The following is a 72,089-nucleotide window of genomic DNA, read 5'->3' as shown; positions in this document are numbered from 1 at the left end:
GTTAAATGTGTTCTTTTTTGCCATAAACACTGCTGGTGATGATAATAAAAACTCCCTCTCCCAGCAAACCTCCCAGTTAATGTTCCTTTGGCTACACCTGTACTCACTATCTCTATTGATCTTCTGGTCTCCACCATTTTTACTTTCTTAATCGTACTTCTCTTCAAAAAAAAATCCAACAGTGTTTTGATTCTGTAGTGTTGTCCATTATTGTTCTTCAGGATGGTTTGAATGCTCTTCATCAGCTGGGTGATCTGAAATCGATTGGTTCGGTATTCGCTCATGCTTTGCCCTTTACTTTCATCTTCTGCCTCTACTTTTCCATTATCATCTGTCAGTGTTTTAAACCATGGGGTTTTATCAGCTGGTGTTAACTGCATTTGATCAGTGATGTTTCTCATATCCTGTTCAGAATAGCTTAGTGTTTTACTTAGTCGAGCTAAAACAGCCAAATCTTTGCTGTTTTCGTTCCAGTGTTCGCTGTCGATTACATGAACCCGATTCCCACATCTCTCAGCCAGATCTTTCAGAGACTGCTTTCCACTCTTCTTCTCTTTAACATCAGACTTATCTATGAAATCATGGATGGTCATGTTTTCATCCAGGTCCTCACCATGTGTAAAGAGCAACACCAAATGATTAAGAACATCATTGCCGAAGTACTTCAGCAGCTTCTCCACAGCTTGCTGGTTTTCCTCTGTGTGTCTGTCTACCTTTAGTACTAAAATAAAGACGTGAGGACCGGGTGTGCACTTTTCCAGACAGGCTAATATTTCTTTCTTAACTTTTTCCTCTGGCCTGTCAGTGTCAATAATTCCAGGCGTATCTATTACAGCTATTTTTCGACCATTAATTTCTTTTTCCTCTTTTTTACAATTCTGTGTTACACTTTTTTGTGAGCATTTAGCTTCAAACACATTTTCTTCAAGAATTGCGTTCCCAACAGAACTCTTGCCAACTCCAGTTTTTCCGAGGAGCACAATTCTCAGTTCACTTTTTCCTGTAACAAAACACAAAAAAACATAAGAGATTCATTTTGCCAGCATTTGCTTTGATTTCATTATTTCCAATTAAATCAAAAACTGTTTTTTTTTCCAAGACATTTTTCTTGACTCTCATTTAGTCACAGTTCAGAAATAGATTACTGAGTAGAAACCTTAATAGAACATTTCTACTGAGGAACCTATCCTACCAGGACTGTAGCCTTGTTCTTTTTTTTTGGGACTCATTGGGACTCTGTTGCTTTATATGAGTTAACTCAATCACTCACATCCATAAGTGTAGATATATTTAGAAGCTCTGTTGTTATTTAAACAAGGCAGGTGAAAAGCACTTTGCACAAGGTGTAAGATAGGGCCCCATATCTTTTGCTAAAATGTGAGCCCCTAGGGGTGTCCCAAAAGAAGATGGTATAACTTGGCTAACTGATGTATAGATGTAAAAAATATATATCAATATGTATTTATTACTTTGCTTTTCTGCTTTTGAAACTTACCATCCATTTTCCCACAGGTCTGCACTGTGAGACTGGAATTTGTTGGTTTGTCCTTGAGTCCTCCTTTAATGAAAAACAACTTTGAAATATACAGTGGAATGAAAAAAATTGTAAACCCCTGATCATTTTAATGTTTTTCCATTATAAATCATTGGTTGTTTGGATCATTAATTTCAGTAAAATATATCATATAGCAGATGAACACAGTGATATTTGAGAAGTGAAATGTGTGCAATAATTCTTTATTGCAGGTGCATAAATGTAAGCATCCTTGTTGTTTTATTGATTTTAATATTTTTAGCACTTTAGCAACTTTTGAAACACTAAATTTGTTCCGTAAGCTCACTGACTTTTGACCTATATTCACACAGATGAATCCAATTATGAGAAAGGGTTTAGGTGGCCACTGTGTAAATAATTCTGAACAGTGATCTAAACTTGTTAAACAATTAAAATAAAAGATACAATTTGATTAAGGAAATGTGGGACAGACTATTTTCTCTAGAGAAAATATACAGATAGTTCCTGAGATACAGGAATGTTAAATTTTGAACAGGCCAGGATAAATGATGAGTGATAATGCTGGTATTAAGAGAAGAGGTGAAGTGAGTCAATGAAACAAGTACTCTGACAACCAATCAGTGAGCAAAATACAAATATATTCTAATAGCTTCAGCAGGTCTCTTTATGCATTAAACAGAGCGTAAACTGACTGTATACAGCATTATTTATATCCACTAATAAAATATTACTATTATTGTTTGTGTACTCTTTACACATAAACACACAACACAGTCTACACCTCCTCACTTATAATATTTCAGATAAATGGTCTAACTATTTATAATGTTCTGTAGGTAGAAATGGAGATAAATGAGGAGTAATGATCTTACCTGAGAGTCTGATCACTAATACAGTCTGTAGTTTCAGTAGAGTAATGGCCGTGTCTCTGCAGCAGCGAATAAAACTGAAAGAGTTTTTATCTTCATTTCAAACAGATTGGAAGGAGGAGCTTATGGAGGGCACCTCACAGATCTGGCTTGTCATGTTTTTTAAGTGCATTTTTTACAGTGTTTTATATGATCAGTAATCTTTTTTATCTTTTTTCGTTTTTTTTTTTATTCTCTTTGCTATTTGGGCTAATTGGCACCTGATTCATGTAAAAACAAAAAAATATTTTTGAATGATGTAGTTTTAAAAAAAATATATGTCCACATATGAGGACTTAAGTTTTTCGATAATTTCGATAGAACACAATTAAGTCATGGTTAGCAATTAGAAACGATGTGCAAAACAAAAATAACAACAACAATTGTGCCTCTTTAGCAATGTGGCTTATTTGAAGTGCTGCTTCAACACGAAAAGATAAAAAACAAACATCTTGTATTTACTGTTTATTTAAAGTCCTGTATAGTTGAATGAACATAGCATGTAGCATGAAACATTTCACTTATATTCCAAAACTAATACTCCACACTTTATTTCCTGTGGGAACATGTTTAGACCTAAGTGTGTAATGCTGTGTAACAAAACTAAGAGAGATGTAGATTGACTTATAAAACATGCTCATCTGCAGACTACATTTGAACATAGAAAATTAGTATAAACCTTCATTATTTTTTTTTCATTTACTTTGGTGAAGAATAAATTGTTTTTTTTTCTGCCTTTCACTAACAGATTGAATAAAAAATATTTTTATATTTTTAAGCTGTTTAAATTTTTGCATCTTGTAACAAAAATTGGATTGTATAATACAACTTACTTTTGTTACAAGATGGAATAATCAGAAAAGTGAGACTAGAATTTTTTTTCACTTTTCCTGAAATTCTAATTGTGAGGTGCAGAAACAAAAAAAAACCTAGAATCAAATCAAATCAAATCAAATTTATTTGTATAGCGCTTTTTACAACAGGTGTTGGCACAAAGCAGCTTTACAGAAACATGATTACAGGACAAAGAATCAGGCAAAACATTAAACATAGAAAATACAGAATACAGAACCCCCAGTGAAAAACTCCCTCAGAGCTGCAGGAGGAGGAAGAAACACTTGGAGGAACCAAGACTCACATTAAAGGGGGGACCATCCTACCACTGGTCAAACGGCTTTTAAATTAATTTTAAAAAGTCTTTTATACATCCATATAGGTTTTATATATTCAGGTGTATAGCAGCTCCACTAATGGCTTATAGAGTAAGATGGATGATGAGCAGCTGATCTGTGGTGGTGGTGGAGAAGAGCTGACTTCAGAAACTTCCAGTCTGGCCAGACAGAGGACATGAGAGCCTGAGGGTCCAACATCCATCGGTATCGGGTCAGACAGGTGGGCAGTCAGTAACTCGGAGGAAGGCAGAGAGATGGAATTAGTTTTGACTGGATTTATGTAAAACTGAGAATATTAAAACATTATCAGAGTGTGGCAAATGACTCCGGCAGATCTAAATAAAACAGCCTAACTAAAGGCAGAGAGCCAGAAGGTAACATAGACATGGAGGCTCCCTGAAACACTGGCATCAACCCACTCCACCCTCCACAAACATTTTAAAGAACATTTTAAATATTATGAAAACCCATTTCTTCTATACTACACCAAATGGTAAGAGTCAAATAATAAAGAGTTTTTACCCTCACATATTTTCGAATTTAGGCTTGGTCAGACAATTGAACTGATAAATGTTACATTAGCACATATCATGAGATGTTTACTTATTTACAAAACATGCTATATCGGCTATGCTTTCCTACCAACATTACTATTACCACATTGAGACCTGACATCGTCTTGAGGTCAACAATGGAAAAGGATGTTCTGTTAATCAAACTGATCGAACTGATTCCAAAGGCATATGAGAGGAAGAAGTCATGGTACGCTGACCCAGTGGCAAAATGCTAAGAGAGAGGCTGAAGAGCAACAACCTACTCTGTTGAAGTCAGCTGCCAAGGCTTTGTGAGCCTCTTAACCAACCGCTTTCTGGGTCATCAATGATCTCTCAGAAGAAGCAGAGAAGAGAAATTCTGGTTGAGGGGAAATAAGAGTTCATGTTCACTACCCACTATCCTGAGATATTCTGAAGATTAAAGGGGAAAAACCTCAGTAAGGGATGGCTCCCAGCTCAAGACCGTGCATCTGAAACTTTGGCACTAGAGAAAGTGCATCAAGCAGAAATGCTTTTGCATTTTTGCATTTTAGCATCTGCCTGCCAACAAACTTGTTGGCTACGTCTGACTGTGTTATCTGAATGCACATGTTCTGGATGATTTTTTTTGAAGAAGTAAGAACAGTGTTTGAGGTTCACAGTTTATCACCTCTTTGTGCTGAAATACCTCCCTTGTGTTAATAATTTATTTTAGGAGTCAAAAAGACTGAAGTAGGATACACCCTTTATAAACGACCCAGGCATCATAACCAAGTCGATCAATAGCTCAACATTTACACAGTTTTTTTCCATTTTCATTGTTGTCAATTTAAACAAAGTGTGTATGCGGAAACAAATGGATATGTAGGTTCTTTCTGGCCATGAGGAAATGATCAGTCACAAAAAACACTGGAGCCATCACATACATTTTTTCATATCTCTGTCTAGCAGATATGATCTTTTTAGCTTTTTAAATAAATGCCAGATCCAATCAGAAGTGAGATAAGTAAGTAATGCTGCAGGACTAGATGAGGATGACACATCATGTTACATGTTATGAATATTTGTCTGTTAGATGTTTAGATAAAAGGATTTAAAATGTATGAAATTTCCTTATAAGTCTATTAGAGACAATTCTACAAGACCTGAGAACACCATCATCATCATCCAACACCAAGAGCAGAGACTCCGTAATTATTGATGGTAAGATCTTTTAGATGAAGATGCAAAACTGAATTAACAAATGATCTCTTTTGATTAGGAATACATTATTATCTACATTGTTGTTGTTGTAAATAATTTGACTCTCTTACAATTAAAAAAGTAATTACATTAAATAACAATAAATAACAACTATAATGCAGTAGCTATTATTATATTATTATATAATAATCTATTATTATAGCAATTATTGATTTTGAAATAAATTAAAAATTATTATGCTTATAAACCAAACACTTGATAATAATGTACGTGTAGTTATTGGTACAGAGATACCTTATCAAATCCACATTCATTATTAACTGGTACAACCATATTCCATATTCCAATCCATATTAATTCTGCATTTATCACCCCCCAACAATATTAAGATTACTTATTATTTACAACAAAATTGCATTAATTAATTTAAAATAGTTCTATATTATATGAACATCTTTATGATGAATAAAAAAACACTATACAGATCAACTTGCAGTGTTAAATACCATAACACCATACAGGAGTTTTTATGACCATAAACATGTAGTCAATTAACAGTCATTAATAATGCATACATTTTATAAAACAATTACAATGTGCATAGTATTGAAATATTGTAACGCCACAGACGGGAGTCAGACGCTCGCGGTAAAAACAAAACGAGGCTTTATTATAAAGCACGTAAGCAGATAGCGTAGTCAGATAACAGGCGTGGGTCAAAGCCAGAAAAACAATCAACCAAAACATCAGAGCCGAATCACAAACCGAAAACGAAACCATAAACCAGAAGCAGAGTTCAAATAACCAGAAAATCACAATATAAACAGAACAAAAGGATAAGGCAAAAACGTAGTCGAAAAGAACAAGAAAGGGTCATACACAGGAAATACAGACAGGAAAATAACGCTCAGTATATCGCTGGTGAACAGGGAAAATACCTCGCAACACGCGAGACAAACAGACTGATATTTATACTAAAACTAAATTACAAACACCTGAACACAGTCTAAAATTCCGGTGATGTAGAACGCCTGAGTGAGCCGCGGTTGGCTGAGTCCGAGCGCGTGGTGTTGACAGGTGCATGCTGGGAGGTGTAGTTCCGGACCGGGGATTGTCCATAGAAGGGAACGGCAGAGTCAGGGAAAGGAACTACAGAGTCTGTGGCAGGCGTGACAGTACTCCCCCCCAAAGAGTCCGGGCAGGCCGAGGAGCGAGGCTGCCCGGGACGACTCGCAGCCAACTCCCCGGTGACGTCTCCGGGTGACCTACTGACGCCACGACGTTGCTGGACCGAACTGGATTTCCTTGGGCGACCTCTCGGGCGACTACCAGGACGGGCACCTGATGAGCTCAGAGATCTGCATGCAGGACGGACCCTGGGACGAGTGCTGTACGAACTGGGAGATCTGCGTCGAGGTCGACCTCTAGGACGAGGAGCCGGTTTCTCGGGGTGACGCTGATGGAAATCAGCAACCAAGCCAGGATCTGACATATGAGAAGCAGGGATCCAGCTCCTCTCCTCTGGACCATACCCCTCCCAGTCGACCAGGTACTGGAGAGTGCCCCCACGCCGCCGCGAGTCCAGCAACTGCCGAACAGCATACATGGTCGACCCATCAACAGTCACCGGAGGTGGAGGAGTTTCACCAGGCGTGGCCTCGTCCAACGGACCTGAAATAACAGGTTTAAGCAAAGAAACATGGAATGAATTAGACAGACGAGAATGACGGGGTAAGTCTAAACGATAAGTAACTTCATTGATTTGTTTCAAAATCTTGTAAGGGCCTATGTACTTGGGAGAAAGTTTTTTACTTCCCTCTGAGGTTCGAAGATCACGGGTGGATAACCAGACTCTCTCCCCGGGTTGATAGGAGGGAGTTTCTCCACGATGGCGATCCGCTTTATCCTTTTGGCGACGAAGGGCAGTCTCAATGCGTTGATGAGTATGTTCCCATACCTCCTCACTTCTCTTCATCCAATCATCGACAGCAGGGACGTCGGATGAGAGTCCTGACCAAGGCATGATTGGGGGTTGGTATCCTAACATGCACTGGAAGGGGGTAATACCAGTAGTAGAGCTTGTAAGGGAGTTCTGGGCTATTTCAGCCCAGGGGAGGAAACGAGCCCAGTCTTTAGGATTTTCAAAACAGTATAGTCTAAGGAATTTATCTAGCTCCTGGTTCATCCTTTCACATTGCCCATTAGTTTCAGGGTGATAGCCCGAAGAAAGACTAACAGAAACTCCTAAGTGCTCAAAGAAGGCTGACCAGACTTGAGAAGTAAACTGAGGACCCCTATCCGATACGATATCTTCTGGTATGCCAAATATTCGAAATACCTGATTAAACAAAACTTCAGCTGTTTGAAATGCTGTAGGCAGTGACTGAAAAGGTATAAACCTAACTCCACGGGAGAACCTATCTATGACAGTGAGTATAGTGGTGTAAGACTGAGACTGAGGAAGATCGGTAACAAAATCTACAGCCAGGTGAGACCACGGACGACCAGGGACAGGCAGCGGGACGAGTTTGCCAGAGGGCAGAGACTTGGGTGTTTTACACTGGGAACAGACAGAACAGGATGACACAAATTTATGTATGTCACAAGACATGCTCTCCCACCAATATCTATTCAGCAAAAGCTGCTGAGTACGGGTCTCACCAGGATGGCCAGAAGTAATGGACGAATGAGCCCACGTAATTAGACGATCACGAAAGCTAGGAGGAACGTACAACTTATCTGAAGGGCACTGAGCAGGTATGTCAAAATTTCGCAAAGCATTCTCAATCTCATCATCGACTTCCCACCGAATGGAGGACACGACCACACCAGGCTGGAGGATAGTCTCAGAGGAGGAAGGGTCACGGAATGCTTCGTCAGCATAAATGCGAGACAGAGCATCAGCCTTACAATTTCTAGAACCTGGCCTATAAGTTATAGAAAAATTGAAGCGGGAGAAAAATAGGGACCAACGAGCTTGACGAGGGTTTAATCTTTTAGCAGAATTCAGATATTCCAGGTTCTTATGGTCAGTCAACACCATAAACGGATGATTGGCCGCCTCTAACCAATGTCTCCATTCTTCTAATGCAAGTTTCATGGCTAACAGTTCCCTATCGCCAATACCGTAGTTTCTCTCAGTGGGTGTGAGCTTGTGTGAGAAAAAAGCTACAGGGTGTAGCTTCTCGGGATCACCTAACCTCTGGGATAAAACTGCACCCACCCCAGTTTCTGAAGCATCCACCTCTACTATAAAGGGTTGGCTAGGATCGGGGTGTTTGAGTATGGGGGCTGAAGTGAACGAGTCTTTAAGAGATTGGAAAGCCTGCTCAGCTTGACTAGTCCATACTAGAGTTTTGGTAGCTCCTTTCAGAAGAGCCGTGAGGGGAGCCGCAATGCTGCTGAAATTTCTAATAAACCTACGATAGAAGTTAGCGAACCCTAGGAACTTCTGGAGCTCTTTAACTGATTTAGGTTGGGGCCAACTGACAACAGCTTCGACCTTGTGGTCGTCCATGGTGATACCCGTTGGACCAATGATGTATCCAAGAAAAGTAATAGAAGAGAGATGGAACTCACATTTCTCTCCTTTGACATATAATTGGTGTTCAAGCAGTCTTGTAAGTACCTGACGGACCTGACAGACGTGATTTTCAAACGAATCTGAGTAGATCAAGATGTCGTCTATATATACAATTAAAAACTGGCCAATCATGTCACGAAATATGTCGTTAATAAATGCCTGGAAGACAGAAGGCGCATTACGTAAACCAAAAGGCATAACTAGGTACTCGTAGTGCCCCCTAGTGGTAACAAAAGCGGTCTTCCATTCATCACCTTCCTTAATACGAACTAGATTGTAAGCACTTCTGAGATCTAGCTTAGTAAAAATGGTGGCTCCTCTTAGCTGTTCTAGGGCTACGGGAATGAGAGGCAGAGGATAGGGGTAAGGCTTGGTTATCTGATTAAGACCTCTATAGTCTATGCAAGGACGTAAACCCCCATCCTTCTTTTGTACAAAGAAAAATCCAGAGGCAGCTGGTGACTTAGAAGGTCGGATGAAACCCTGAGCTAGGAACTCCTCTATATATTCCTCCATGGCTCTCTCTTCAGCTTGGGTAAGAGGGTACACTCTAGACTTGGGTAGGTTGGCCCCATCAAGGAGCTCAATAGTACAGTCATATACTCTGTGGGGTGGAAGTTTGGTGGCATTAACTTTACTAAAAAACTTCCTTTAGGTCCAGATATTCAGGAGGAATCTGAATCTGAACAGACTTTTCAGTGTTCTCGATGGAAGTGGTACCAGCAGACAAAACAGGAGATGATAAACAATTTTCAAAACAAAAAGGGGACCAGGAAAGCAGTTCTTGGTCAGACCATGAGATCTTGGGATTGTGTTTCTCTAACCAGGGTAACCCTAATATTATGGGGAATTCTGAGGTGTCAAGAACCAAGAAACTAATAAATTCTACATGGAGAAAACTTGTAGCTACTTTAACAGGCTCAGTCTTGTAGGAAATCGTTCCAGAACCTACGGGACCCCCATCCAGTGCAGAAACCTTCAGTGCCAATTCCAATGGTGAAGTAGCAATCCTCAGCTGATCCACGATGTTCTTGTTGATGAAATTTCCCTCTGCACCGGAGTCGATCAGGGCTGAGAAAACAGAAACAGAAGGAGGGCAGTGGAGTGTAACAGGTAATAAGAAAGACCGTGAAACTAACCCCTGAGTGGGAAGACTCACCACTTTAGCGCGTGGAGTATGCTCCACGTGCTTTCCAGGGGTCAGCGCCTGACGTCTATGCGGACGGGACCGACAATCACGTAAAACGTGACCAGCACCGCCACAGTACATACATAGACCACCATGTAGACGACGAAGTCTTTCCTCTGGAGACAGACGGGAAAAGTCACACTGCATGGGCTCCGGGATCATGTCCAGGTCACGATGGTGCAGAGGTGTTTGAGGAGGAGAAGGGAGAGTGGTGTTTGAGGAAGGTCTATGGGTAACTGAACCAGCGTTTTGAAAAAAATTTCTGGGTCTACGTTCACGCAATAGCTGATCTAGACGAATAGCTAACTTGATTAAATCATCAAGAGCAAGATCATCATCTTTGCAAGCTAGCTCAGTTAGCACATCAGTATTCAAACCATTTCGAAACATTACCACTAAAGCTGGCTCATTCCACCCACTACTAGCTGCCAGAGTTCTAAATTCTAAAGCATACTCAGCTACAGACCGATTACCTTGCTTGAGTTTTGACAGTAATTCTCCACTAGACTTGCCTTCATGTGGATGATCAAAAACAGTGCTAAGCTGCTCAACAAACTGCTCATAAGTACAAGATTGTATGTTAGACCATACAGCTGTAGCCCAATCTAGCGCTTTACCAGTCATGCGGGAAACTACAAACGCAATACGAGAGTGATCAGGGCTAGGGAGAGAATTACTAAAATAAATGGAACACTGCAACAAAAAACCCCTGCACAAATTAGGAGAGCCATCAAACTTGTCAGGTTTACTTACAGGAAAAACGTGGCCAGTAACATTCTGAGCTAAAGCAGGACTGGGAGCAGACTGAACAGCAGAAGCACCCAAAGTTTGTAGCTGAGAAGATAACTGCTTCATACCTTCAATAACCTGGGCCAGCTGGTCCTGCTGATCTCCCTGACGCTGAGCCATAGCAGTAACAGACTGAGAAAATCCCTCGAAAAGCTGCTGGTGTTGAAGTAGCGTCTTATTCTGATCACTAACCGCGTTTTTAATATCCTCGAAATCCGCCGTCTGCATTGTGGCGAGGTATTCTGTAACGCCACAGACGGGAGTCAGACGCTCGCGGTAAAAACAAAACGAGGCTTTATTATAAAGCACGTAAGCAGATAGCGTAGTCAGATAACAGGCGTGGGTCAAAGCCAGAAAAACAATCAACCAAAACATCAGAGCCGAATCACAAACCGAAAACGAAACCATAAACCAGAAGCAGAGTTCAAATAACCAGAAAATCACAATACAAACAGAACAAAAGGATAAGGCAAAAACATAGTCGAAAAGAACAAGTAAGGGTCATACACGGGAAATACAGACAGGAAAATAACGCTCAGTATATCGCTGGTGAACAGGGAAAATACCTCGCAACACGCGAGACAAACAGACTGATATTTATACTAAAACTAAATTACAAACACCTGAACACAGTCTAAAATTCCGGTGATGTAGAACGCCTGAGTGAGCCGCGGTTGGCTAAATCCGAGCGCGTGGTGTTGACAGGTGCATGCTGGGAGGTGTAGTTCCGGACCGGGGATTGTCCATAGAAGGGAACGGCAGAGTCAGGGAAAGGAACTACAGAGTCTGTGGCAGGCGTGACAAATATGTGTTACTTATTATTAATAATTCTTGCAGTGTTTTTAAATATGCATGAATCACTGCACCAGTACTTGATTACTCTTCATTAAATAGATTTCTATACTTTACAGTTACTGAGTTCTGAACGTCTGGTGGATTATGTATTTCCCTATAAACAAGCTACAGAACTGACTGAAAGCCATTTCCACCAGAAGAAAAGAAGCTTACTGCTGACATCATTAGAAGCACCAGAAGTAAGATTTTTTTTATCTAGCCACACCCACACCATGAGAGAGAAATAACAACATTTCTGGGAAATTATTTTGAGTCAGGCAAAGCATTTCTCCACAACACTGATCACCATCTTAAGACCAGGGAGCGTTTCTAATAACAAACGCACTTTAAAACCAACATAAATTTCCCAAAAGCCTTCTTAGTTACGGACAAGTTTTAAATAGCTCTTTGTTGTTCCTGTGCGCTGGAAAAATATCACCACCGATTTACATTTGTTACATTAATTATACAACAAAACGTTTACATTACACACGTTTTTATATAAAAAAATAAGATCTAAATATATGCTTTTACAAAAAAATAAATTAATTAATTAAATGCATTTAATTAATCTCTGACATCATTTTCTTTAATGTGAATTAAAGTTTTATAATGTTTTATATCTAAATGTGTTTATTTCTGTCAAATACATAGGATATTAATTGTGTCAATAATAAATGTAAATTATCATCTCTAAAAATAATCTAGGAACTAGGAACTACATAACTCTTTTTTTTACATTTATTATAAATGATCCAACACACTTTATGTTCCATTAGTTAGTATATTCCATTGCCAAACATTCACACAAAGCAATCCAGACTGTTCTCATACAGAGTTCCCCAATGGTGGAACAAACTACCTTCCACTACCAGATCAGGAGAATCTCTCACTATCTTTAATAAACTCCTGAAGACAGAGCTCTTCAAAGAGCACTTACTCTCCTAACACCTCTAACTAACTACCTTCTACTACCAGATCAGGAGAATCTCTCACTATCTTTAATAAACTCCTGAAGACAGAGCTCTTCAAAGAGCACTTACTCTCCTAACACCTCTAACTAACTACCTTCCACTACCAGATCAGGAGAATCTCTCACTATCTTTAATAAACTCCTGAAGACAGAGCTCTTCAAAGAGCACTTACTCTCCTAACACCTCTAACTAACTACCTTCTTCTACCAGATCAGGAGAATCTCTCAGTATCTTTAATAAACTCCTGAAGACTGAGCTCTTCAAAGAGCACCTTCTCCTAACACCTCTAACTAACTACCTTCTACTATCAGATCAGGAGAATCTTTCACTATCTTTAATAAACTCCTGCAGACTGAGCTCTTCAAAGAACTCTTCCTCTCCTAACACCTCTAACTAACTACCTTCTACTACCAGATCAGGAGAATCTCTCACTATCTTTAATAAACTCCTGAAGACAGAGCTCTTCAAAGAGCTCTTACTCTCCTAACACCTCTAACTAACTACCTTCTACTACCAGATCAGGAGCGTCCCTCACTATCTTTAATAAACTCCTGAAGACAGAGCTCTTCAAAGAGCACTTACTCTCCTAACACCTCTAACTAACTACCTTCTACTACCAGATCAGGAGAATCTCTCACTATCTTTAATAAACTCCTGAAGACAGAGCTCTTCAAAGAGCACTTACTCTCCTAACACCTCTAACTAACTACCTTCCACTACCAGATCAGGAGAATCTCTCACTATCTTTAATAAACTCCTGAAGACAGAGCTCTTCAAAGAGCACTTACTCTCCTAACACCTCTAACTAACTACCTTCTTCTACCAGATCAGGAGAATCTCTCAGTATCTTTAATAAACTCCTGAAGACTGAGCTCTTCAAAGAGCACCTTCTCCTAACACCTCTAACTAACTACCTTCTACTATCAGATCAGGAGAATCTTTCACTATCTTTAATAAACTCCTGCAGACTGAGCTCTTCAAAGAACTCTTCCTCTCCTAACACCTCTAACTAACTACCTTCTACTACCAGATCAGGAGAATCTCTCACTATCTTTAATAAACTCCTGAAGACAGAGCTCTTCAAAGAGCTCTTACTCTCCTAACACCTCTAACTAACTACCTTCTACTACCAGATCAGGAGCGTCCCTCACTATCTTTAATAAACTCCTGAAGACAGAGCTCTTCAAAGAGCACTTACTCTCCTAACACCTCTAACTAACTACCTTCTACTACCAGATCAGGAGAATCTCTCACTATCTTTAATAAACTCCTGAAGACTGAGCTCTTCAAAGAGCTCTTACTCTCCTAACACCTCTAACTAACTACCTTCCACTACCAGATCAGGAGAATCTCTCACTATCTTTAATAAACTCCTGAAGACAGAGCTCTTCAAAGAGCTCTTACTCTCCTAACACCTCTAACTAACTACCTTCTACTACCAGATCAGGAGCGTCCCTCACTATCTTTAATAAACTCCTGAAGACAGAGCTCTTCAAAGAGCACTTACTCTCCTAACACCTCTAACCAACTACTTCTACTACCAGATCAGGAGAATCTCTCACTATCTTTAATAAACTCCTGAAGACTGAGCTCTTCAAAGAGCTCTTACTCTTCTAGCACCTCTAACTAACTACCTTCTACTACCAGATCAGGAGAATCTCTCACTATCTTTAATAAACTCCTGAAGACTGAGCTCTTCAAAGAGCACTTACTCTCCTAACACCTCTAACTAACTACCTTCTACTACCAGATCAGGAGAATCTCTCACTATCTTTAATAAACTCCTGAAGACAGAGCTCTTCAAAGAGCTCTTACTCTCCTAACACCTCTAACTAACTACCTTCTACTACCAGATCAGGAGAATCTCTCACTATCTTTAATAAACTCCTGAAGAGAGAGCTCTTCAAAGAGCACTTACTCTCCTAACACCTCTAACTAACTACTTCTACCAGATCAGGAGAATCTCTCACTATCTTTAATAAACTCCTGAAGACTGAGCTCTTCAAAGAGCACTTACTCTCCTAACACCTCTAACTAACTAACTACTTCTAACCTCATTTCCTTCTTCCCCTCCTTCACTCCTCTATCCCTTTATTTCCCTTCGACCTCCTTTAAGCCCTATATAAAAATGGGTTATCTTAACTTCTATTACTTTTGTACTTGACTATTGTAAGTCGCTTTGGACAAAAGCGTCTGCCAAATGTAATGTAAAGTTACATCTATGTAAAATAAAAGAACAACAGAATGAAAGTTATTGTTCGAAAATGTAATAAAAAAGTTGCGGTGGAGGAAATTCAAAAACTGTGATTCAAGAATAAAAATTGTTTTTGATCTTTAAGTATGTAGTTTATTAAAACTGCATTAAAATTGTGTTATAACTGAGTGAAACAGGAAGTGAAGATACTTCTGATCTTTCTTTGTTATGCAGCTGGCGGAGATGGAAGAGCTTCTGCACATAAAGCTTTAACTGTAAGATTAACACCACTGACAAAATAATGTGAATTAGAGAATTAGGAATGGTAAACTCACTGTTCTTGATATTAGGACACTAATTTATAGTTGATCTGAATATGATTTCTTCTTATTATTATTATTAATTTTATTATTACAGGCTGAAGACTCTGAGGGAAAATTCGACAAACTGTCTGACCTTACAGAAACCACAAAAAACGACAGCAAGTTTTAAATCACTGAAAAGCAATTTAAAGTTGTAAAGGTAATTTATAACCAAATAACTGATAGAAAATTAGATTATAATAACTACTGATGAGCTATTTTTAAATCTGGTCATTTTATACATGAGAAACCAGTATACTTCAGTATACAAAGCTGATATTAGACTTTCAGATTTACATAAACTATTAGAGCCACATTTTCAGAAAAAAATCCAAATACAGGTTTACTAATAATAAGGTGAAATTATCTTATAATGTCAATAACTAAGGGAACAATTCACTCTAAAACATTCAGAAAGAGCAACTGAGTAAAAAGACAACAGCAATCTTCCTAGTAATATTCTGTCCCCAAATAATTAATAAAATCTGGTTTCCATTTTTGACTCTTTTCTGTTTTACTATTTCTCATTGTTTTCTTCTCATTGTCATAGTAGTTTAGATTGGTTAGGAAAATGGTCTGTAACCCTGTAACCCTGAGTTTTTCTACAATGTAAGAAAAAAGTTTTGTAAGTCATGCCTTCGTCAGGTTTTGTCTCTTTCCTGTAAGTTTTACATACAAAACTGAAAAATGGATATCAGACCTGTTTTGAACCAGTATACAACAAATTATAAAAATGTTTTTTACAAAATAATTTACATTTACAATAATGTACAGTTTTTTTTCTAATCCAAATAACCCTTTACACTGTATACACTCAGTGCTCACATGAGTTATAAAATATATGTTTCACTGTTTTTCAGAAATGGAAGAGCTGAGGATTGTGCTGCTGGGAAAAACTGGAGTCGGCAAAAGCTCTTCTGGCAACTTGATTCTTGGAGAGAACGTGTTCAAAACAGAATGCTCACCAGACAGTGAAACACACAATTGTGAAAGAGCAGAAAAAGTGATTAATGATTGGAAAATAGTTAAGTAATTGATACTCCTGGAATTTTTGACACTGACAGATCAGAAGAAGAACTTAAAGAAGAGATAATATCCAGTCTGGTACAGTGCGCACCTGGTCCTCATGTCTTTATTTTAGTGATGGAGGTAGGAAGACACACCAAAGAAAACCAGCAAGCAGTACAAATGTTGCTGGACTTTTTCAGGGGTGATGTCCTTCAACATACGGTGCTGCTTTTCACAAATGGTGATAAACTTAAAATCATGACCATTAATGAGTTCATAAATAAATCTGGCCCTACAGACAACAACAGCACAAAGCAAACCCTGAACGATCTGGCTGAGAGATGTGGGAATCGGGTTCATGTAATCGACAACGAGTACTGGAACAAGAATGTAGAAATCACTCAAAAACTGACATCAACCGCAGCTGATAAAACCCCATGGTTTAAAGAGCTGGCAGATCAATTTTACATGGCAAATACAGAATGCCAAGATGAAAGTGAAGTGGTGAGAACAGGAGAATACCACAGTAATAGATATCAGCTCACCCAGCTAATAAAGACCATAAGAAACATCTTGGAGAAAAATAAAGGACAATACTACAGTAATGAAACCTTAGAGGAAATTGTAAAAGCCATTAATGTAGAAGAGGAAAACATAAAGCATGAGACAGAACATGAGGGGGAGAGAGATGGAGATCAGGAGGTCAGCAAAAGAGCAAGAGAGAGAGTGAAAAATAAATTAGGGGAAAAGTTAATTGGTGTAGCAGTAGGAATATAGCTTTGCTGGGGGTGGGAGTTGGAGTAGCAGCTCCATTTGTGTTAGTAGCAGGAGCCATTAGAGCAGGAGTGAGAAAGGCAAATAAAAAACGTCCACAGGCTGCAGGTCCACCAGTACAGAAAGCAGATGTAGGAGCAGGTGCTGCTGCAGGGGCTGGTGCTGTAGCAGGGGGTATAGCAGAGGCAGGAGCACTGGCTGCAGGAGCTGCTACAGGAATAGGAGCAGCAGTAGGAGCTGGGGTACTTCTATTATATGGAGCTGGGAAGGGCGGAGCAGCAGGATACGAAGTGGCAAAGACAGCTGGCAATCCAAAACAGGCAGCAGATAAAGCAGCTAAAGCTGTAGCACAAAAAGCTGGAGATATGCTGAAAACATGCTGGAATCTGGGAAATGCAGAAACTGGACCCGAGTATGAGCCACTGAATAATAGAGATTAATCACAAATCACTGTAAATGCATAAAATCTCATATCTATAAAACAGCAGCTTTACATAGCAAGGAAAACCTTACCTTCAGAGAAATTCTGAAAAAAAATGTAAAATTCTGAAAGTATATAAAGAATAGCTTTATGATTGTTAGAAACTATAGAAGAAGCTAAATAGTTTTAATAATAGTCTTTATAACAATTTTGTATTTTAATCATAAGTTGTTCAAAATGTCTATGTTAAAAATGTTTGTTTTAGGAAAAGTAGATCTGTCTTTCAATTTGTACTTTAATTCTTCGATCTAAAATAATCTGTGAAAGCACCTTTACCTTTCGTAATCAATGTTTTAATGCAAAATTATGCCTTTTCTGTAATCTCACTTATTGTCATGTGCTGTGTTTTGTTTTCTGTGATTTCTATTAATTAACTGATGTGTTTGTTCTGGGAAATGGGCTTCAGTTTTGGGCTGTATTTTTGCTTTTAATACAAAAAATTAAGGATGTATACTGATCACATGTATGTTTATATTGCAAAATTATACATTTAGATTATGAAAAAGTAGCAACTTATTTTACTTTGGGTCAGTGTGTTCACAGAATAATTGGGTTAAAAGAGGTGTTGTATAAGGTTGTCTAGAAAGGGTCAGAAGTCCTAAAAGTAGATAAAGAGAACCCAGTTAAACAAATGAGACATAAATATTTAACTTGCTCATTTATTTATTGAAGAAAATGATGATATTACATATTAGTGAAGGTAAAAGTATGTGAAGCTTTGATTTCAGTATCTGGTGTGATTTCCCTCCTTTACAGTAATAACTTTAGCCCATTCCGCCGTACAGAACAGCTTCAGTTTCAGTTTCCTCACATTAACTGCCACTTTTAAAGGGTTAGCCAAATTTCAAGCACCACTGTACTAGTAATTATTATAATAATAATTATTATTATTATAATTATTATTATTGTGTAATGAAAGTTTAGTAAGTCAACTCTATAATGCGAAATCCTCAAGAATACTTAGAACACAACTTACAACACAATGGTTAAATAAATTTGCAATTTAATTATACTTAAGTTTTTTTCCAGGACATTTATTATGTTTAAACATGTGTAACATTTTACTTCTAAAAGTATTAACTTTCATATTAAATATGCTTAAATATTACTTTTTTTTTTACAAGGGTGCACAGAATCACAGGAATGATAGCAAAATACTTACAATCAGAGTTAAATTTGGACTGGCGGAACCTGTAACACCCTGAGGAATACCCAAACCCAACCCGTCTGACTGAGGACTCCATGGAACCATGGCCAGTGGATGTAGGTTATTTTTGTTGTTTTTAAATCATATACAGTTACATATTAGAAAATAAGACACCACACCATAGTCCCCATGTGCAACTATTTATCTGCCTGGTTATATTTGATATCAAATTAATGAATAATTAATGAATTAACCCTTGTGTGGTGTTCATATTTTTGTTACTCGTTTACTTTGTTACTTGTATTTAATTCAGCAAAATTAAGCAATTTTACATTAAAATGCTTTACACATGCTCGCTTCACCTAAATTGTAAGCAATATAAACTTATAAGCTTACATGGTTAATATTTGCCCTTTACCTTTCTTATGTTACATTTCTTTTAAAAAGTGCTACTCTTTTTTATTCGTTTTTTAATAAAATGTAAAAGAAAATGAATTAAACTCAAGATATGAGTAGAAAAATTGTTTAGTTTCAAATTTACAAATGAAGCAATGTTTATTAGCCCTTGGCCAAACATACTGTATGTAATATAAATGTGTGTGTGTGTGTGTGGGGGGGGGTGTACAGTGTGTGTTTATCGAAAATGTGTTTTGATATATGTTTTTCACAAAAAATTAGCCAATGCCAATGAGTTTGAGTTAGAAAAAATATTTTTTTAGTATCATTTGATGAAAAATGAAAACGGGTCCCACAGACCCGAACACCACACAAGGGTTAATTAATGATGTAAGAACCGTCCTGTTTCAGCCCCACTTCAGGTAATTTTTGTTGGGGGTTACTGCCCACATTTCAAAACACTAAACACATTCTAACTTAATATTGGGGATATATATATATTGAACGTATATATTTTAAATACAGTTTTATGCATTAATTCGAATGCTGAGACGTCCCATTGTAATCTATATTGTAATGATTCAATTCAGAAACAGTATTTTCTTGCTCTTAACCCTCACCCATCCAGCTCAGAAGACGCCCACACAGATCAATACAACAGCTCAGATGGGAGGAAGAGCCAACGCTCCTGTAATCTGCGGTGGAAATATTAACACCGTTAATTTTAATTTCCAGCCTGCAGGTAACTCATTTTAATCACTTTATTCATCACTACACTTAACCTAGTGTAGGATTATAAAAGTGATGCCAAACCATTTGACCTTTTATTTATTATTTTGCATTACTTTATAACATATTTCGAATATTATTTAGTTTAATGCATTGAGGATTTAGTTAGAGATCCTTTAAAATACTTCAATTGTTTCAATCATGTCTAACTTAACAACTAATTAACCCTTTCAGCTCTGAATTATGATACAGTGATGGAAAAATATAAGTATTCTGTCTCTGCCTGTAATGCACACACAAGAGGATTAAATTAAATCCAATTAACTCAAATATTGAGTTCCCTTATATAATAGGAATGTCTGCAATCCGATCACTTGATTTCAAAGGACTGCAATCGGGTGAAAAATACTAGGATCACAAATTTATCAAAAATATAATATGTTACGTTTTTACTCTATGAGTTCACGTTGGCAGCAACAAGGTCCCTCAAATCACCCGCATTTGTCTGTTGCGAGTGTGTTTATCAATGTCATGCTGTTGAAGGCACGGCTGGTTAGCACAGAGGCTAATCCAGTAAGCTACTTATGGAGCCATCCACTACTTTCATCCCTAAGGAAAGTGTTCTAAATCACATAAAATTATTAAAGTAAATAAGACCTTACTGCCTCTTTGGCTCTATTGTACTACCACGCCCTGCCATGTCTGAGTAGCTGTTTTTTTTATGGCAGTGAGCTAAGCTATGGTTTCATTAGTTTCATGTGCAACAAAACATTAAGAAAAGAAAATACATGAGCTCCACTGTAACAGACCAAGGGTCTAAAAGAGTTAACCTACTAGGATAACTTTATCCCATCTCAATACTAAAATAAACATCAGGTGTTTTCAGAAATAGTTCGTTACTATTCATTTTTACTTTGTTAATCAAGCTAAATATTGAGCTTTGTACGCAGATATTAAAAAATATATTAATCACAATTTAAAGAAACACAAACCTCAGTTCATTAAAGTTAATCTAATTTGTTAACAGGGACATCAGAAGGGCAGAATCAGATGATCCCTGTGACCTCAGGTACTGATTTTCGCTAGGCATTATTTTTCAGACAGACATAGAAATCTTCTTTTTTTATGTTTTCCTATTTATTTATGTTTAAATAGTTACAAAGTTACAGTTATGCAGTTTTTAGTTATTTATTGTTTGATTGTGTTGTGCACATACAGTACAACTGCATACAGTACTGCCTGCCACCTTCCTCTTTTCTTCTATATTGCATGCTTTTTTAATGTAACTTGATTAAATAGGCAACTGCCGATTTTAGATGATCATTTTTTTTATTTATTGATGATAAATCACCCGTGTAAAAAAAAAAATTGCCCACTGGCTACAGAATAATTTATGTTTAATGGATCTTATATTAAATCAAGGATGATCTAATGCATTTAAATGGACAAAATATGAAAAGATTTTTCTTAGCCCTTAAATCTTGCTAAAACTTTACTTCCAATTAGTCTGTCTTCAGATTAAATTAATACTGTCTTTTCTGGAGAAGGTGCATCTCATCATCTCTCTCTACGTACAAGACTAATGGACATAATGGGTGAGTCATTATTGCAGCATAGAACTTTTGCAGCCACATTGCACAATTCTGGTCACTACCACAAGGTTTTTGGACAAACTTTTCATTTGCTATTCAAGAATCATTATCATTACATTACACTGCATTCAGCAGACGTTTTTATCCAAAGCGACTTACTGGTAATGATGTATATTTTCAATAGAGGACATAGAAAGTTGAGATTAGAAGTAGTTATCCCTAAATATCACTAGGAAACTCCACGAGATGCACATTTCAAATTGGTATAAGTACTTTAAGCTCACCTGTCCTCACCTAAGGATTTTTTAGAAGAAAAAAAAATCAAATTTAAATTTTCCGAAAAACAAAACTTCTCCAAATGTAAAGCATGGGGCGGTGGGATCATTTTATTGGTGGTAGTAACGCTAGTGCTCACTGAGGGTCATGTATAGACCTAAAAGCAAACAGTTCAGTGGGAAGCAAGAGCAGCACAGACTATCAATTCTGTTTGAGAAACATTGGGACCCAGTGTCTCAGTCACAGGACGTAGCTGCACCATTAAATTAGCAATCTGCCAAAGTCAGCACGCACCTGGCTCTTAAGGAGAATGACGAGCAAATGACACACTGAGTTGCATCCAAAATGAACCACACCCATGATTAATTAAGAGAATTAGTACATTAGTACTGTGCAAGGTGTACTATCTGTCTGTAGGATTTCAAAGATACACTGACACACCCTAAATCAAGCTGCACAGAGCACTGCTCGCCCATAGAATAGTAAAACCGAGCCCTACATGTCTGAACACTTGGAAGCAGCTCTCCTTCATTCTCTTAGGAGGACACCTAGTGGTACAAATAAGGTATAGTAGGCCTGCGTAAGTCATTAAACTTGATAACACAACATGGCACTTCAGTGATGCCATTAGCAGCAGACATTTCAGCACATGGAAAAGCAAATGACTTTTAAATATGTGCCAATGAATACACTAACATTTACTGGAAGTGTGTACAAGGGGAAAAAGAGCCGAATGTAGAACCCTGTGGAATGCCAAAAACTAAATAAATAAAATATTATTGGAGCAGTGTTCAGCTAACAGTACCTTCTGCTTTTAAAATAGGTATTCTTTTAAGATTTTTATTTTAGATTTACTTTTAAACCACATAACCTTTAATGACTATGAACAAATGAAGTAGAAACCTAAAGTCTGTCCATCACTGTTTTAGTGTAGGAAAAATAACAGTGTGCTAGGAATCTTAAAAGAAAAAGTGTCTGGAAATGTGATGGTTGCCATTCATATTGGTTGTTAAGAGCAAGGTCAACTGCATTTATTTAAAAGGAAGGTAAAAATATCAAAAAAAGTCATTACTAAACAGGCACAAAACATTTATTTTTTACAAATTTACTTACACTCACACACAGAAGACTGTATGTCTAATGTTAATTTTACTAATAATATTTTAATTATTGATTGTTCTAGATACTTTGCTAAATGGATATCAACGTTATAGCTCCCCAGGTTTAGAAGAACCTCTCTTTCCGCTAGTTTTGAGATGCTTAATGGGTAAGTGCTACTCAGACCGTGGAACCTTTCCACCCACATTACACACATAAAGTCATCAAGGGAAATCAAATCCTGTAGCCCAGGCTACTTACAACCATGTCACACAAAACACAGTCTAAAGCAAATTTTATAGGCAGGAAAGACACATTAGGCTAACCAGTTTTGCTTTAGTTCCTTGATTTCTACTTCAAAACGTGTAGTACTCTATATTTACATGACTATAGGAATAATTCTACTAATTTTAATTATGCATGTCTATATATTATCATAAAGTTCTGAAACTATTGTGCACTACAAGTCTAATATTCTCCTCTCCAGCACTAGTGCGGACCTCCACTGCCACCACTGCAATCAATCAGATGGAAGATACTGCAAGTGATACAGTTGACACTGGAGGTATTTTACACCTGAGCTTTGCACAGTAACATTCATTATTGCTTTGGTCACACCTACCCAATAATTCACAACACAAAACACAGAAAGTGTTCAATAGATTTACAAGTAAAGGTTAAACAAATACATACCCTCAAATGTCAGTCGCAATCTGTTGTTTCAGTAGATTCATACAATTTCTTTAAATACAAGATTATTGCCTTTTTTCACAGTAACCAGGCTCACTTTCATTGTTCACTGCCATGTTCAGATGCATGTTTTAATGTTTATTTATTGATTTCCAGAAACAGTAGCTTCAATATTTCTTGTGTTTTTACAATTTATACTACTTTATAGTCAACCCTACCTAAAAACAAATCTATGCTAACTTATGGTCTAGTTTGAGCATTGTGCTTGCTGTTTTACAATGACTAAAAATGTACAACAGTAAGACATGCTTGCATATAATGTATGTAATGTTCATCATCGTGTGTCAATGCACACATCCATATGTTTAATCTGTTTAAGTAACCATTTCTGTGGATCCTTCTAACTCTGCTTTTATGACCCTCCTTGCCAATGAATTGCAATTAATGTAATGTTAAAGAATTCTTACAGATCTTTGTTGCTGCCTTTTAAACTTTGTATTTTTCCTCTTCTACAGAACAGACCTCCTCACCCTCTCCAAACACCACAGTTCAGACAGAAGACTCTGAATGTGAGACAGGTCTAACTGAAGGAAGTACAAACATCATAATCTGTATTACACTACTGAATTTATACTTACACATACTATTACATATATAGGTAATAGTATCTAAAGTACACCCATAAATATTATTATTTAAATTGAATTATTCCTAAAGTTGTGAACTTACAGTTACAGCCTCCAGATTTTATCATGGCCCTTAACCATACCATTTACATTTCACATTTAACTGCATTAATTCCACATCATTTTTACAAATAGTTCTTTAAGTGTTCTATAAAAAAAGCTTATTCTAATTCTTTCCATCTTCTCTGCTTGTTAGGTTCTTCTTATCCAGCAGCAGCAGTAGGAGAGACAGCAGAAAACATGATCTCTCTAAAAAAAACTGAAACTGAACCCTATTTAAGTAGCATTTGCAAGGCTGACCCAGTTCAACACGTCCAGTCATCTGCTCAACCTCATGCATCAAACACAGAGACGAAATATCAGACAAAAGACACAGCTTTGCCACTGGGTCTTCCTGGAGGTACCAGAGAATGCATCCGTGTTTTACTTACAGAAAGATCAGTTTCTGATTCTCTATACCTACAGGCTGCCACATGTTGCAATGAATTTATTTAATGTTTAGTGATTTTAAAGATCTTTGTTGCTGCCTTTTAAACTTTGTCTTTTTCCTCCTCTACAGAACAGACCTCACCCTCTCCAAACACCAGAGTTCAGACCGAAGACTCTGAATGTGAGACAGGTCTAACTGAAGGTATTACACACATCATCATCTGTGTTACTCTACTGAAATTATATTTACAGGTAATACTTAGCATCTAAAATAAATAAATTAAATTATTCCTGAAGATTTTAACTTGTTATACTTACCAGACTTTTATCTCCATTATTTATAAAGACATCGTTTTAATGTTTGCCATTCTCTTTGTTTAGTAGGCTTCCCTAGTCCAGATTTGTCAGCGGGAGAGAGAGTAGAAAAAATGATCTCTTTGAGAAAATCTGATACTGAACCGAATTCAAGTAGCATCTGCAAGGCCGACACAGTTCAACCAGTCCAGTCCATATCCCATAAATCTCACAGACGTTCACCCCATCCTTTAAAGACATCTGCTCAACCTCAGGCATTAAACACCTGCACCACTACCACCACCACAGAGGAAGCAGAAGACAGGGCACTTGCACCAAAGCCCACTGGAGGTACTGATTACTTCATTTGTATTTGATTTGAAGAAATTTGTTGTACTATAAAAATAGCCTTACAGATTAAATCTCAATAGTTCTATACCTGGGTGTAAAGAAAGCAGTTCTTCTCAGTGCTTCAGATGGATCTTACAAGGGGGAGATGATAAAGAGGTTTGGGATTAAGATTTAATGTATTGTGTAGTTAGGAAGACCTTGGTCAGAAAAGTCTGTAATATGTTTGTGCTGGTTTAAGTTAAAGGCTGGGATATATCTGAGGTGGAAATAAAACCAATGAGTAATGGCAGATCCTGATTCAGTGAGGAGTGGTAGGTTGTATAGAGAAGCAATTACAGAAGCAGTAGATAAGAGATTGATGTCAATTTAGGAATATGGGCAGAGTTAGGGGTAGGTAAGAGGTAGGTGTCTGAATACTAAAGTATCGATATAGGCTGCAGGACAAATTGATTTAGATTTTAGTGGCTTTAAATCTCAGAACAAAAGAGACTCAATTAATGGCTTAGTAGTTTATTCTAAAATGAGGCGCAAAGAGGGCCAAGACAATGAAGCTGGTACGGAATCTGGATCAATGGTATCTCTTGTGGATGTAAAGCAAAACAGAGAATGTGAGAGAGAGGTTTGTTAAGCAAAACCCCACAGTAGAGCTGTGAGCACCATGGTAGAAGCAGAAGCAATTCAGAAGCAGAGGGGAAGTAATTCAGTTAAAATTATTTATATAGCAGTTTTACAACTGAAGTTGTCACTAAGCAGCTTCACAGAAATGTGGTAGCAGAACAGGCTATCATACAAAACATAAGACAAACAACACATAAGCCCTTGTCGGCAAAAAGGAAAGGAAAAACCTAAGGGAGAGAGCAAGTGCATGCAGTGGGAGAACAACAGCACCAGTATCTCAGTGCTCACAATTCCCTATGTCCATATAACCCCTGGATCTGCAGCCTTATCTAAAGGGAGAAACATTAATTACCAAAATCTAAGACTTAAGATATAACCCCTGGCCATTTGGTCATTTACCAGACCACTTTCGCTTTTTAGTGACCTAAACACAAAAGCTCCTTACACTTAATATATCAAACAGCAGAAATTCCTTTTCAACATTATCAAGAACCAGCAATTAATCAAGTTTAGAAACAGTTAGCAATGTCTGTTAGCAACTAGTCATTGTGGCTGATACACTAGTCTAGGCTTCATAATAGAAGTCTTCAGGCCAGCTCAAACTAAAGGAAATATGTATAGTAAGAACATTAAAGAACATACAGATTTTGTATTTTAGACTATTTTATTTTGTTTGATCAAAATATGGTCAAATATCAAGCTGAGCACAAAGGGCGGAAAACTATAGGCTTCCGTAGCCTGGCAGTGCCAGTGTGTGATGACGTAAAAAAGAGGCAATGGCTTTCTTACTGTTACTATCAATGTTAGAATTACATTGTGTTGACCAAAATCAATAATATATTGTGATATAATTTTTGTAGCTGTATTGTCAAGTGTCAACATGTTTTATTGTGTTATTTTCATTTAATTTTAGTTCATTTAACATTAAGTAAGCTTTACAGAAGTTACTTTTTAACTTTTACTTTCACCTTTACTTAAAATGTCATCAAATAACTATTATTATTTGAATAAAAGTGTTCCTAATTTTTTTTTTTATTGTTTGCTATTCTCTCAGCTGTTTCCTTTCATCCAGTATTGTCATCAGAAGAAGGAGCAGAAAACATTTGCATTCTGGAAAAATCTGATAATAAAAAATCTGATAATAAACTAAGGTCAGGTAGCATCTGTGCACCTAATATACTCCAGTCTAGATCCAAGCAGCAACACAGTTCACCGCAGCAGAAAAAGATCATTGCTTCACCTCAAGCACCAAACACCTGCACTACTACCACCCCAACAGATCAGACAGAAGACAAAGCACATCCAACAGGTCTCACTGAAGGTACTGAAGACTTCAGCTGAATTTCACTTACATAAAAGAAATAAATATAGCCAACTGCTTAAGAATCTTCAGATGAAATGTCATTGATTTATGGCTGACAGTTATATCAATCCAGTGAGCAGAATAAGCAACCTGACAGTAAATAATACAACTATGATTAATATAAATAGTTTCAAGACAATGTTTCACAGTGTGCTTTATGGCAAGACATTGTAGATAGAGCAGAAACATAATAAATGCAAATTAATTTAGTTCCACTCTTCTTTACAGAATTGTTTTAATTTAGACACATTGGAGGATTTTCCAGCACACTACCATCACACTACTACCACCATGGTACCACCACTACCACCACAAATGATGTGTTAGGTTTACACTAAATGTAACGAGACACACACATTCCAAAAAGCTACCAAGGGGATCATCAAGATCATCATTTATAGTCCTGGAGGTCATCAGGATGTTTGTTGGTAAATGTAAGACGGGTGGTTGTGTTGTTTTTGGTCAGCAGTGTTTTTTATCTTGGAACTCTCCCATGGAGACTATTTTCACCCAGTCTCTTTCTTATTATTGATTCATTAACACTGACCTTAACTGAGGCGAGTGAGACCTGCAGTTCTTTAAATGTTGTTCTGGGTTCTTTTGGGATCTCCTGGATGAGTTCTTTATGCCCTTTTGGAGTAATTTTGGTCGGCCGGTCACTCCTTGGAAGGTTCACCAGTGTTTCATATTTTCTCCATTAGTGAAAAATAGTGAATCACTGTGGTTCTCTGAAGTCCCAAAGCTTTAGAAATGACTTTGTAACATTTTTCAGATTTTTTTCTTCAGATAAGGGCACAATGTGTTGCTTTTTTAATACGTGACCAATTGCATGAAACAACACAGATAGAAAAGGTCCAAGGTAAAAGCCATAGGGGTCAAAAAGATAATTAAAATAAAAAGTATTAAAATGTGCACTGTAAAATAAAATAGAAATACATACTGAAATATGAAAAACAAACAAAAAAAATAACAGGAATAAGTGTGCAATAGAAACATGTAATGTAAAAGTCATTGCTATTACTTTGCATCTGAACCATTTTTGTGAGAATACAGATAAAAATGATTGAATATATGTTTAATTGTTTTTCAGAAGGAGATGAGCTGAGGATTGTCATCCTGGGAAAACAAGGAGTTGGCAAAAGTTCTGTTGGCAACTTAATTCTTGGAAAGGAGTTATTTCAAGTGTTCTGTTCTCCAGAAAGTGGAACCCAAAGTTGTCAAAAAGAAGAAAAAAATCTCAAAGAAAAAAGAATCATTGTAGTTGACACTCCAGGACTTTGTGACATTAACAGGTCAGAGAAAGAACTTCAGAAAGAGATAATGTCCTGTCTGGTAGAGTGCGCACCCGGCCCTCATGTCTTTATTATAGTGCTGCAGGTAGACAAATACACCAAGGAAAGCCAGAAAGCAGTGGGGAAGTTAGTAGGATACTTCAGTGAAGATATATTTCATCATTTGATAGTGCTTTTCACCCATGGAGATAAACTTGAACAAAACATGACAATCGATAAATACATAAACATATCTGGTGTGACGAAAAAGCGTGGAAGAATATCCTTGAAAGATCTGGCTCAGAAATGTGAAAACCGGGTTCATGTGATCGACAACATACGCTGGACCATGAACAATCATTCAAGAGAAAGCAGGAAGGAAAGAATGAAAGAATACAGAAGTAATGAGTTTCAAATTGAACAATTATTCTGCAGCATCGAGAAAATCTTGAAGGAAAACAATAGACAACACTACAAACACAAAACCAACAAATACTGTGTGTTGTTTTAACAACCAAACAATTGATTTGATCATTTATAATTTAGAAGTTTGACATGCAGCATATAGAGAATTTATCCTTAAAATAATATTTAACTTGTCAAATATCTGATTAATAATAAAAGGGAGCCAATCTCAGTCGTCATCAGGCCAGAGGGAAGATACACCCTGAACAAGCCTCCAAGCCATCGCAGGGCAGTCAGACGCACAGTCAATCCTAGGGACAATTTCGGACACCTCCAATTCACCTAAATGTTGCGTCTTTAGACTGTGGGTGGAAACCCATGTGGACATGGAGAGAGTGTGCAAGCTCCAAAGAGAATCTAGTGACTTCTTTTGCTTGTTCATAACTAATGTTTTGAAAGTGTGAAAACACAACTCAAAACAAATACCATACCAAGTAAATACAGCAATACAGCACCAATATACCAATACAAAAAAAAATAAAAGCAGCTGTACTTTAATGTAAGGGAGAGTATTGAGTCATGATTAATAAAGTGAATTTAAAATAAAAAATAATTGAAGCGAGAGTATTGTGTCATGAATAATGAAGGTAATTCATCATCAATATTCCAAATCTATATACATTCTCAAGACCGCTAAATCATTTTGATGGGCATATTACACCCAGGACCCAGGCTTAGGCCAAATAAAACATTGTTATTACTTTTGTCACTACTGTTACCACGGGCAATCCAACAGGCTGGACAGTTAACAGTTTAATGAATAAATTGGAGACTTGTTGGATATATTGGAGAACAGTGATGACTGTATTTTCTTACATTCCATTTTATTTACTTTCATTTCATTTTCCTTCACAACTGTAAAATCTCTCCATCCCTCTCTTCCAGGCTGTCACTTACTGCAGTATAAGAATTAGCTCTCTGTGCTGCTGAGCCACATGATGGCACAACAACAACCAAACAATTAGAAAGGAGAGGAAGGAGCAACGGGGGGATAAGTAGAGTGTGCATGCAAGATGTAAAAAAAGCAATGTTTAAACATACCTATCTACTTTTTGATGAAATGGAGTAAAACACCAGTAAATCAATTAATGTGTAATAATTTACAATATTAGCTGATCAATTTCTAAAACTTAGGCCCTACTACATTGTAGTTGTGTGTACTGATTGGTTTTAGTGTTTGCTGAACAATTTACATTAATTTACTATGTATGTGTTTGCTAAATAAGTCACAGTACTGAATTATACATTATTTATAGTATCAGTTGAATACAACAATTTCTGGGGCTAGTGTTATGTTATACATTTAGCATACACAGTATTTTAGCAGGCATGATTAGCTCATTTTACAAAAGCAATGAACAACTTTTTCTGCTTCTCTGTTTATAAAATACTGTTACTATTAATCATGATCATGTGCATAAAAAACACATTTAAAACAGTAAATCCATGATACGGAGCAGCAACTTCCATGGACATATTAGAAACTTGTGTGCTCACTGGGATACACATAAAAAGTCCAATGTTACACCATATCTTAGTTATCGAGTAGTTTGTTTATTGAATAAAAAGGAAATTTCCTGAATAATCAATTGCCTTTTCAGATTAAACTTTAAATAGTTTTAAGGTCTTTGTAGTTTTGTATTTCCAACTTTCCAATCTATTTCCTTGTAGAGTCCGAGCTTTGAGCTGATTGTAGATATCAGCAGGCAAATGGACAGGCATCAGCATGTTAGTTATTTTTTTCTATTTATATTGCAGGAATAGTTATTAAACTTTAGATTGCTGCCAAAGCAAATAAACCAGCCAATACCAGCCAGCGCTGAGTAAACACTCTGCATTTACAAGCGTTATAAAGTGCACGGAGAGGCAGGCCACGTTTGCTTAATCAGATACAGATACATTTTGTTCGGCAAGTTCCGGCATGTCTGGTTACGTCAGTATAAGCAAGAATTCGCTGCTGTGTTTATATTTAGCCACAAACTGATTCAGCTCGGTTAGGGATGAAGATGGATCTACCTCTTTCTCACTGAAGACTTTAGGAAAGGTAATACTACTTCCTAAACATATCAGAACCATAAGAAATATCAGGCTTTCAGGTAAGCACAACTCAAAACTAGAGATTGTACTTCATAGCTACTCTTCTTTATTCCCAGTGATTTCTAGTAAAATAAAACATAATGGAGGCTGTTCCAGAGCTGCTTCTGGAGACTTTGGACGATCTCCTTGAGGAAGACCTGCACAAGTTTTATTGGTACCTGACCAAAGAAAATGTGCTCAACGGTTTCCTTCACATTCCTAAGAGCCAACTGGAAAATGCTAGCAGATGGGAAACAGTGGATAAGATGGTGTTGAAGTATCAGAAACATGGAGCTGTGGACCTAACACTAAAAATCCTGTCAAAGATAAACCAGAACCAACTGGCTTTGGACCTGAGGACTAAGCTAGACGGTAGGATTTTGCTCACTACATATAACTCCATATCTGTTGCACCATGTCTTAATGTTATAGACTCCTATATACTAAAATTCTGATTTGCTTGTACCATGCATATTTCTAGACATTGATGTTGATGTGTTTATATGTCCGATCTTGCCATTTGTGAGAAGTTCTGATATCTTTATGCATTATCAATGGCCATCCAGCTAGTTTAGTTAATCCTCATGCTGCATTCCAACAGGTTTCTTAGTTTTGGGGATCAATTGCCAATAATGAGTCTTTATCCTTATATAATATATAAAACAATACCAAACAATATCCACTTTAAAGTAAAGTGCATTAACTAGATTTGCACCAAATCTTTAAGTAATTTAAAAGCACTATCAAAAATCTTTTAAGTACTTTATTGACAATAAGTAGCTTCACTACTTTCAGTTAAACAGGTCCAACTGGCTCTTTGTAATGAACATACTGTTCCTCAACCTTAAGCACATATAATATCAATGGTATATTTACAAAAACATGTTTTTCTTAATAATACTTAATAATACAAACATTTTTGTAAATTATTAAAAACTCTGATCCAAATCAATAAGAAAGATTTAATTAAATTAACTCACTTTCACCTATGACATACTGTAAGTAACAACAATAGCAATGCAAAGACTCTTTTTTGCTAATTGTTCATGCATTGGTTGGTTGTTTCCCTTTATTTCAGCTAAAGGATATTTCAGTTTTAGCAGCACCACAGCTCAGCTATCAGATGGAGGTTCTGCAAATGCTAATTCTCTCAGTAAAGGTACGATAAGCATTTATTTGAATAATTTAGGATTTAGTCAAGTCAAGTCAAGTCATTATCAACCGCTTCATCCATTAAGGGTCGCGGGGGGGTGCTGGAGCCTATCCCAGCCGGCATCGGGCGGAAGGCAGGATACACCCTGGACAGGCCGCCAATCCATCGCAGGGCAGACAGACACAGACAGACACACAGACACATTCATTCACACACTCACACCTAGGGGCAATTTGTATCCAACATCAGATTAGCCTGAACGTGCCGTTTTTGGACTGTGGGAGGAAACCGGAGCACCCGGAGGAAACCCACGCAGACACAGGGAGAACGTGCAAACTCCACACAGAAAGACCCGGGTCGCCCCAGCCGGGAATCGAACCCAGGCCGTCTTGCTGTGAGGCGGAAGTGCTACCCACTGCGCCACCGTGCCGCCCTTAATTTAGGATTTAGTGTTTTAGATTTACAATCTGCTTATTCCACAAGCCACAAACATTTATACTCAAGTAAAAATCTGTGTTTTTGCTTAATGTACTGTAGTAGTAGTCCCACAACTATTACAGTGTATCTGTTACCAGTATTTATGATGACAAGTTATCGAGAACAATACTGCACATTAGTAGTATCTGTTTAATCTTCTCCTTGGTGTTTTACTCAACAAAAAAACATACTTTCAATCTTATCTCACAACAGATGAAGTGGATCATGCCATGCAAGAAAGCCTGAAAACTAGTTTTAAGCTCAAATTTGCAAAGTTGTATGAAGGGACAACGCTGGAAGGTGATCATGTCCTCTTGAATGACGTCTTCACAGAACTTTATGTGATTAAGGGATGTACAGGAGGGGTGTACAATGAGCATGAAGTCAGACAAGTGGAAGCCTTTTATCCCAGAATCGATGAAACTCCAATTCAGTTCAGTGAAATTTTCAAAGTCCAATCTGGTGAAGATAAAAATGCCACAAAGGTTCTGACTATTGGAATTGCAGGAGTTGGGAAAACTGTCTCTGTACACAAGTTCATCCTTGACTGGGCTGAGGAAAAATCCAACCAAGACATTGATTTTATTTTGTTTCTTCCCTTTCGAGAACTGAACCTACTTAAAGATGACCAATACACCTTGAGGGAACTTATTCTTTACTTTCACCGTGAACTTAAAGAAGGCTTTAAGGAGTCTGAAATGTTTAGCAATAAATGCAGAGTGGCTTTCATATTTGATGGTCTAGATGAAAGCAGAATTCCACTCAATTTCAATGAGAAAAAAATGTCCAGTCTCTCAGAGAGGACTACCATTAATAAGTTGATAACCAATCTCATCAAAGGAGAGCTGCTTCCTTCAGCTCTGATCTGGATAACCTCTCGACCAGCAGCAGCAAACCAGATCCCTCGCCGGTACTTTGACCATATGACAGAAATACGTGGCTTTACAGAGCAGCAGAAAGAAGCTTATTTCAGGAAAAGGATCAGTGATCAGGATAAGGCCAGCAAAATCTACTCGCACATTAAGTCATCCAGAAGCCTTCACATTCTATGCCACATACCAGTCTTCTGCTGGATTGCAGCATCTGTTCTTCTTCAAATACTGAGGGATAGTAAAGAGATGGAGCATGCACCGACAACTCTGACAGAAATGTACACGCGTTTCCTGCTATTCCAGACAACACAGATGACAGAGAAATACAAAGAAATGATGGACCAAAGAAGTACAAATAAACCACCAACGCAGGGAAAAAACAAAGAAGCCCCAGTGGACATTCTGAAGCTTGCACAGTTAGCTTTTCTTCAGCTGCAAAAAGGACAACTCATATTCTACGAGAACGATCTAAAGGATTGTGACATTGATGTTGATCAAGCTTTGGTGTACTCAGGGGTTTGCACGCAGATCTTCAGAAAGGATGAAACAGTTTTCACTTTCGTGCATTTGAGCTTTCAGGAATTCCTTGCTGCTTTGTATGTGTTCCTTACATTTAGTCCTGAATGGAACCCATTTCTTCAGTCCTTTTGGGAGAAAATTAAATGGAAGGCATGGCACAGCCTCTGTGATCTCCACAAAACTGCAGTGAATAAGGCTTTGCAAAGTGAGAATGGACACCTGGATCTCTTTCTTCGGTTCCTTCTTGGCCTCTCACTGCAGTCCAATCAGAGGCTTCTGAAGAGCCTACAACCACAGAGGCTGATAAGAGAAGAGAACCTGGCAAAAACAAGCGACTACATCAAGAAGAAAATCAACGAATCAAAGTCCTCAGAAAGATGCATCAATCTCTTCCACTGTCTGAGTGAACTCAAGGATAACTCCCTAATGGCAACAGTACAGAACTACTTGAGATCTGGAGATCGTTCCAATCAGGCACTTTCATCGGCAGAATGGTCAGCTTTGGTCTTTGTGTTGCTGATGTCTGAGGAAACTCAAGAGACATTTGAGCTGAAGAAATACAGAGGATCTGACGAAGGTCTCAGGAGGCTACTGGCTGTGGTGAAACAAACAAAACAAGCTTTGTAAGTTCTGTTCGTAATTACATTTACATAACCTCTTGGAATATCGCTATAATCTACTAGATCGAACAATGCAAGCGTGATGTCCAAAGCTTCACTTAATTTTTTTAAATTGGCAATACGCAGTGATATGCAATGACAAGCTAATTATTTTTGTCTTAAAAGGTTGGATCACTGTAATTTAGGCGTGGAAAGCTGTGAACTGCTGACAACAGTTCTTAGCTCTGATTCTTCACCTTTGAGAGAACTGGACATGAGTAACAATAACCTCCAGGATTCAGGAGTTATGCCACTTTTGGATGGACTAAAGAGTCATTACTGTAAACTGGAGATTCTCAGGTTGGTGTCTCAGTTTTTCACTTAGAAAAACTGCAGAAACATTTTAATACAAGATTTTCAATCGCTATGCTCATTAATGAATAAATGTTGTGATGCATTTCTTTGCTCTTTGTCTTTAAGTCTGTGCTGCTGTAGTCTCACCATGGAGTGCTGCGAAACTTTAGCATCAGCTGTGAGTTCAGATTCTTCAGTTCTGAAGGAGCTGGATCTAAGTTACAATGAGCTGAAGAATAGAGGAGTGCAGCTACTTTCTGAGGGGCTAAAGAAACCACACTGTAAACTAGCAATACTGAGGTAGGTTGGATTTTGAGGTTACTGTCCATTTCCACCATAGAACATGTGAATAAATGACTGTATTCGTAGTTTAGAAAGCAATCATATATGACTTTCTTCATTATTCATTCTGAATACAGATTATCCCTGTGCATGATCACAGACAAAGGCTTTTCCTATCTGGCTTCAGCACTGATTTCAAACCCCTCTCACTTGAAAGAGCTGGATTTGAGATATAATTACCCAGGAGAATCTGGAAAGGAACTGCTTTCTGCTAGACAAGAGGATTCACAATGCAGCCTAAAAAGGCTCAGGTAAGAAAGAAACGTGTAAACAGATTAAGTGACTTTCACTGATACAATTAACTCTTGTTACTTATCAGGCAGCCCATTTACTGTATCTGCTTGTGACTTGCTTTACTTTTTAGAATGGACCATGGAGGAAAGTTCAGAACCAAACCAGGTCCAAGAAAATGTATGTATTTCAGCATCTATATCTATTCTCAAACAAATATATATCAAATGTCAAATGTCCATCAGAAAGTCCTATTAAAGGTTTTGGGACTCTAAAATCACTTCAAGGGAAGGTGATCATTTGAACTTCTGAAGATCTCACTTGAGCCATTTCAGTGTACAAATGAGGAAAACCTTTGATTGGATATTTTCTAGCCTGCATGCTCTAACTTCCACACATTATGTACTGATGACAGAAACTGTGGGTGAACAAACTCATGAAAGGCTTGAGTACTGATGATTTTAAGTAAAAGCAAATGAAAGATGTCTATTAAAATGTCTCCGGCCCCTATTTTAGCGATCTATAGACATAACAACTCATTTGCAGACAACCATGCTATCGGCGTAGATATATTCAGAAGCAACCTTGCTATTTAAACAATGCAGATGGAAGGTTTGAAAATAGACTATTTGCAGGTTGTAAGATAGCAATGAGCATCACCTTGCATCTTATGTAGGGTGTAATATAGGGCTGAATGTTCAATAAACTGTGTTTTATTCTGTAGAGGGCAATTTTATTTCTGAACCTCTTTTCCTGTCCACAGATGCCTGTGAGCTCACACTGGACCCAAACACAGTACACAAGAACATCTCCCTTTCTGAGGACTGCAGAAAAGCATGCCGTGTAAAGGAAAGTCGGCTACATCCAGAGCACCCAGAGCGATTTGAAGGCCACCCTCATGCTCAGGTTCTGTGCAGGGAGAGTCTGACTGGACGATGTTACTGGGAGGCAGAGTGGGAAGAGTGGTGTGAAATTTCCGTAGCATATAAAGGAATTGGAAGAAAAGAGAAAAATCCTGATGCATGTGGATTTGGAAGCAATGCAATGTCCTGGAGCTTGAACTGCTCCAAATATGGTTACTCTGCAAGTCACAACAATAAGAGCACTGAAATACGCATTCCAACTTCCCAGAGAGTGGGAGTGTACCTGGATTGGCCAGGTGGCTCTTTGTCCTTCTACAGCATCCATGAACATCACAAGCTGAAAGAAATACACACTTTTCGCTCCAGGTTTACTGAGCCTCTCTTTGCAGGCTTTGGGGTTTATAATATTAATGTTGCTGGTGCTTATGTCTCCTCTGTGTCTATTTGTCAGATAGATGAGTCAGAAGCATCTTCATGATTAATGCTGAAAATCTCAATCAGATAAAACAACTAATGAACTGAAGTAGCCATCTATGGTCTGTCCAGACATGTGCACTTTGGTGACAAATTGGACAATATTTACACTGATAAAAATCAAATTCAACCTGTTTGAAAATTGTACCAACCTATCATAACTGTTATACCAAGCATCTGCAAAAGAATCTATATGTACACTATACTGCCTTTGTATTTTGAATGATATTGTGAAATAAGGGAGTATTTTATGTTTAAATTCAGCTTTAGAAGTGCCATACTGCTTAAATCACCCACCCCATCATATGATAAGTATTTTATTATTTTAGCATTACGCATGTGTTTTCTTTTTTGTGGTTCACACTCAAAGATCAGTTCATGTACCTCAAAACTTTGTTTAACAAAACTTACCTTTACTTACCTTTCTTTTAATAAGTCCACATAAATACAAGTATTTAAATTTAGCTTTAGAGTGACATACTGCTTAAATCACCCAGCCCATCATATGATCAGTATTTTATTCTACTAGCATTATGCACATTTTTTTTGCTGTTCACACTCAAAGATCAGTGCATGTGTAACAAAAACTTTGTTTTTTAAAACTTACCTTTACTTACCTTTCTTTCAACACAAGTCCACATAAATATATATATATGTATTTAAATTCAGCGTTAGAAGTGACATACTGATCAAATCACCCAGCCCATCATATGATAAGTATTTTATTCTACTAGCATTATGCACATTTTTTTTGCTGTTCACACTCAAAGATCAGTGCATGTATCACAAAAACTTTACTTTTTAAAACTTACCTTTACTTACCTTTCTTTCAACATAAGTCCACATAAATACATGCATTTAAATTCAGCTTTAGAAGTGACATACTGATCAAATTACCCAGTCTATCATATGATACATATTTTATTCTACTAGCATTAAGCATGTGTTTCTTTTTTTTTTTTTTGCTGTTTACACTCAAAGATCAGTGCATGTATCACAAAAAAACCTTTGTTCTTCAAAACCTACCTTTCTTTCAACATAAGTCCACATAAATACATGTATTTAACAGGATTATGAAGCATATTTATTGGACCAACAATGTAAAAAAAATAACTTCATGGTGTAAATGTGTCATAAATCATCTACTAAGTGGTGAATGTGTCAGATGTTCATCAAGTAAGCAATCAGTATTTCGAATTTTACATGTTAAAACAGGAAAATTGTGTAAGAATCTAAAACACTTTGACCAAACTGTGATGTTGTAGATGACTGGTTCAGAACATTTCCAAAACATCAGGGATGTCTAGATGTGTCTTCCTGGTATGCATTAGACAGTACTTACCAAAAGTGCTTCAAGGACAATCAGTGATCCAGCATCCAGGTCATGGTTTCCCAAGGCGCACTGATATGAGCTAAGGCTTGATTGGATGGTCGGATCCCACAGAATAGCCTCTGTATCACAAACAATTGCAAGAAATATAAAAAGAATGTGTTAAGAGCAAATTGGGACACCACCCCCTCACCCCGAAAAAATGTTAAAGTGGTAAAGTTAGTCAATTAAAAGTTAATGCACTAAATCACTGAAAGGTACTCTACACTGAAAGGTACAATAATTATGATCCCTAAAAACTAGAGCTGTGTATTGGCAAGAACCTGCCAATACGATACAGGGGTTACAATTCAGTATATTATTTATCAATTAAAAAATAACAATTTTCTCAGATAAATCACAATTACTTGCATTTTCCCTTCTGAATAAAGGAACTTATAATCATTTATATTCAAATGCAAAATAAAAGAATCAATGCAAGCTCGTCACAATGGGCGTTTATTTATATTCAAATATGTTTGTTCAATTTTTTTAAAACTTTGAACATTGTCAGAAACATTAATATAAAATACGTATTTTTGCAATAATGATATTCTTCCGACATGAGAAAACATTTAAATTTTTCAATTAATTTGAAGAAGGTACTACTGCAGAAAAAATAAATAATAATAATAATAATAATAATAAGCGTATATATCATATGTTGTGCACATTGCTTATTAAGTACACATTTTTAAACGTAATATGGTAATACTTTTACAATAATGTAAATAATAAATAATAAATAATATTTTATAAGACTTTTACTAATTATACTACTTATACTACTTATTTACAAAATATCCCCTTACTGTAAAACACACACGAACACAAACATAAAAGTAAGTATGCTCATATACACAAGGGTGTTTTTAGTGCTGCATAAAAAGGAGTATACTGCACCCTGCTGTCCAGAACTTAATTTGTATTAAGATGTAGTATATAAACAATATAATTTTCAATATTCAACTAAATATCCCTTTCCCTATTGGTGTCCACGTTCTTAATTATATATATATATAAACTGTGATTAAACTGTGATTTGATTATTCCACCAAATATAAATTTCTAAACCCTTAAAACTTTATGAATATGAACTTGTTTTCTTTGCATTATTTGAGGTCTGAAAGCTCTGCATCTTTTTGTTATTTCAGCCATTTCTCATCTTTTTATAATGAAGCACCTGGACAGTAACCTTATTTCAATATAGCATACATAATACATAAAATTACATATATAACGTTATATGAGTTATGAAATATGAATATTTATTGTTTATTTCTGCTGCTTTATTATAAATAGTGTTCTTACCTGAGAATAAAACCCTGAGGCAAAGAGTATGCGGGGTATAAACGGGTTCCGAGGTAAAATTAATCCCCTAAATCACAGTTTTAACTCCCCGAAGTGCGGGGTATAAACCTATGGAAGCCCATTTCCGCCACCTGAAGAAAAAAAACGTCCTCAACTAAGTCATAATTATGAGATAGAAAAGTCATAATTATGGGATAGTAAGTCATAATTATGAGATACTAAGTCATAATCATGAGATAGTAAGTCATAATTATGAGATAAAAAAGTCATAATTATGAGATAGAAAGTCATAATTATGAGATAGAAAGTCATAATTATGAGATGCCTTTTTATCTCATAAATATGACTTACTATCTCATAATTATGACTTTTTTATCTCATAATTATGACTTTTCTATCTCATAATTATGACTTAGTTGAGGACGTTTTTTTTTTCTTCAGGTGGCGGAAATGGGCTTCCATATAAACCGGTTCTAAGATAAAAAAAAAAAAAATATCCTGCTAAATAACAAATTTAACTCAGAAAACCCCGAAGTGCGGGGTATAACCCGGCTTAAAAGTACACTGAAGATGGTAAATAACAGTTTTGACTCGAAGCGAAGCGTCCGTATGGGTTTAAACGGGTTCTGCGGTAAAATTAACCTCCTAAATAACAGTTTTAACTCAGAAAATTCCGAAGTGCGGGGTATAAACCGGTTCTAAGGTCAAAATATCCTGCTAAATAACAAATTAACTCAGAAAACCCCGAAGCGAAGCGTCCGTATGGATATAAACGGGTTAGCCTGCTAACTAACAGTTTTACCTCAGAACTGAACTCCCGCGCTTTTGTCTAAGCAGCTGCGGCTGCGCAGTAAAGGTCTCGAGCCGCTAGAGGGAGCGCGCGACGGAGACCCCAGTGCATGGGGGTGAATACAGCTAAACGGCTAAAAACTTTAATTAAAAGTAGTGTCTGAACACTTTTCCAGGATTTTACTTTATATTTAGAAAGTATAATACCTTGTTTAGCTAAAAACGCACATAATATTACCTGTATCTTCATATTTTTCTACAGAAAACAGATTTTATGCAGTGCAGGAGCTAGCATTACTGCTACTGTGTGCTGATTGGCTGGTGAGCCGATGCTGGAGATACAGCCAAGGCATTAACTGTATGAATATATTTATAAATAAATAAATTTATAAAAAGCTGAAGCTCTAACATTTGTTACTTTATGCTAGATATGTCTTGTTTTGTTGCTGGGGTTGGATAATAAATAAAGTTTTATTTTCATTTAAATAAAAATATTTTTTATTACTTACTGTAAAGAAAGTAGTGTGTAATAAATAAATAGCCACCATTTATTACACATTACTTTCTTTACAAAAATGTGATAAAAATAAATATGACTATGATAATTACATTGTTTTTCATTGTTTTTTTTAAATTATTATTAGACATATATTAGTGGCAAGTTTGTTGTCATGTACTCGTACTAAAACAGTATTTTTATTGTTTGCCTCAAATTGTATGCAGTTACATAAAAAGGCAATCATGAAAAATTACTGTTTCTTGTTTATTTTTTTATTAATATTTCAACATGAGATAAAAGTTGGCTTAAAGCAGGGAAAACTATTGTTTTTTTTTCTTCAGCAAATATAAAAATGATCCATTGAAAGGACTCTTATAACTGAAAACAAATATGCACCAAAAAATAAACAAACAAAAAAATAATAAAAACTAAATATTTTGATAATTTTAAATGTTTTCTATTAAATATATGTATAAATATGTTATTTTATTATATTTAATCAATTTCTCTTATTTTTATACTTTTTTTCCCACTAAAAATCAACAGCTGGGTGATTCAAACTTCCGGTTCTATATTAAAGGCAAGCCCAATCAAAGTCCACGCAATAAAACTCTCCTCCATTCAGAATGCAGAATTCTGTGACAGACGTTTGTAGTAGCCAATAGCTGAGCGTGTTTGGCTGAGGGGGCGGGGCTTGTGTGAGTTTGGTGTGGGTCTGCTGACCGGATAGGAGAAGTTAGTGTTTTTTATTATTCCGTTAATCAGCGGCGGAGCGGAATTACAGTGCGGATTTTGCTTTATTTCAGCTTTAATTCTGTTTTATTTACCCGATTATAAACTTTAAACTGCAGATAAACTCCGGTACATGGTTTCTTTGCGGTTATCTCGGTGATTTATCGCGTTATTTAGCGTGTTAAGTGCCTGGAGTTACACACAGCGGCTCTGAGACTCTTCATTACTCACAGGTCGGTCTGATTTAAACAATGATACTCATATATAAACCCATTTACAGCGCTTTTAACACTGTTTAATAACTTTTACACAGCTTTAATAATCATTTACTGTCGCTTTACACAGTTTACACTGTGTTTAATACAATTAACGCTGTTCTAAATCGCTCATATACGTGTCATAGACAGATCAGTGATCAGTAGAACAGAGTACACTCTTTATTTATTTACAGTGTTTCAGCTATTTTATATTTATTTCACCACAGTAAACTGATATTCTCTCTCAAATAAACAATTAAAGGAGATTCTGCATGCTGCTGGCACTATGACAGGAGTAACAGTAGGGCTGGACCATAATTAAAATGTGTTAATATAATATACAGCTCTGGAAAAAAAATCTGATTTTGCTATTTATAGGTTTATGTTTGAGTAAAATGAACATTGTTGTTTTATTCTATAAACTACAGACAACATTTCTCCCAAATTCCACATAAAATATTGTCATTTAGAGCATTTATTTACAGAAAATGAGAAAGATGGGGAACGTTCAGACCTTAAATAATGCAAAGAAAACAAGTTTATATTCATAAAGATTTAAAAGTTCAGAAATAATCAATATTTGGTGGAATAACCCTGTTTTTTTATCTCAGTTTTTCATGTTTCTTGGCATCATGTTCTCCTCCACCAGTCTTACACACTGCTTTTGGATAACTTTATGCTGCTTTACTCCTGGTGCAAAAATTCAAGCAGTTCAGTTTGGTGGTTTGATGGTTTGTGATCATCCATCTTCCTCTTGATTATATTCCAGAGGTTTTTAATTTGGTAAAATCAAAGAAACTCATCATTTTTAAGTGCTCTCTTATTTTTTTTCCAGAGCTGTATAATATGTTCGTATATAATTACTGTAATAATTGTATATGATTCTGTATGTCGGGGTAAAAATAGTTTCAGTAATGGTGCTATGATTTTTTGAACATGTTTCTAATATTTCAAAGTTTAAATTTAAAATATTTACAGCATTGCACTCCTTACAGGGCGTTGCATAAATTGGCAAATACATTTTTCAGATTTTTGGTGGTACAAAATCGATCTGTAGTGAAAATATGTTATGTTCTTAAATCAGTGTCTGAATTATATTGTGTCAAATATACTTTTCAGATTTTTTTAGGTACAGACGTCCATACATCAACAAAGACAGATATGTAGAATAATAGACAGATACATAGTTAGATTGATACATAGATAAAGAGGTAAGTGAAGAGACAGATATGTAAATAAATAAATGGATGGATGAAAAAGAAGGTAAATGGAAAGACACAAACAGATACGGTTATAGACTGACAGACAAAATATCTATAAACGTTGTATAGTGTTCTCTTTCATTACTGTGAACAAATCTGTCGCTATAAGCTTTACTCAAAACCCACTCTAAATTAATTTGTGTACAACCATTTTATACTTATAAATAAATAAATAAACGTGAAGGAGAAAGGGCACCTTAGCCATTATAATTACTGTAAACATTAACTAGACAGAAACACTTTCGCAGAAAGAATTCACAGTATTAATTCAGTTCAGTTATTTTACACTCTGTCCTGTAATAACTCTACAGAGGATTCCAGGAACTGAGATACGCTGCAGGGAATAATAATCACAGAGGAAGTTCAGTACAATGATTTAAAACACTGAATACAAACACTCAACACTGATAAACTGCACTCTACTGTAGATTTAATACTAAATACAAACACACAACACTGATACAACCCTTTCTCAGTATAGATAATTAATGGACACAAAGGTATTTAGATTTAAAAATTACAGAAATTTAAACATTAAAAAAAATTACCTTTACAGGGGATGTGTTAATAACAGAAGTAGATATATTTTTTCTTCCATGCATCATTTTACTTTTATTAGAATTATTAAGATGTTGGATTTGAACTATTTTATTAAATGTATGCTAGTTAAGTCTTTATTTTAAATTAAGATTTAAAATTGTGAATTAAAATATAACATTATTTCATTTTTATTGTTTATATAGTATTATTTTATGCTTTTTTTTTTTTGGTGGTTCTACTTCTATTTTATTTACATGTCTGTGTTCCTCGTCCTCCAGCAGTCATGGGGAACCGGGGTATGGAGGACCTCATCCCTTTAATCAATAAGCTGCAGGACGCTTTCAGCTCCATCGGGCAGAGCTGTAACCTGGACCTGCCCCAGATCGCCGTGGTGGGCGGCCAGAGTGCCGGCAAGAGCTCCGTACTGGAGAACTTCGTTGGAAGGTAAAATACAGGATGTATATATTATATTCATAAACATTCAAAGTGCCTGGTTTAAATAGCAGCAGTGTTTCTGAATATATCTACACTGATGGGCGTGGTGGTCTGGAAATGAGGTGTGTTCAGGTGAATCTTTGGAGTATCGCTATTGCTTTTCCCGTCTTTACGATAGCAAAGACACACTGACACACTCTAAATCAAGCTGCAGGATTCATGTTCTTGCAAAATGTACTGAAGGAGAGCAGGTAAACAGTACCTAAAGCAAAGCTAACGCTAATACTCTGGATTAGAACACCTATAGTATATTGCAGCAGTTACATTGCAGCTAAGCTGTAGTTTCCACATTGTGTTTATTGCTCTTTACAACCAACTGGATTAGAGGTATACTGTGCGCTTGTTTAGTCCCTGTAGTAGAGAAGTATTGCCAATAGAATAGAACTCTCTGGAGGAGCAGATGAATAAATATGATACTATTAGCACCATGCTAATGCTAATGCCAGGCGTGGGCTATAGAGGGGTATAAACCTGCAGTATTGAGCTGTGGAGCAGTGAAAGAACTGGGTTCTCTGGAATGATGGATGAGGTGGATAAGGTGGTTATCATCATCATCCAACATCCTGACCTAATTAATCTGAACTTTTTTGGCTGAATTCAATCAAATCCTCGCTGATGTGTGAGTCCAGAATATAGTAGATAGTCTTCTTTGGACAGTAGAGACAGTTACTGCATTTTTTGCACCATAAGTCACACCAGCTTATAAGGCACATTATGGAACACTAGTAAGAAACAGGGGTGTCGCCATGTTTTCCTTCTAAATTCAGCAGGTCTTGCCTAAAGCTAAGCTAAGTAAACAAAACTGTAATTCTTAAAAAAAATATATATATTTTAAAGTTAAACAAGCGCTGAATGTTAATATACACAGATTTCTCTTCTAAAAACGGTTTATTTGGGTGAGTAAAGCGCTTCTGTTATTTACAGTAAGCTTAGATGTTCAAAGGCTGGGTGGAGCAGCATTAGCGGCTAAACACGCAGGCTACAGTCTGATATACTCACCTCTGAACCGCAAAAGAGCTAGCACTAAGCCCAGTTAGCGGGCAATGTTAATGCTGCTCCAGCAGTGTTACCCGGGGTTAGCAGTATGCTACAGTCCGATAATACTCTCCTCTGAACGGTGAAAGAGCTAGCGCTTACCGTGGTTAGCAGCTAATGCTAATACTGCTCCAGTCTCAGTGCTGGAGAACTAAACTGAAACTCCTGTATAACTCTGTACTTCAGTGGAGTGTCTTTACTGCTCCTTAATACCTGACTGATAGAATTCATACATAAGGAGCACCGGATTATAAGTAGCTCTCATGATTTTTGGAAAGATTTATGGATTTTAAATGCACCGTATGGTGCGAAAAATACTCCAACAATAGAATAAACTCTATTAATACCCTTAATTTCATACAAAACAATGAATGAGCAAAAATGTAATGTTTAAATATTATAAAGAAACAACACTATCGATCTAATTGTGGCTTTGAGTTAGCATCATGCTAATTGGAGTATATTAGCATCTATTACCTGTTAGCTATTGTTTGTTAGCTTTACTGTAACTGTGTTGGCTGTGATTTCTACACTGTTTCTTGAAAATTGTAGCTTCCCGAACAGGAAGGGAAGAACTCCAGGGGTGTTAAAAACGCTGAAAAAGCAATTCATACTGGTTTCATTTCCTCTTCCTGCTACTGTCCTTTTACTATATGCTTATTGTAGTGTGCATTATATGGACATGACCTTAATATATAGTACCAGTAAAACGTTTGAACACATAATCTCAGTTAATGACTTTGTTTTGTATTTTTTCCTGCATAGTAAATGAACAGTGAAGATTAATATAACATATCTAATATTAATATATTTTATTCTGTTTTAGGGATTTTCTGCCCCGTGGTTCAGGAATTGTCACTCGCAGACCCCTCATCCTCCAGCTGGTCAACAGCAACGCAGGTACAGATCTACAATCTATAATATCACAATACCTACATTTACAGTGTTATTACTGAATTAATATAATAATATAATTAACATAACTGTTTTATGACTGTTTTGTGTTTATATATGTAGAGTATGCAGAGTTTCTACACTGTAAAGGGAAGAAGTTTGTGGATTTTGATGAGGTGCGGATGGAGATTGAGGCTGAAACAGACCGAATAACAGGATCTAATAAAGGAATCTCCCCCATTCCCATCAATTTACGGGTCTACTCCCCTCACGGTAAAGCTTACACTGATATACATCTTAAATTCAGTGTTTTTTCATTATTTAAAATAATCTGCACTATAGATTACTACTAAACTCATCCAAACTATAAAGAAAAACATATGGAATTAATTAGTAAACACAAAAAGTGTTAAATAAACCAGAGTATGTTTTATATTTTACATTCTTCAAAGTAGCTCCAGTTGTTTAGATGATCAGTTTTGAACATCTCTGCTGGATTTTCTCAGTCACCTGGAATTCAGTCTTTCAGTTAACAGCTGTGCTGAACTCAAGAGTTAATTACTTGAATTTCTTGTCTCTTAATGTGTTTGAGAGCATCAGTTGTAAAGTTAAAGTTATAATATTAAAATATATATTTCAAGAATAAATTACTGCAACAAAATGAAAATTTAATTGTATTGTTGCATACAATACGATATGATATGTCACACCCCTAATAACTAATATATTAAAAAATACAAGAATTTTATCAGATTTGTAACAGAAGTCAATGATCCAAAATGTCATGTTACTACTAATAATAATGCACTCCAAATATCTCCATATGTTCAGGATTAAAGTAAAATAAACGATACTGGACAGATATAATCTGTCTCTAGTAGATATATAATGGGAAATGAGAACAGTGTGAATGTTTCTTTTGATAAAAACAGTAAAAAAGTAGAACCTTGGTGTGATAATTAGGGGTGGGTGATATGACACCATATTTCAGGGTTTAATATCGTTCACCATATTTAAACATATTGATGATATTATTGCGTACGATACGATATGGCACACGCGTATCCTCAAGTGCAAAAACGTTATATTGATGGAACTGGCACTCATCAGGACAGGACCACTCCAAGGATGGAAGAGCGAGAGTTTCCTCTTTTGTACAGGATAAGTTTATCATAAACTGCAAGTTAACAGCTCCCCAGATAAGTTTAAGCTCCCCAGTTTTTAAGTTACTACATGATTCATTATGTGTTCCTTCATAATCTGATAGATCACTTCACTATTCATTTACTATGTAGGAACATTAAACTGTATATTATATTTATTATGTTCCGATCTCTCTCTTTCTCTCAGTGCTGAATCTGACGCTGATTGATCTGCCCGGTATGACGAAGGTGGCGGTGGGAGATCAGCCCCATGATATCGAGTTCCAGATCAGGTAAATCTACAGCTGCTCTCTCTTTTGTGATTGGTTGATTCAAACAGGGCTGTGAGATAATTAGTTTAGAAAATACAGGTTTTATATTTTATGCTTTTTTTCTGTTTGTGTGTGTTCAGGGACATGCTGCTGCAGTTCATCACTAAGGAGAGTTGTCTGATTCTGGCTGTAACTCCAGCCAACACTGACCTGGCCAACTCTGACGCTCTGAAAATCTCCAAGGAGGTCGACCCACAGGGTAATATTACACACATATAAATATGGTGGTGGTGTATGAGGTGTTAGTGTGTGTTGAGCTGGTACAGTGAGTGGACCAGATACAGCAGTACTGCTGGAGTTTTTAAACTCAACTTACTGTCACTGCCACACTGAGAATAGTCCAAAAAGAGTGTCCTGTGGGCAGCATGCTCTAGACCATGTCCTGTGGGCTGTGTGTTATGGACAGCATTCTGTGTATCGTGTTCAGTGGTTGTTGTCCTGTGGGCGGTGTCTTGCAGCCAGCATCGTTTGGTCAGGGTCTTGTGGGTGGCGTTCTGTGGGCATCGTTCTGTTGGCAGCATCCTGTGGGTGGTGTCCACGCTTGGACTGGTCTTAGGAATGTCCAGGACAATTCCCGGTGGGCTGCTCTGCAGGTGGGCCGCTAAAAAGGGCCTGATTTTAAGAAATGGTTTAAAAAGCAATTGTCCAAAAAGTGAGAGAAGGTGCAACAAAAAGAATCTTATTACTGGGTTTGTCAGTACGTTAAACCTGACTCTGTCGGCCCCGTCCCAAATTACACACATTCCCTATTTCCCTTTAGGAAATTAATAAAATTACCAAACAAAAGCCATTGAATATTAAATAAGAAATTCTATATACTATTCCAGAATACAGGTGGATTTAGATCAGACGTACTGTGCACTGGTTTCTGTTGTTTCATGTCCAGTGATGGTAATATGATAAACTGTTTGATGCAGGATGATATTGATACTGTATTGATCTGCAGGTCTGAGGACCATCGGTGTGATCACCAAACTGGACCTGATGGATGAAGGAACTGATGCCAGAGATATCCTCGAGAATAAACTACTGCCGCTTCGCAGAGGTCTCTCTCACACACACACACACACACACACTCACACATTATATATTTTTATAAATACACATAGTTTATTTCTAATGTAGATGCTAATTCAGATACTAAGGTAAATGTAAGCAGTCAGATAGTTCCCTGAGGTGTTTTAGTTTCCTATATGAAGCTAATAGCCCTATCCGGACGGGATTACTTCACATTATTTCACACTTTTACTCAGCGATAAACTCCTGCATCCAAACTGCAATTGTAAAAACAGGAGGACCAGTGAGTTTTTAGGCTTTTTTTCTCGGTCACATGACATCACAGTGTTCAGTAGCTCCTCCATTTCCACTCACTGTTGTGTTTTTTACGTGGATCTCCGTGGAAACCGTGGCGCGTCCAAGAGGTAATTACGGTGCGCGGCAGTGGACAAATATCTATTTTATTAAAGGCGAGGAGACGAAACTCAGAGATGTGCGTCCGGACGGGACTAAAATTACCGGAGGAGCACGGAGTTCAGAGAAAAACAGTAGATAATTCAGCCTGTAATTTTCTCAGAGAACGTCTGAGAAATAAAACCTACATGATCGTTCTGGACGGGAATAAAATCACAGAGGATAAAAAAAAACATAAAAGAGAAAATTACCCAGAGCCCCCTGAGAAACTAATCCTGTCCGGATAGGGCTAATGTCTAAATGTCCACCATTGAGTGTGTGTGTCTGTGTGTGTAATATGTGTGTGTGTGTGTGTGTGTGTGTCTGTGTGTGTCTGTGTGTGTCTGTGTGTGTCTGTGTGTGTCTGTGTGTGTCTGTGTGTGTCTGTGTCTGTGTCTGTGTCTGTGTGTGTGTGTGAAGGCTACATTGGCGTGGTGAACCGCAGTCAGAAGGACATTGACGGGAGGAAGGATATCCGAGTCGCTCTGGCGGCCGAGAGGAAGTTCTTCCTGTCCCATCCTGCTTACAGACACATAGCAGAACGCATGGGGACGCCTCACCTGCAGAAAACACTCAACCAGGTACACACACACACACACACACACACTCCCCACGCAAGGAGAAACCAGGTATACACACACACACTTTTCTAAATCACTGTTTCACAACCTGATTCTCAGTTCAAACTAGAAGCAGTCTGAGTACCAATATAAGTACTACTGCCCTGGAAAAACCTTATAGTAATAGTAAGCCTTATAATAAAAAAAAGATCACTTGAGATAATAAGGGGTTTAAGAACACCTGCTGCGTCTGCTCCACTACCCAAAATTGATAGTAAATCAATTTTGTAAAACAAAAAAAAAAGACAGTAAATAAAAAAAGATTACCTATAAGATAAGGAGAGTAGATGATCCATTGTCTAAATACATTTCATTAAATTTTCTGTCTCTTTTCTTTTTGTACACATCTTGTACGCAACTACATACCTATATATTGTAATTTCCTTAGTTATTTATTCATGCGTATGATGATTATGACATTTGTTTGTTATTTGTTATGTCTGATGGAAGATAAGTCAGGTATGATATGTCAGGAATATTAGCTGATATTGCAATAGCAGCTAATAAAACAAATAAAACAACAACAACAACATCTTTCTTGTAGCAGGGTATCTGCAGACACAGTTTTTTTTTTTTTTTTTTTTCACACAAGATATTTTGCTGAATTTACAGCAGACTGAACTAAACAGAACCAGCACATTATTCAATTGGGGTCTGAGAAAGTATCAATATTAAGATATTTTACTGTTTCTGTGCCAAATATGGATATTTTTATTGAAATATAGATTAGATAAGATGCCCAGGCATTCACACCCCTGTTATTTATGGCTCTGAGGAGGCGCTATAACTCCGTTTTGGCACAAAAAAGGGAAGTAGGATCCAGTGCTAAACTGGGGTTATAGCACCTCCTCAGAGCCATAAATAATAGAGGAAGTTTAGCACTGGATCCTACTTTACTTTTTAGTGTTTGTGCCAAACTTTTCATTAATGTTTGCCAGGAATTGCACACTTATTGTAAAGTTATGAATGTTTTGAACATTTTATCATTTTTTTATTGTAAAAATGTCCTTAATTTTGTTTTTTAAGTGGCTTTAAAAGTCTTAAAATTAATGTTCACTGTCTGCAGGTACCCTGTAGCAGTGTAGAAGTCTGGTTGTTTAAACGAAGAATGTAGAGCTAAAACTTCTAAATCTTTTCTTCAGCAACTGACCAATCACATCAGGGACACGCTGCCCGGGCTGCGCTCCAAACTGCAGAGTCAGCTGCTCTCCCTGGAGAAGGAGGTGGAGGAGTACAAGAACTTCAAACCAGACGACCCGACTCGCAAAACTAAAGCCCTGCTGCAGTCAGTGCACACTCTCACACACACACACACACACACACACACACACACACACTACACACACACACACACACACACTACACACACAATGTTAAATATAAAGGATTGCAATTAAGACAAATTGTCCAATTCATTAAAAATGACTATTTACTAAGTTTTCATTAGTCAATGATTGTTTTTTCTGGTGTGTGTGTGTATAGGATGGTGCAGCAGTTCGGGGTGGATTTTGAGAAGCGTATTGAGGGATCAGGAGATCAGGTGGACACTCTGGAACTGTCCGGCGGAGCTCGAATCAACCGGATCTTCCACGAGCGCTTCCCCTTCGAGCTCGTCAAGGTAATAAACACCTGTGGTAACACTGTCTCTGCAGCTCCTTGCTGTGTACTTGTGCAGTATGCGCAGCGTTCACTGCTTGCAGCTGTATGACTGTTTACTACCTGTACATGTTTGCTGCACGTCCCATTAAAAACACTGTTTAAAAGCTTTGGTCTTGTTGAACCCGTTTACTGATTTCACACCTACCCAAATGAACCACACCAAGCGTGCAAACCAACCAGAGCCTGTTTTAACTGGACTAAAATAGTGATGGAGGTAAAACAACCTGAGTGTAATATTACCAGATTTATTATTAAATAATTACTAAAATGTATAAAATCATTGACGTTAATGATATAATTGTATATTTCGTTCTCTATTATTTGTTTGTTTACCTTTTAATCTCACAGTTTATTTTAAATCATCCTTTTCTGTAGTATTAAAACAGTTTATAGTAAATGCATTTGGAAATCAATTATGAGAAATTATCCTTTTTTTTTTTTTATTCAATTGAAAATTTTGGAAGTAGTCATTGTAGTCCCAAATCAAGACATTATGACCTGAAGACAAGTTCATAAACTTGTTTAAATTATGTACTGGATCTGAACATGGTGGTTTGTTTGTGTTGTAGATGGAGTTTGATGAGAAGGAGCTGAGGAGAGAGATCAGTTACGCCATTAAGAACATTCACGGTGTGAGGCAAGTACACACACACACTTATACATTGCCTAACACACTGATTTACCTTACAGGATGCCGCCAGACCCAGATTACACCTATATATTCACTCTGTCACAAACTAACCAGGCTTAAATTTCAGCTTTCCACCTTAAATCCACCTTAAATCACCACATTCCAGAAACCTTCCCTGACTGACTCTTTCAGATCTGCTTCATACTTTCTGGAAATAATGTAATTGTGCTTGAAACACCTTTTATGAGATTGCTTTTAGATCTAGTTGTAGCTAGATCTGTAGCCAGAGTCATTCTTACCTTAAAAACAGGTCAACGGCTTCTTCAAGAAGATGTAGTTACACATTAAATGTTTTTAAAGGGTATCTGCAACGTGATAAAGGTGCATTTCAAATTATTTGTTTAAAACTGTGGCAGAATTTCTATTATTTGAAGATGAAATATTAAATCTACAAACCACAAAACACCGATTGTGTTTAACAACTTTAACAGCAGCACTGCAGTATCTGATCCACTCACTGTACCATCACAACATATTATACAACATGTACCATAAAACTACAAAGTGTCTTCTTGAAACAAGAAGGTGCTCACAATGTAATGCCTGATGAGTTTATATACTTAGATAAACAATAAAACATTAAACGGTTAAATATACAGTATGCTGTGTTTTGGTGCTGTTAATAAATATTGATACTTATATTAAACATTTATTTATACTGTATTGTATCTCTTAAGCAGAATGCTAAAATATTTTTTTAATTAACATTGCTCAGTCCTACTTTGGAATGGCTCTTATAATTCTGTGTGTTCTATGCTCAGATTTTATAGCGACACTTTTTAAAAACAGTGTGGCATACACTTGTTAAGCTAGGATGTTATGCTCAGAGTGAGCTCCAGACAGTGGGAGAGGTGGAGGGGGAAACGTGTCCAGACATGATAGAAGAAGTGAACTAGGCCTTTAATACAGTGTTTACTGGCTGTGAGGAGCAGTCCCATTATATCTCAGATATATGAAGCAGATCTGTGAAGGGTTTGGATGGTTTCTGATGGATTTGACCCAGATATCTTCATAAATCCTTAATTCTTGTTTTGTTATGTGTGTTGTTTATTCCAGCACTTGGATAATTCCCCGTTCTCCGGATCATCTTTTTGTCTGCCTAAACTTTGTCTTAATTCTTGATCAATTGTACCTAGACTCCTAAAAATACAGTTTTTTCAGGAGATATATTAAGCGATTCTGTAAAAGAGCCTCTGATTGTAGTGATAACCTTTTAAAGATCTGATGCACCATCAAGGTACAGCTGTGGAACAGTAGGGTAGAGCTGGGGTTCAATCTTAATGTAATGTAATGTTTTACATGGATATTCTGATAACCTACAGCATTATTGCACATGTTGTTTTTTTATTTGTAGGTTGTGCATCCCTACTGTCATATATTAAGCTTTAAATAACCTGTATTTCTAAGAATGTTTGCCTTAATTATTGTTTGTCTATGTCTCTGATGTATGTATATGAATCTATATATGTGTGCGTATGTGTGTGTGTGTTATATTTTGCGTGGCCTCTGTTTGTGTCGTTCAGGACGGGCTTGTTTACCCCTGACCTGGCGTTTGAGGCTATAGTTAAAAAGCAGATAATTAAGCTGAAGGAGCCGTGTCTGAAATGCATTGACCTGGTCATCCAGGAGCTCATCAACACAGTGAGGCAGTGCACCAATAAGGTACTGCATGACCGGGTGACTCCTCCTGACCAGAGGGGGCACTGTGGCGGGCTGCAGAACAGGCAGGGGAAAGGGGCGTGGTCTGTTCAGCCTGTGTGAGGATCTGAGAGGCCGGGGTTTAGGGGATAATGACCGTGGTGGAATTTGTATTTAATGGATCTGAAGACTTTTACTTACTTGCGCCCAGTTTTTTACTCTACAGTAGAGTCTACAGTGTAGCCTGGGAAAGTGACCTACGTTGTTGTGAGCATTTACACTTGTGCAGTTGTAATGCAGCTGGGTCACCGTGATGCGTAATCACGTTTTTTGGAGGCTATGACATAGATTTGACACAGAAGTATACATTAACTGCAAGGGTTTTTAAATATAGAAGATAGCTATATAAATATATAGCTATATAAATATAGCTGAACAGATAACACCCTTTACCCTGCAAAGTATTGCCATGTTATGAAGCAAGCATGCTGGGTTCAACCCCTGAGTGACCACAGCATGCAGACAAGGCCAGTTTATAGGACTTAACTAAAGACAAGCTTCTGGTTTCTCTCATTTCGCCAACTGTACGTACATTTTCTTAAAGATGGTGCTACAGCTGGGCCTGTAGATCCTGCTTTGCACTCGTAGAAGCTGAAGTTGCATCCCAGCTGTGTGGTGGAGACCTTGCTGGGGAATCCTTGCCTAAATTTCCTTCAGGATAAATAAACGATCCCATCCATCCATCCATCCGGGGCAATTGAGTCACGCACTGCCATTGATTGGTTCTGTGTATTGGCAAAAACGTATGCAATCAAAACAATACGCATCAAGATACAGGGACTATGATTCAGTATATCTTGATAAATTGTTTCAAATTGTGTATAGTCTAAAATAGGGCTGCAATGATTTGTCGATATAATCGACAGTGCCAATTATTTAAATTTGTCGACTATAAATTTCATTGCCATACTTGGTGTCTCCAAACACAACAGATTGCATATTTAATCACTAAATATCAGTACTCTCGACATTTAAACTACATCCAGACATGTAAATGCCTTTTAAATCTCATGATCAGCTGTTTCAGTTGTTTTTAGAGATGGAGGACATTTCAGAAATAATCGTTGACTAATCGAATAATCAAAAAAATAATCATCTGATTAGTCAACTACCAAAATAATCGTTAGTTGCAGCCTTAGTATAAAATCTGAATAAAAGAAGAGTTTAGTCACAACACAAAATGAACCACTTCTGACACCAATCTTTAATAATTAAATATCAATACTTACAGTATTGTTGGAATTCGATACAGTTCTGCAAATTAAAATATTGTGATACTTTGATATATCAATAGATTTTATCATTGAGGCATGTCTTCCAGCCAACAGTCTCTCACCAGGAGGTACACTACCCAAAAGTAACCTCTGAGATCCTTTTTATAGGGCAACAGAGGAATCAATTTAATGCTCTCTTGAATAATTTTGTATTAATTCCAAATTCCACCTTTTTTTGATACCTATTGATTGAGTTATTGAGTGTCCCGATCAGATGGTGATTGATAGGTTCTGGTAGTGATTGATAGATCCAGCTTGGTGAAACTTTGAGAAACCTGGAGTTTGTCCAACAGGAAACGATGATTATAGTGAACTAAAACCTGTGCTCTTTCTCTCTTTATCTTTCTCTTTCTTCTTTCTATTCTATCTTTATCTACTTATCTTTATTTTTATTTTATTTTCATTTCTGTTATTCCATCCCCAACCTGACCAATCCCAACACTCCTCCCAATCCTCCCCTTTGCCCCGCCCACTTTCCGGCGCCTCAGGACGGGCTTGTTTACCCCTGACCTGGCGTTTGAGGCTATAGTGAAAAAGCAGATCATTAAGCTGAAGGAACCGTGTCTGAAATGCGTGGACCTGGTGGTGTCCGAGCTGTCCACCCTCATCCACAAGTGTACAGATAAGGTAACGATGAAACCAGGAGGAGACGGACAAGATAAAGGATGAGACAGAGAGAGATACAGCAAGATTACATAGACTTATATAGACTCACACAGTCACTGGCCACTTTATTAGAAACACATACGCTACCTTGAGCTTTCACGTAATGATTGGCCACTTTATTAGAAAAAAACATCACTGTGGCCACTATATTGCAAACACCTACTGTACCCTGTGCTTCCACTCACCGATTGGCCACTTTATTAGAAACACCTACTGTACATCTACTGAACACTATCTTGTGTTTCAAGCACTGTGACCACTTTATTGGAAACACTCATCACTGTGGCCTTTTTATTAGAAACACCTACTTACTATATCTTGTGCTTCCGCTCATTGGCCACTTACTGTACACCCTACTGTACCTTGTGCTTCTACTCTCTGTGGCCACTTTATTGGAAACACCTCCATCACTGTGGCCACTTTATTAGAAACACCTACTTTACTACAGTTTGCTTCCACTTACTGTGGCCACTTTATTTGAAACACAGACTAACTATATAGTGTGCTACCATGGATTGGCCACTTTATTAGAAACACCTGTTGTGCCTTGTGCTTCCACATCACCTGTCTACAGTTGCCAATTTATTAGGAACACCTATTCTAGCCCTTCCACTTTCTGGCCACTTTATTAGAAACACCTTCTTTAGCACCTCCACTTTCTGGCCAATTTATTAAGAACACCCCCCCTAAACCTCCACTCATGTGATGTATTTCGTAGAAAGCTAGATATATAGATAAAGATGTATTGATCTGTTATTATTATTATTATTATTAATATTATTATTATTTTAAGTATCGTTTTTGTCTTTGTGAGTGTTGATATCTACTGTCTTGTTGGGAAGATATTCTTCCACCTCCCCTCACACAGCAAACCCTTTTAAATCCAAACCTTTAAATCCCACTGTCCAATCAAATACCTCCACCCCTACTGATTGATTTAACCACCTCCAATCAAATGCTTCAGTAATTTTACATATTTTTATTTATGTATTTATTTGCTTCAGCCCTTGTTGGTTGTTCTGATCAGGTAACTTCACACCCCCCGTTGTTCTTCCCCAGTAAAATCAGTCTTTTCCATCCCTATAACCATACGTTTTTTAAATATATTATTTATTATTATTTTATTTAACTTCACATTTATTTTTTCCCTTCCTGAATGTGACCCAATGCTATTCTCACACTTTCTTTTTAATTTAACATCCTGTTCTTACTGTTCTGCCCTTTTTATCAAAGGTAATTAATCAGCCAAGAATATAACATTCTTAGAGGGGAAGCTGTTCAATATGCTTATTGTTTTGCGGGTCATCCTGCATACTAAAAAATGCAGATTCTGGCAGGGAGTTAAAATTCGGCCAACACCTGGAAAAAAGGCAACTTGCCAAATTGACAACAGTATTCTACAGACCAATCGGTGTGGCATTTACCAGTATGTCGTCTACGTAGGTCATGACTACAAGATACAATAAAGTTGGTCAGTGAGCTCAGTCACTAAAATGCAGTGTGAAACTGAAACTAAACATACAGAATACAGTGTAACAATGTAACCCTGGTCTAGACATTCAGGTGTGAACCTGAATTTTGTGAGTTCTTGGCTGATCAGCTACTTTTGATATAATGAGATAGTAAAGTCGATTTGCTTTTTCTTATAATCACAGTATTATTTCTAACCTCACGTTATTCATTAACCCCTGCATGGCTGAGTCTGATCTCTGAACTGTGATCACCTGCATGCTCCTCTAATCACCTGTTGATCTGGAATCACCTGCTGTGTGATGTGTTGTGTGTCTGCAGGGCTTTGATGTTTGTTTGATGTTTTGTGTTCAAAGCAGGGATGCACAGTGTATGACCAAATATTTGCAGACACTCCTTTCAATTAATGCACTCAGCTAATTTAAGTCAATAGAACAGGACTCAACTTATTTTTCCTACATAGTAAATGAACATTGAAGTGATCCAAACTATGAAGGAACACATAACTCTTGCACTTCCTTTCCTGGGGTGGTACTGATGATGTATTTTTCTTTACTTAGTTGAGTAGTTGTTTCTTCTCATAATCTGGATTAGAACATTACTCAAATATTCACTATTCACTGTATACCTGTAACTCTACCTCTTCACTACTTTACTTTAACTGATGCTCTCAAACACTTTATTAAGAGACAAGAAATTCAAGTAATTACCTCTTGATGAGTTCAGCACAGCTGTTAACTGAAAGCCTGAATTCCAGGTGACTCTACCTCATAAAACTGACTGAGGAAATCCAGCAGAGATGTTCAAAACTGATCATCTAAACAAGAGGAGCTACTTTAAAGAGTGTAAAATATAAAACGTATTCTGGTTTGTTAAACACTTTTTTTGTTTACTATACAATACTATACAACTATACAATAAAGAATGTACTTAATTTAACCTTAAAAGTAATTAACACTTCATAAATTGATTGTATTAATTGGTCATGCATTTATTTGAGATATTGATCTGAATGATTGGTACACTGTGCAGCCTTGAGTGTGTGTGTGACACCTGTGTGTTTATTGTTTATTGTTTGGTGTGTGTGTGTGTGGGGGGGTATGTGTCAAAAGTGGTTATTCTGGATTCTAGTTTGTATAATAACCGTAAGGTAGAGTGTGTTTATGCTTGTGTATGTGTTAATTACACTACTGCAGCTGTGTGTGTGTGTGTGTGTGTGTGTTTGTGTGTGTGTAACAGCTGGGTTCGTATCCACGCCTGAGAGAAGAAACTGAAAGAATAGTGACAACTTACGTCCGAGAGAGAGACAGCAAGACCAAAGATCAGGTAACACATACTCGTGCCAAAATTCATGGAACCAGTAACCAGTATCGCATCCCATGACTTTGGGCATGTCCCATAGAAGCTAAGAATGCTGCAATAAGCTGTGGGATATCTTGGCGGGGTCTTCTGCAGGGTTCCAACAAAATATGTAAAAAGGCCAGATTTGCATATTAAGCTCTTAAAGTTAATTTATTCAAATATTAAATGTTTAACCTCAACCTCAATCACTCACAAGATAACACATCACCACATATACTGGTGTGGGCAGATGTTCCCAATTTTAAGTTGTCTTAACACTTTGTTACTATACATAATTTTGTCCCATGACTTTTGGCATACCATAAGTGTGCGTGTGTGTTTGATTTTAGGTGATGTTGCTGATCGATATTGAGCTGTCCTACATCAACACCAACCATGAGGACTTTATTGGATTTGCGAAGTGAGTGACATCATCGATCATTGATCACCAATCAGCCCGATCAGTCATTTGTGATCAGTGTAAACTGAGCACCGTGTTCAGGTAAACTAACACATACTGTGTTTTATCATCAGTGCCCAGCAGAGTGCCAACGTCACCAAGAAGAGAGCCATGCCCAACCAGGTTACACATACACAGACACACAATTAGTCATTCAAAATATTTATTTATTAAATTTATTTTCTACATTGTAGATTATTATTAAAGATTAATAATAAAACCGTAAACAAAGTGTTCTTGAAAAGCTTTTATATAGTCTTCAACTGAACACTGAAGAATAATTATAAACACGCAGGGAAACATTTCAATAAAGTGTAGTAAAGTAGAAAAAATTGCTTAGTGGAAAACGGACCTTCTCACAAAAAAAAGAGAATAGAGCACCATCTATTGGAAAAATATTGCATTGCACATTTATTTATTTATTTATATTTTGATACATCCTGTATATAAACTTTTTCAGACGGTTTGTTCAAACTGAACATAGCCAAATCCTGAACACTTTTTCTATTTAGTTTTTACAGTTTTCATAGATTTTTTTTAACCACCTTTTTCCCAATTGCATATATTGAAAAGGTAATTCTTTACAATAAGAGTCACAAAGAACAGCAGTTATTTACTTACAACAGTAATAAACATTGTTAAATAATTCAGCAGCTCATTAGTAATTGATATGTTAAAGATTAAGAATATAGTAAAAGATAACTCATAATGACATAATTCGGTCAAAAATTAAATAATGGTATTTTGTAATTAATATTGACCATTAATAATTGGTTGAGACATTCTTTCGTACTGTTAATCATTGTATGGTATTGTGTTACCATTAAATTAGTTGAATGCGTTGTTGTTCAGCTGAATAACAGAAGTATATATATATATATATATATATATATATATGTGTGTGTGTGTGTGTGTGTGTGTGTGTGTGTGTTTGCAGGTGATCAGAAGAGGATGGCTCACCATTAATATCAGTATAATGAAGGGCGGCTCTAAAGACTATTGGTTCGTCCTCACCGCCGAGTCTCTGTCCTGGTACAAAGACGAGGAGGTAACACGGAGAGACAGAAAGGGGGCGGGGCTTAATCAGCTATAGGTTGTGTTTTTATTACTGTGTAACTTTGTGTGTGTGTGTGTGTGTGTGTGTGTGTGTGTGTTTCAGGAGAAAGAGAAAAAGTACATGCTGCCCCTGGATAACCTGAAGATCAGAGATGTGGAGAAAGGCTTCATGTCCACTAAACACACCTTTGCCATCTTCAATACCGAGCAGAGGTGAGTAGTCTTACCAAAAGAGGGCGTAAAAGGCTTTTCCTCACTAAAGGCTCTTATAAGCTAGTACTTTTGGGTAGTGTACCTCCTGGTGAGAGACCGCTGAATGCAAGTAATGCCTATATGATGTAATCCTAGGCGTAGCTAACCAGCGGCGCAGTCCGGACCTTCGTTTTCATTGGTGTTGTGAATGAGAAACCTGGACTACTACAGTCTGGAAACGTATCGCCTTTAGGACAAATTTTGGTTCTGTTTAGGTTCAATGATGGAATGATGCTTGAGCATGGAGGCTCCCAGTGGTGATGCTTCAATCCACGTGGACTGAAGAGTTCACACTGTAAACTGCAGGTGTGGACTGAAAACTTCACACTGTAAACTGCAGGTGTGGACTGAAGAGTTCACACTGTAAACTGCAGGTGTGGACTGAAGAGTTCACACGGTAAACTGCTGCTGTGATTGATGGTCTGAGGAGCATCTCATACGACAGTCCTTCACTCCTAGTAGTGATACGAGGAACACTAACAGTTCAGTGATCTGTGCAGAATATCCTGCACATACATGTGTTGCTGCTTATCATGCAGAACTTTCAACTGAGTGCAGCATTTGTCAGCAGGACAATGCTTACCCACACACAGCAAGGGTTTTTCCAGATTTATCACCAATCCAGCATTTATGGTGCAACTGGAACTCAAATTCAGCTTCAACCTATGAGTGTATAGCAGGATCTACAAGTCCAGCTTTTAGCAACATCTGTGGATAAATGTGCTTCAGGATACATATGGAACCTGTAGAACCTCCATACTCAACCGTCTCAATCTTATCTTCTATCCAGTATAGAGGAAGCAACCAAACAAACGTCTAACATTCTAACAAAAGTAAAAAGAATAAAGTCAAATAAAGAAATATAACTTACCTATTTTGTGTGTAGGAATGTGTATAAGGATCTGCGTCAGATTGAGCTGGCGTGTGACTCTCAGGAGGATGTGGACAGCTGGAAGGCCTCGTTCCTCAGGGCGGGGGTGTATCCTGAGAAAGACCAGGTGAGTGTTCAGAGTCAAACGACAGAAATTAGCCCATATTAAATATACTGTACATATAATAAATGCAGAGGCCTTGATCTGCTATCAAAATTCATGAGCTTCAAACAAATACTGAAGAAAAAAAACAAGAAAAAAAAAAACAGCCAAAACTAGTTTCAATAGACATAGACTGGTCAATTATATTTCATCTATAGATGTTTTTTTGTATATTTTATTTTAATAGAATTTTAACAGAAAGCTGTGCTGTGATCAGCAAGTTGTTGATGTAATTCCTACAGGCAGAGAACGAGGAGGGGGCTCCGGCCGACACCTTTTCCATGGATCCCCAGCTGGAGAGACAGGTGGAAACCATCCGCAACCTGGTGGATTCTTACATCGGCATCGTCAACAAGAGCATCCGCGACCTCATGCCCAAAACCATCATGCACCTCATGATCAACAGCGTAAGTCTCATCATCTATATTATAGATTTTTTCATTTTAATCTAAAACAAGTTCCTATCTGGTTGGAGTTTCCATGTTCTCCTTGTATCTGTGTGGGTTCACACAGTCCAAAAACATGGAGATCAGGCACAATTGTATACTCTAAATGATCCATATGTATGAATGTATACCCAAAAATGGACTGGGACTCTGTTCTGGGTCAATGCCTTAGTGCTTCAGTGCCCGATACAATGCTCCAAGGGGACGGTGGTTTCCGGTTGAGAGTATGCTGTGCATGATTGGCTGCTGGTTCAGCCATTTTTACATTTTAGCTATGTGAGATTAATATTTGATTATTCATATTACTCTTTTGTGATGGATCAAGATAAATCTGATTGATCCCAACTATTCATTCAGAATTGCCATTTTTTCCCCATGTGTCTGTTTATCATCTCTCAGGCGAAGGAGTTTATCCACTCGGAGCTGCTGGCGTACTTGTACTCGTCGGCGGATCAGAACAGTCTGATGGAGGAGAGTGCGGATCAGGCCCAGCGCCGGGACGAGATGCTGAGGATGTACCACGCCCTCAGAGAGGCCCTCAACATCATCGGAGACATCAGCACCACCACCATCTCTACACCTATACCTCCACCTGTAGACGACACCTGGCAGCAGAGAGAACCCAGGTACACTCACACACACTCACCACCACCATTTCCACACCTATACCTCCACCTGTGGATGACACCTGGCAGCAGAGAGAAACCAGGTACACACACTCACGTGCGCACACTCAAACACACACACACCTGGGCAATAGAACAAGAGTGTTGTCACAAACAGAAAATATCGAACAAAAGAAGGGGATTTCTCTATGACAGTTTTTAGTGACACTTTTGGAAGGCAATAAGTCCTACTATTTTGAGAAAAAAGATGTACGTAAGGCTTTTTTGCGAATAAACTCGTAATATAAAGAGAAAAAAGTCATATGTATACAATTTTGAGAAAAAAGTCGAAATATTTTGAGAAAAATTTGTACATTTACCATTTTGAGAAAAAAAGTCTTACTATTTAGAAAAAAGATGTATATTTGGCATTTTGAGAAATAAGTCTTACTATTTTGAGAAAAAAGACGAATGTAAGGTATTTTGAGAAAAAAGTCAGAATATTTAGAGAAAAAAAGACATATATACCATTTTGAGGAAAGAAGTCGTACTATTTCAAGAAAAAAGGCATACGTAACCACTTTGAGAAAAAAATTTAGTATTTTGAGAAAAAAAAAATGACAAACGCAAGGCATTTTAAGAATAAACAAAAGAGGTCAAATAAATAAGTAGATAAAGTTCATCAGACTTTTTTGTTGTTGCTGAAACAGCTGGACCTTTGTCTTTACCTGTTTATCTCTCTCTCTCTCTCTCAGCCCTCCTGCTCAGCGTAAGCCTGCAGTATCGGCTCCCCCTCCTGGTCGTCCTCCTGCGGTTCGTGGGCCTCCTACAGCCAATCCCACCGCTGCGTTCGGGGCCCCTCCCGTTCCGTTTCGCCCGTCCCCGGTGAACGCTTATGGCAGCGGGACCCTGGAGCCCGTCGCCCCTCCCCCTCAGATCCCCTCTCGACCCGCCAGAGTTCCCCCGTCCCTCCCCCCGGGCATCCCCAGGTACCCCCACTCCACCCACCTCATACCTCCAGCAGACCGAGGTGTAGAGTATCCTCATTCATTACTCTGTAGAAAATAGTATAGATACTAGAGTTTTTTAAAATACTTCTGTTGAAGAAGTATCAACTCTTTTTACTATTTAAGTAAAAGTGTAAAAGTGCTGGTTTCAGAACTACTTAAAGTATAAAAGTAAAAGCAATTTTAAAATGTAAGTAGGAGAAATTTCAGATAATTGTGTGAAAATATAAAAATTGTATATTTTGTGAATGATTGTATCTCTCTCTTCTGTAACAGGAGACCTCCAACAGCTCCGAACCGTCCCACCATCATCCGCCCCTCTGAGCCCTCCCTGCTGGACTAGAGTAACACACACATCCCATAACACACTATATACACAGGGACCTGAGTGTGTGTATGGGTGTGTATAAATGTGTGTGTGTGTGTGTGTGTGTGTGAGCACACTATGGGAAACACACACACCATCAGATTGAGTTATAACTTGATTTATTACAGTAATTAATTCAGATTAGTTTAGATTTTGTTGTTTTTGATGATTTGGTTTTAAACCACTTCAAAGAGCTTTAAAACATCTGTCGGCACATCCTCAACTAAACTCAACTAAACAACCATCATCTTAAGTAAGATCTACACAAGAGATACGAGCTTTTTCCTCTTTTCTGTTTAGAAACTTCTTTCTTTCCCTGAACTTAAACATGTTAAAAATGATTTACATTAACAAACTGATAAAATCCTCTACAGGAAACTAAATATGGCATTTTCTCAACATTTAACACACAGTGTCTATTTACTCAATTTAACAGATTGTAAAGAATTAAAAAACACACAGATAGTGTGCTGCAGCTCCTTTGTTTTAGTAACTAAACAGTTTTTTCTCATTTTTTATTTATTTACAACAGCGAAAGCTTAGCAAAACTTTGATAGTACCAGCCCCTTTCTACTTAGCAAAGGCTTAGCAGCCAGCAGTTATACCATGGCAACACCAAGCAACTGCTTAAGGACCTTACCATAGCATCTAACTGTTAGCATAGCAACTGCATGGAAATACCTTAGCAACCAGCAGCTATACCGGAACAAGGCTTAGCAAGGGCTTAGCAACACCTTTGGAACTGTTTAAGGACCCTACTTTAGCATCTAGCTGTTACCAAAGCAACTTTCAGCAGCTATACCATAGTGACACCTAGAAATGGCCTAGCAGCACTTTTTAGAACTCCTTAAGGTCTTACCTTAGCATCTGTTAGCATAGTGACTGCATGGAAATATCTTAGCAACCAGCAGCTCTACAATAGCAACCCCAAGAAATGGCCTAGCAGCATCTTTGGAACTGCTTTAGGACGCCATAGCATCTAACTATTACCATAGCAACTGCATGGGAATACCATAGCAACTGCATGGGAATACCATAGCGACACATTAGCATTTAACTGTATCCCAGCTATACCATACCAGCACCTAGCAGTGGCCTAGCAACAGCCAAGCAACCCCTTTGGAACTGCTTAGCGGCACATTAGCATCTATTACCATAGAAATTGCATGAAAATACCTTAGTAACTAGCAGCTATACCATAGCAACACGTAGCAATGGCCTACCATTGGCTTAGCAAGGCCTTTTGAAGTACTTAACAACCTTACCTTTGTAGCCTAACTGTTAGCATAGCAACTGCATGGAAATTCCTTAGCAACTGCATGGAAATACCTTAGCAACCTGCCACTACAGTATAGCAACACTTTAGCAACCAGCAGCTATACCATAGCAACACGTAGCAACAGACTAGCAAAACCTTTGGAACTGCTTACTGGCACATAAGCATCTTACTATTACTCTAGCAAATGCATGAAAACACCATATCAACCTAAAGGTACAGTGTAGCAACACTTTAGCAACCAGCAGCTGTACTATAGTGACACTTAGCAACGTCCTACCAACACTTTTGGGACTGCTTAGCAACCTTCTCTTAGCATCTAATAGTTACCATAGCAACTGCATGGAAATTCCTTAGCAACCAGCAGCTATGCAATAGCAACACCTAGCAACGGCCTAGCAACACCTTTGGACCTGCTTAGAGACACATTATCATCTAACTATTACCGTAGCAGCTGCATGTAAATACCTTAACAACCACTACTAAGCAACAATTTATAAACCAGCATTAATTGCGCTAGCTTTTTGCACACTACAAAATGTATTTTTAAGAAGAGAATCTGACTTTTTATTTTAGTGAAATTTAAGTGTATTTACTAAACTGAAGAAGCTACAGCACACATTTAGTTTTAATTAGATGACTTAGTGTATAATCTGTTAAATTCAGTAAATTAACACTAATTGTGTTTTAGAAAGTGTTGCTTTGCACAGAAAGTGACTTTATTAACATCAGTTATACGTGTGATTTAACAGGGGAGCGAAAACGTTTGCATATATTATATGTATTTATGTTTGTGTTCTACAGTAACTATTTCTGGAATTTTCTCTTTAAGGTTTTATATTCTATCCATTTCCTTATGACTTCTTTCTGCATCATGGTGGGAAATTAACCTGTAACATTTTCTTTAAATATTTCTCTAAAAAATTCTTTAATCAAACATAATGCTTCTGATTATTAACGCTACTTTATAAAAGCGATTCATGCATTTTCCTGAATATTTGCTAATATTAGTGCCTTATTGTGTAGCGAAAACTTTATATTTCTATTGTATACCACTACTATGTGCCTGTTTATACTAATTAATAATAATCTGAACTGGAAAGTACTTTTTATTACATTTCGTAACTACTTTCTGATTAACACTCCATTTTCTACAGGTCTCAATTGTTCGTCTCAAAGGTTTTTGACGATGTTTCGGTGTATATTTATACGCACTTTGCGCATCATGTGCATCAGATCTGTGCAGGAAATAGCGCTGTTTCTGTTTTTTTTCTCCCTTTTCTTGTTTAATTTTTTGTTTATTATTTTTTTGGTAATGTATGAATGAATTTAAATGTTTTAAAAGTCTTTATTATTAGATAATACACTAACTTCATTCTAAAAGTGCCTTAAAAATATCCCTTAATGTTGAAACTCACTACAACAAAATATCCACTGCTTTATTAAATTGAATTCTACATCCTGGTGCTTTTTTAAATAATCAGACACTTAAAAATACATTTTTGCCTTAAGTCCGTTATAAAATAAATAAATGTGTGTTTACATGCACTCAAAAACCTGTTCATAATCCGATTTCTGCATTTAGCAGATTATTCGTGAAGTCATATAAACAGTGCAATCTTTTTATCTCTTAGATTGGAGTCTTGAAATCTGATAAAGAGAGATGAATTTTAGCTCTGTAATCAGATTTAGAAATACAAATCTAATAAAAAGAGTTGGATTTTAGTTTTAGAATCAGATTGCTACAGTCATCTGATTACTCAAGTGGTCATGTCAACAGTAAACTGCTATTTCTTAGATCAGAGTAAGATGAATTTCAGTTTTTTTAATCAGATTTCTGCAGTTATAATTATTCAAAAAGTCATGTAAAAAAACATACTCCTGTTTTTTTAGATCAGAGTAAAGTCATAAAATCTAATAAAGAAAGCTGGATTTTAGCTTGGCAATCAGATTTCTGCAGTTATCTGATTATTTAAGTGATTTTCAACAGCAAAGTCAGATTATCTGAGTCCAATGAATACTCAATTAATACAAATATAAATAAAAATCTGATGAATAAATCAAATAAAGAGAAGATATTTTTTTTCATTATTCAGAAATATAGTGAAGTAATCTGATAAAGATTGGATTAAAAGCTAGATGTTTTATTTTTTGGGGGGAATTTAGCTCAGTAATCAGATTTTGAAAAAGTGCATGTACACTCTTATCCAGAGTATTCTGGGATTTCATATTGCATCTCAGTATATTAAAAAAGCAGAATAAAGTGTAGGATTTACTTTTTACATTTTTTTTTGATAGTTTATTGGCTGGTTGCAAAACAAAAATCTGATTAATGTCTAATTCATGTAAACTCTAAGTTTTCCCATTATCTGATTACCCAAGTTTATGTGTTTTTATGTGAGTTTAACGTATTGATCAGATTACTGACAAAATCTGATTTGCCGTAATTGGATTATGAAGTTAATGTAAACAGGTTGATCGGATTACTGATTAACTTTAAGGTTTTGCATTAATCTGATTATGAAGTGCATGTAAGCAAATGCAATAGATTAAAGCTGCCTATACGTTAAATGCAAAAAGTAACTTACTTTATTACTCATTTTATGAATTTTCATTATTACAGTTCTAAGCATTATATTATTAATAGTTTGTAATATTTGTATTTAATAATAATAACAGTAACGTTATATATATTATTATAACGCCTCAGATTAGATACGCCTCAGTCAGTAACACTCAGTATACGTCCTGTGGTGTTTTCAGGTTATTATTTGACAGTCATTCCTTTTATATTTCATTGCTGTCTGTTTCTGTTGGTGTTATTATGGTCTGTACGGTGTTTCTGAATTTAAGTGCCTGCTTTATTATGTTATTTCTCATGGAGAGAAAAAATGATGCAATTAAATATAATGGAAAACGTTAATAACGGGACGAAGAACTGAATAAAAAGGGAATTTAACTCCTTCTGTCCTTTGTTTTTATTTATTAATTAATCTTCACTTTCTCCTTCCTTTGATATTAGTTCCTTATTTTACTATATATATTAGTATATAATACAGGGTTTGTACGGTCATGAAAAACCTGGAAAAGTCATGGAAATTAAAAATTGCAATTTGCAGGCCTGGATAAGTTTCGGAAAAATAAAAATGCCCAGAAAGTTTTGGAAAAGTGAAGGAAATCTTAGTGTTTCAGTTTATCGATGTAGAAAATCTGTTTTGAGTTTTAATCAGTCAGTTCAGAGTTAATTTAGTAATTCAGCCTCTTCACAATGGAGCTCTCAGGATCTGACTCACATTTTATTATTAAAGAAAGTGTGTCAACATCAGATTTATTTTAGACCTCTGACCTACTATAATAAATTTTGATTTATAGTTTTAGTTGATTTTTGGTTTTATTGTCCTTTCTGAACATGCTGAGCAGGTATTACAGCTTCCTTTAATTTAGTCTTAAATTAGCATGCTAACATTTTTCTTTATCCACACATATCTGTGTACATAGTGATAGTGGACTTCTCTCAGATTACTGTAGAGGGATGTGTACGATAAGTTTAAAGTGTAAATAACATATGACAAATGAAAATAGTGCTTATTTGATTGGCTTCAGACAAAAATGACTGAATTATCCTCCTCCCCTAGCTTACGCCCACTGGCTCTCCAACCTGCACTAGTGGTATTGTTGTAACTTCTGATGTTCAAACAATGCAACATGGAATCAAATGTTCCCACAATGCACATTGTCACATTTTTCAAATGGAATGTATATATAACTTTCAAAAGTTTGGACACACCTTAAATTCAATGTTTTTTTTTTTTATTTTTAAATGTTTTTCATTGTAAATGAATACTAAACTCGATCAAAACTATGAAGAAAAGCAAAAGTATGAAACAAACCAGAATATGTTTTATATTTTACTCTTTTTATGTTTCTTCTTGCTTAGATGACTAAGATTTTCTCAGACAGTTTTATGAGGTAGAGTCACCTGGAATTCAGGCTTTCAGTTAACAGCTGTGCTGAACTCATCAAGAGTTAATTACTTGAATTTCTTGCCTCTTAATAAAGTGTTTGAGAGCATCAGTTAAAGTAAAGTAGTGAAGAGGTAGAGGTAAATACATAATCCTAAAAGAAGAATTTCAGGAACTTTGAAAGGATCCTTAAGTACAGACACAACAAAGACCATCAAAAATTGTATTATAATGGAACTGGCACTCATCAGGACCGCCCCAGGAAAGGAAGTGCAAGAGTTCCCTCTGTTGTACAGGATAAATTCATATTTATATAGAAACAAATTCATAAACACAGAATCAGAAGAGTTGATCATCTATTTTTTTATTTATTTATTAAAAGTCTTATGAAAAACAGAGTTTTGTTCACTGATTTACAGAACTTTCTCTTTATTACCGCTTCATCACATTCGGCTCGGCTCAGGATAAAGGCACACGACACAATCTAACATCTACAGCTGAACCATCCAACAGACCTTCAACCCAGAAAACCCAGAGCTGGAAGAACTGATTCCTATACCGATATTATTACAGATTATTATTGAGAGGTGTATTTATACACCGGACTGACCAATAACAGAACAACTGCTAAAAATCCTCAAATTAATCAAATCAGAAAAGAAGAAAATGAGTTTTAACCATATCCAGAATTAATAATCTAGTTCTAGGTAGAGCTGGGAGATAATTGAATTAATTAGATAAATAGAATTACTGTTTTGCTGTTTTTCACACCATAAGACGCACTTAAAACCCTTTCATTTTAATTTTTAACCCAAAAATCGTCCATTGCAAGTGTGACTTATAGTACAAAAAATACGGTACATATAGAAGCTGCAGAGGGAATCTCAGTAGATAAAGATTTACTTCTGTCAGAAACCTGTAAACTCTTACATAACAGTGATTTACATATTTTACAAGGAGGTTATTTTATGTTTAGACTGTGTTTAATATAAAAACTGCAGGTAAGATGGAAGAGGGCTTTTATTTTACTACTTTTTCAGAAAATAATAATAATAATAGAAACTTAAGTTACTGAAAGGTATTAATGTAATTGTAATTGAGAATCACTCATATATTGCAAGAATATAAAGATTATTTTTTGTTTTACAATATTGCCCAGCTCTATTTCTAAGGTTTAAATTTTACAAATAATGTTTGAAAAATGTAAAAAGAAAGAAAAAAATCCATTGTTTATAGTGTGGATCTGATAGGGTTTTTTTGTTTGTTTTTTACATTATAAGGTACAAAATGTAAACAACGTATAATGACTGTTTGAACCCTTCCAACAATAAAACTTTTTCTTATAACAAATCAACCATTTTTCTATTTTGGGGAAAAAAAATCTTTATTATAAATAAACAATTAAATTTTTTTATATTTAATTTGTATCATTTTTGTTTATGTTAAATACATTAATGTATTAAGAAATTAGTCTAAATTGGAGACGCACAATGATATTAGAGTTAAGTCGGTATTAGTCAATATTTTAATATTATTATTATTATTAATCATGAGCCTGAGGCCGAGATTTGGTCAATATTTCAAACCTTATTTATTCAATGCTGTAAAAAGACCGACCAAAAAATGTAAAAAAAAAAATAAATAAAAAAAATAAAACTAATTTCTTAGTACATTCCTTTCATTTTACCGTCAGTTGAAAGCTAAAATAAAATGCATTATTTATTACATTTGTTTTTAAAGTTATACCAAGGTGTGTAATTATAAACGTAAGTTGTACAAAAAACTCCCACATCAGTGCATCCCTATTTTAAATAAATAACAGTTTAGATTTTGTGTAAAAATGATTACTAAGATTAAAGAATTTCTCCCAAAAAGTAGAAACGGTCAGTACTGTATGTTGTTAATTGTTGAAAGGGCTCAATTAATGTAAACACAATTTTACCTATTATATGTAAGAAATGCAAATATCACAATTAAATGTAACATTTATAATTATTGTACAGTACCATTTTGAATTGTTATTATTTGTTCATTCATTAATTAATTGAAATATACTGTAATTTACTGCATTATACAGTAAAATTACACTTTTTTAACGTGTTTAAATTGAAAATTCATTAGAATTGAAGACATTTGGACGCATTACTGGTGAATTAGGCCTGGATTTTGAATGATAAACCAAATTAAAGATAGCTTTTAAAGCCAGTAAATGTGGTCAGAAAGTGAGTAAACTGCAGTAAAACCTCAACGTTCACCAACAGAGTTTATAGTCCTGAAGTCCTGCTGTATAAAGTCCTGCAGATGTTTCTCCTTAAAGCCTTTAAAGCTGCTTCTGTTCAACACATCCCATCAGAAGCACCGCAGAGCATTATAGTGCTAATATACACAAACACAGCTAACAGCAAAAGTTTGGGCACCACCTGTTTATATTCACTAGTTTATATAACATTATTATACATTTACACTGATCAAGAAGAGCATCGTGATTTTATAAATATTTCTACACTGATTATCCTGTTATTTTTCGAGCTATTTCTCCTCGTAGATGATAAAGTACAGTCAGAGATAGAAGCTCAGAATCTAGTCCTTTATCAGTAGTGGTGAGGGCAACAATTTCATAATGTAATTTTTGATTAATAGTGGTGTAAAAAAGTATTAATTAAGCAAATTGGACGATGTGCATCATTGGAACGTACAATTTCATGTTCTCTTTATGAAATGTTACGCATTTGCATCGTTTGAAAACCAGAGGTCATTTTCTCACTAGTGCAGGCAGGAGAGCCAGTGGGCGTAAGCTAAGGGCGAAGGATAAGCAAGTCATTTTTGAATAATTTTTGAACTCAAAGTATTTAGTTTTTTTAATTTTTTGAAAAGCTGAAAGGATCAACAGATTTCCAATATAAATGTAGTGGAAAGTGAAAAGTAAGATGATGTTTCAATTTTGAATGCAGCCAAATTAAAGTATCGCATTTTGTCGATTTTTGGAAAAAATCAAAGGATTGCTCCTTATAGTGCAAAAAATATGGTAAAAAGTCACCAAAAAACAGAAATACTTTGGTGAAGATACACAAAAACCTATTTAAGTAGAGCAATGAAGCATATTTCCTTAGACAATTATATTTTCACTGTAGATTGCCCTAATTAATAATTGATAAGAAATAAAACAGCACAGTAGTTTGTTTAGGAAACATTTATAGAAGGTGCATTTTTATTT

General features: G+C 36.6%; 3 protein-coding genes and 1 long non-coding RNA gene across 5 annotated transcripts in view; 2 read left to right on the top strand and 2 right to left on the bottom strand.

Moving 5' to 3' along the window:
- The first annotated feature begins 30,880 nt into the window (after positions 1–30,880).
- On the top strand, positions 30,881–37,390 carry LOC103026955 (NACHT, LRR and PYD domains-containing protein 3). The gene is made up of 9 exons (XM_022663907.2): positions 30,881–30,969; positions 31,079–31,373; positions 32,080–32,160; positions 32,845–34,645; positions 34,808–34,981; positions 35,102–35,275; positions 35,395–35,568; positions 35,682–35,728; positions 36,312–37,390. Exons 2-9 carry the CDS (start codon positions 31,103–31,105, stop codon positions 36,887–36,889), a joined length of 3,300 nt encoding a protein of 1,099 aa, XP_022519628.2. The 5' UTR covers positions 30,881–30,969; positions 31,079–31,102; the 3' UTR covers positions 36,890–37,390.
- Positions 37,391–37,829: 439 nt separating this feature from the next.
- LOC125785588 (uncharacterized) lies at positions 37,830–39,818 on the bottom strand. The gene is made up of 2 exons (XR_007427940.1): positions 39,566–39,818; positions 37,830–38,337 (listed from the first exon to the last, which is right to left on the bottom strand). It is a non-coding gene; the product is annotated as an uncharacterized LOC125785588 (long non-coding RNA).
- A 1,773-nt stretch (positions 39,819–41,591) lies between these two features.
- dnm2b (dynamin 2b) lies at positions 41,592–67,872 on the top strand. Of its 2 annotated transcripts, none has more exons than XM_049469412.1 (22): positions 41,592–41,818; positions 43,923–44,088; positions 46,001–46,074; positions 46,192–46,341; positions 47,419–47,503; positions 47,623–47,741; positions 48,489–48,587; positions 49,412–49,572; positions 50,754–50,896; positions 51,094–51,229; positions 51,840–51,907; positions 55,422–55,560; positions 58,309–58,395; positions 58,761–58,831; positions 58,945–58,993; positions 59,808–59,918; positions 60,030–60,139; positions 61,065–61,176; positions 61,455–61,619; positions 62,058–62,284; positions 63,019–63,252; positions 63,547–67,872. In XM_049469412.1, the coding sequence occupies exons 2-22, from the start codon at positions 43,928–43,930 to the stop codon at positions 63,611–63,613; spliced, it is 2,568 nt and encodes an 855-aa protein (XP_049325369.1). In that variant the 5' UTR covers positions 41,592–41,818; positions 43,923–43,927; the 3' UTR covers positions 63,614–67,872. The 2 variants fall into 2 exon arrangements, with proteins under 2 accessions (XP_049325369.1, XP_022530184.2); XM_022674463.2 differs by lacking the exon at positions 55,422–55,560 and adding an exon at positions 53,485–53,623 and having other exon boundaries at positions 41,593–41,818.
- A 2,655-nt stretch (positions 67,873–70,527) lies between these two features.
- Positions 70,528–72,089, bottom strand: part of tmed1b (transmembrane p24 trafficking protein 1b) — an 8,900-nt gene continuing 7,338 nt past the window's right edge. The window contains exon 4 of the mRNA XM_007236286.4: positions 70,528–72,089. This exon is cut by the window's right edge and continues 690 nt beyond it. The gene's annotated coding sequence lies outside the window, so the exon portion shown is untranslated.

This window comes from Astyanax mexicanus, chromosome 21 (assembly GCF_023375975.1).
Source record: "Astyanax mexicanus isolate ESR-SI-001 chromosome 21, AstMex3_surface, whole genome shotgun sequence".
NCBI lineage: Eukaryota > Metazoa > Chordata > Actinopteri > Characiformes > Acestrorhamphidae > Astyanax > Astyanax mexicanus.
This window is presented reverse-complemented; position numbering and strand designations above follow the sequence as displayed.

Excerpts from the sequence above, each read along its gene's own strand:
- dnm2b (XM_049469412.1), top strand. The coding sequence starts at position 43,928 with ATGGGGAACCGGGGTATGGAGGACCTCATCCCTTTAATCAATAAGCTG. Across the intron at positions 44,089-46,000 it reads CTGGAGAACTTCGTTGGAAG|GGATTTTCTGCCCCGTGGTT; the intron begins GTAAAATACAGG and ends ATTCTGTTTTAG. Across the intron at positions 60,140-61,064 it reads ATCTTCAATACCGAGCAGAG|GAATGTGTATAAGGATCTGC; the intron begins GTGAGTAGTCTT and ends TTTTGTGTGTAG.
- LOC103026955 (XM_022663907.2), top strand. The coding sequence starts at position 31,103 with ATGGAGGCTGTTCCAGAGCTGCTTCTGGAGACTTTGGACGATCTCCTT. Across the intron at positions 31,374-32,079 it reads CCTGAGGACTAAGCTAGACG|CTAAAGGATATTTCAGTTTT; the intron begins GTAGGATTTTGC and ends CCTTTATTTCAG. Across the intron at positions 32,161-32,844 it reads TGCTAATTCTCTCAGTAAAG|ATGAAGTGGATCATGCCATG; the intron begins GTACGATAAGCA and ends ATCTCACAACAG.